This window comes from Lissotriton vulgaris, chromosome 5 (assembly GCF_964263255.1).
Source record: "Lissotriton vulgaris chromosome 5, aLisVul1.2, whole genome shotgun sequence".
Lineage (NCBI taxonomy): Eukaryota > Metazoa > Chordata > Amphibia > Caudata > Salamandridae > Lissotriton > Lissotriton vulgaris.
In genome coordinates this window covers 1,820,838,248-1,820,910,336 of record NC_141693.1, presented here as the reverse complement: position 1 = coordinate 1,820,910,336, position 72,089 = coordinate 1,820,838,248, and positions in this window count along the sequence as shown.

The window sequence follows — 72,089 nt, the reverse complement described above, 5'->3', positions numbered from 1 at the left end:
ATTTGGGTTGTTCTTTCTATATAATAGGCCGTTTTTAATAAAAAAATAAGGACCTACATGTAGTGGATCTTCTTCATCAAGTGCCTTGTTCCATGCTTCCTGAAGGACAGGGTCTTCCCGCTGGGCAGCATGGAAGTTTCAGTCCGATTCCCAGGGATTCTCTACAGGAATTACAGGCACCACCAGGGGCTCTATCCCCTTTTCGGCCCTCCTCTGTCTGCGACTTTTCCAGATTTTAGGTGTTGGCCATTCTTTTTCAGGCTCTGTAGAGAAAGGTGCGAAGGCTAGCCATTCTTCTGCAGATAGAGAAGATTCCTGCAACAGCTGGGGTAATTTGGCATAATCATTTCCTAGGATGGCTTGTTCGAGTAACCGAGGTATTAGCCCCACCGTTAAGGAGGTCCCTGAGTCTTTGGGGTGCTGTACCAACACCCGAGCAGTTGGATATGGTTTGATGTCACCATGTACACATTTGATGGCCACCATCCCTTTTATTGGACCAATGTGACTACCAAGATCCTGGGGTCTAACTACGCTGTGTAAGCACCCGGTATCCGCTAGGGCAGTAACAGGTTGTCCATTCATGGAAACGGTGCACTTATATGGGGGCAGTCTTATGTCTTCTTGGGGTGAGCAGAAGTAATTACGGGCCATTCCTATCTCCATGGGTTCTTCTTTTTGTGGACAAAACCTTGCTATGTGCCCCATTCCCCCACACTGAAAACATTGGGGTCCTGTCACAGGGGATCGTACAAACGGGATATTGGGCAATGGACTACTGGGAACAAGCGCAAGAGGTTCTGGTTTTTTAGCAACTTGGGGTCGAGGAGGCTGATTTTGTATATGTCCGCCAGTTTTCCCCGTGGCTACTTCCCTACCATTTTGGAAGTCCTGCGCCCTATTATAAGCACTGGCTATCTCCACGGCTGTTTCCAAGGTGAGGTTGGCTTGCTGTCTAACCCACCGTTGGATAGGAGGATGGAGGGACGTTAAGTACTGTTCTAAATAAATTTTAGCCATGATCCCGTCCTTGTCGGTGGTAGCTGGTTTTAACCAACGATCTGCCATGTCATTTACTCTGAAATATAAGGCACGAGGAGTTTCTTGTGGACCTTCCTTCATTTGTCTTAATTTTAGTCTATAAGTCTCATTGTCTACTCCTAGTCTTTCCAGGATACATTTTTTTATGTCCGCATAAGGAACAGCCCCTTGTAGTGTAGCTACCTGGTAGGCTGCTTGTAAGTCACCAGACAATAGAGGACCTAAATACTGGCCCAATTTTTCGTCGGGCCATAAGGCTGCATTCGCCATTCGCTCAAAGTTACTAAACAAAAAATCAGGGTCTTCTCCTGCCACATAACGCTGTAATACCACAGCTGGCAGGGTAGTAGGGCCCCGTTGCTGGCCCAGGGCTTCTGTAAGTTTGCCCATGGCGGCTTCGTGAGTCTGTCCCTGTCCGGCCATGGCCTGTTGTAACTTGCCTCGGTCTTCCTCTACAACAGTCAGGAAAAGTTCCATGACTTTGCTGAGGTGTTCCTGATTCTCGGCCATTCTTGCGAGGGCAGCCTCCATTTTGCCTTTCAATCCCACTTCTGACACCACTTGTGGGAGCATGGGCTTGATAAACAGGCGTGGAGGCTGCAATAAGGGTTTAGAAATGGGTTTATTGATAGTAAGGAGAAGTGAAAAGGGTTGAGAAGTCTGGGTTTCTTCTTCTTCTGATGTTTCCTGGGATGAGCCGGAGGAACTTGAGGCTTGCAAAGTTGTTTTCTCGCCCTCTGGTTCTTCTGCACCGGGATGGTTTTTCCAGAGGCTCATAGAAGGATAGAAACAAACAATATAGGGGAACCGTCAGAATGGGGTTCTTTTATAAATATACTGATTTTTATTTCCTTCACCACACCGTTGTGACTTTTCAGGGATAATCAAGATGCAGGATGGTACTGAGTTTTCCTGTCTGGAAACAAGGACGTGGGGATGGTGAGCTTAAGTGCCTAGGGAAGGGAGAACCATGTGTATTTGCCAGTACGTTCTATCTCAAAGTATTCTGGGCGACTTAATACATTACACAAGCTCCACCTGGTGACCCGTTGTGCTCTGCCCTCCCACTATGTCTTCTTCCGCCCCCTCCCTCTGTGTGTCCCCGAGCCAGTTACACTCACCGGCCCGCCGTAACTCTCCTCCGAGTTACGGCCGCCTTCCAGCCTCCTCCTGACACCACCAGTCCTCCGACCAGCTTTCCTCTCCATCTTCCGGATTTCCAGAGTCCTCCAAGTCAGGTCCCGCGTCTTCACCACCGGGTCCCGCGTCTTCACCACCGGGTCCCGCGTCTTCACCACGGGTCCCGCGTCTTCACCACCGGATCCCGCGTCTTCACTCTTCCGCTCCGTCGTATGACCTCGTCCTCCTCTTCCTTCCGCGTCTGCTCTCTCCTTTGTGTCCTGACCCCGCGCGCTTCTCATTCGCTCGTGTTTCTCCTTTCCAGGGTATGGGGGTTGGCTCTCCGGGTCAAACTGGTGACCGGCATCCCCCTGTGGAAACACGGGAGATTAACATGGGCGTTGTAGTCCCCTGAAGCTTGGCTGACACCATGGGCGTACCTGCATATTCCGGGTGAGTGCGGAATCTTCCTCACACGGACCTATGGGTGTCATGAAAGAATTTGGTTTAGTAGCCATAGATTTATTCACAAAATGGCCTATTGTGAGATTTGTAGATAGAGCAGACACTCTTTCAGTTTAAAATTTTTTAGATGGGGGGCGTGGCCAAGATGGCGGAGTGAGCGGTCGCACTCTCTGCGAGCTCCCGTGAACCCGAGCCCCTTGACCGCCTTTATTTGCAGATCTCCCCCCAAAAAAGCCGGGGATCTGCTAAGGGATCGTGAGATCTTCCTACAAGGACATCAGCGGCGCTGGTAGCCCTCAGAATCACTGTCTGAGAGCCCTAGGAAGGTGTGCGGAAGTTGAGCCGGCTCTGCGAGAAGACGGCGGACCGCGGCCACGAGGCCCGACTCAGTCCGGGGAAGTCCTGCGGTGGAGCGGCTGGCTGGAGTGTTGAGGCGGGACTCCTGTACTGCACGGAGCGGTGCATATATCCAGTGCTTGGTGGCGATAGGCTGTTAACCGGGGCCCCCGGGTCGGATCTTCACGCGAGACCGGGGTTGAGGCCCAGCGGCACGCTCTCCTGAAGCGAAGCTTCACCGGTGGCGGAGACGCGTCCGAGGTCCGGAGTTGGAGTCTCTGTAGCTGGCCGCGGCCTTGAGCAGCTGAGTGCGGATGCCCGGTGCCCGGAGGTGTGCAACTGGGAACCGGAAGGCCGACGCAAGAAACTACGCGAGGCCGGAAATGAGGCCTAGCAGTACACGCCCTTGACGCACGCTTCTTCCGGAAGCGGAGGTTGTTGCGGAGCCGTAGCAGAATCCCCTGTGGCAGAGTACTGCGCCCGGTGGAGAGGCGTAGAGCCCCAGTACCCAGAAGAGAGAGACCGGATCCCGGTGTGACGCCGAGGACCACCGCGTGAGACCTAACGGCTGGCTCCTTTGAGGCAGACCCCCGCCCCCGACGGCGGCAACTGGCCGTTAGCTTGGACTTGGAACTTTCGCTGCTGACTGCCGCACGGACTGGGGCAGTGTGAATGGCCAGGGCCTGGGGGTAGGAGACTGGGCCCGAGAAGGTGGCGCTGATCGCTACGCGAGGCCGGAGGTGCAGCCCAGCGGAGAACCCCATTGCAGCGGCCCCCCAGCGTCGACGGTCCATTAGAGGAATAGAGCAGGCCCCACAATTGATTGGGGACACGTGTGTCTGCCACTGGGGCACGGACTTTGGCTCGAAGCGCCAGGACGACCCATACGTGATATCGGGCCTAGTCCGGAGCTCCTTCGATGTGAGGGTTGCCCACCCAGCCACCGGTTTGATCAGCGGGACCTACGGCAAGCTAGATCTGAGACGCCTGATATCGGGAGTGAGGCTACCCGCGGAGCTCGGCAGGCGACAGCGTGCTCCCTCACTGGCGATATGGCCGGTAACAGAGGTACCAGGAAGGGGGACCGGACACTGCCTGAAATGTTGAACAGAGGCCCAGCGAGACAAGAACGGGGGCACCAATCACCGGGCCAATCGAGCAGCTCCCAAGGGGCAGTTGGGGGAGAACCCCCATTGACTAGCTCCTTCCTCGAATCCCTCTTCAGCTCGCTTCGGGAAGATTTTCAAACGCTAAAGCAGGAAGTTGCAGGGGAGGTCCGTGAGGTGCGAAGAGAATGTTGCTGGGTATCTCGGGGAACTCTTCAAAGAGATACTGGGAGAGCCGGATGACTTTGTCATCAGAATAGATAGGGCTCACAGGGTGGGCCCGGCTCGCAGGGCCTCAGCGCCTCCTCCTGATATATTGGCTTTCCTACCGGACTTTCCCCTGAAGGAGCGGATCATTCGTGAAGCACGTCAGCAGCAGTCCCTGCGCTTCCGGGGGCACCAGTTGCTCTCTATCAGGACCTCTCGATAATTACTCTCCAGAAGCGTAAGGGGTTCAAAATCGCTACGGACTTCCTGAGGGAGCACAATACACAGTACTCATGGGGCCATCCTTTCCGCTTGATTTTCCGATGGAACGGGACTCTGCATCAACTTCGCTCCCTCCAGGACACATAAGGGGTACTTGGCATTACCGCGACGGACGATGCAACTCCCACGCCCCGTCGACGCCGTGCTACCAGAGACGGTTGGCAATCGATCCCAGCACGCAGGTCTCCTGCCTCTTCTGCCCGTCCAGACTCGCCCACTATCCGGGCGGACATGGCCAATGCAGTCCAGGATGTGGCTGAAAACACGGCGCCTACTGATGTCGCTCTGACGGCCTGAATATTCTCCGGGGGGAGATCAACATAGCCATTCTGACAATGCAGGTTTGGGGGCTCGGGGAAGGGGGTTGGCGGGGGGGGGGGCTGGCAGTGGCTGGACGTCCACTTGAGTAACTTTCCGCAGACTTGTCCGTCGAGGACCGGACTGGAACAATGGAATCTTGGGAACAGTTGGGGGAGCAGGGGGGGAGGAGAGGAGGTCGGGGAAGTTACAGTTGCGGGTCGGGGTTGGGGACAGTTGGGGAGTTGGGATGGAGGGGTGGAGGGAGGAGGGGGGAGGGGATCTGGGAGTTGGGAAGGGGGGTGGGTCGTCCAGTGCACTGTGCGGATATTAGATAATCTAGCGAATTTCATACACCCTTGTCTGCCTGAACGGGGAAACTGCGCCAACATCTACGCTCTCTTCTTTGCCCTGCAGCCTCTGGTACCGTTGGGGGCACTTGTACGCACAGCCTTGTTTGAGCGGGGTCCTCACGCTTTCTTCCACATCTTTCCCGATGCCTTCTGACACTTTTAAGGTTGTGACCCTGAGCGTCAGGGGTCTGAATAATCCTGTCAAACGGCAGGCAGTGCTTTCTCTCCTGGAGAATACATGTGCGGACATATGTCTCCTTCAGGAGACACACCTGCTGCCACAGGACACACACAGAATGCGCTCCCATAAGTTCCCGTCCCAATTCTTTTCTTCCTGTGCCACTAAGACAGCGGGGTGGCGATACTGGTGGCCAGACACTTTAAAGGGGAGATCCTCCATAAGCTCACCGAACAGAAAGGCAGGCAGTTGGCATACCGGTTTAGGATTGGGGGTCTTACTTTCACGATCGGGTCCCTGTACAGCCCTTAATGAACGGCAGGAACGCTTTCTACAATCGGCGGTTGAGGATATCACTGCCTCGCAAGATAGACACTTTATTCTCGGGGGGACCTTAACATGGTTTTTGATTCCGCTATGGATAGGTCGGCGCAGCTCTCCCCGCAGGTCGGGGAGTTCTCTGCCGGCTGTAGGGCGCGGCTGGCGGAGGTAGACCTCCTGGATCTATGGCGACACATGCACCCCTTGGACAGTGATTATTCATATTCATTCGGGGTCGGATATGGGCGTGTTGTCTCTATCGGATCATGCCCCGGTCGATGCTACGTTGTGTCTGCCTCCGACAGCTCGCCCTCCCCGAGCGTGGCGTCTCCGCGACACCCTGTTGCACAGGAAGGCTGTGGTGGACCGCATTGAAGACGCGATCCAGGAATATCTAACTCACAATGACAACTCTGACACCTCCCGGGCCACACAGTGGGCAGCCTTGAAAGCAGTCCTCCGGGGGGAATTTTTGTCGATCTCCTCTGCCGAAAATAAAGAGCGACAGGCCAAAAGGGAAGAACTCACCAATAGGGTTTGTGAGCTCGAACAGATACATCGACGGACAGGGGCCCCCTGAATCTGGCGGCAGCTCAGGGAGGCGAGGAAGCTCCTGGCGGCCCCGGACCTGGACCGAGCAGAGTACGCTGCGCTTCGGCTGCTCCATATCTTTTACTCTGGGGGAGACCTCTGCGGCAAATTGCTGGCCAACAGGCTCCGAGTAGCGCACCAGCGCCAGCTGGTGAAGGAGATCTCTGACCCTACGGGAATGGTGCAGACGGAAGACGTTGACATCGCAGCCGTATTCCGCGGGTTTTACGCGGATCTCAACACCAGCGAGCCACCGGATGAGACGGCCATGGCCGCTTATTTGGATTCGGTCTCCTTACCTTCCCTCAATCCCTTGCAGGCGGAGCACCTCGACCGGGATATCAAGATGGAGGAGGTGATCTCTGCCATCGCCAGGCTTAAGCATGGCAAAGCGCCGGGCCCGGACGGATACACTTCGCTCTTTTACAAAACGTTTTGTACGTCGCTGGCCCCTATCCTTACTCGTCTTTTCAACTCGTTTGCTGAACAGGGAGCCATCCCGCCTGATCTTCTATGGGCCTCCATTACTGTTATCCCCAAACCTGGGAAGGACCCGAAACACTGTGCATCTTATAGACCGATATCTCTTTTGAATGTTGATTTAAAATTATGCACGGGAATCTTGGCCGCCCGACTAGCCCCTCACTTACCTGGTCTCATAGATCCTGATCAGGCTGGTTTTGTCCCGGGGAGGCAGAAGGTCGACAACACGAAACGGATCATCCACCTGCTAGAGAAAGCCTCCCGGATTCCGGGGCAAAGACTGATGCTGGCGGTGGACGCGGAGAAGGCGTTCGACCGGGTGCACTGGCCTTACCTGGAACGAGTTCTGATGAAGGCGGGCATTGGGGATAAGTTCCGCTCCATGATCCTCAATTGTTACAAACATCCGACCGCTATGGTTCGCGTGAATGGGTATAACTCTAGGGACTTTAACATCGAACGAGGCACTAGGCAGGGATGCCCGCTCTCGCCCTTACTCTTCGCGCTTTATATGGAGCCATTCACCCAATGGGTCCGCGACAACCCGGCGGTGACGGGGGTGCGGATGGGAGGATTCACACACACTATAAGCCTCTACGCTGACGATGTCATCTTGTCGCTTGACGAGCCCAGAACGGCCCTGCCGGCCTGCATCGAGGAGCTGGCCTCATTTGGCGCGGTCGCGGGGTTCAAAATGAACATGGGAAAGTCGGTTGTTCTGGATATCTCCCTAGAGCCGACCACTAGGGCCCATCTACAAAACCTATTCCCCATGGTTTGGTCGTCAGAGGCGGCACCCTATCTGGGGATCCAGATAGCCCCCACTTTGCCGGCCATGATGTCGGCCAACTACACGGTTTTGGGCGCAAAGGTTAGGGAGGAATTGGGTCGATGGAACCGCGGCACCCTCTCCTGGTTGGGCAGGATAGCTGCCGTTAAAATGACGGTCCTGTCTCAAGTGCTTTATCTGTTCCGGGCCCTGCCGCTCCAGCCGCCGGTCGGTGGATCCCACAATTACAGACGGATGTCTCGCGCTTTGTATGGCAGGGATAAAAGCCCAGGATGCGCAGGGCCCTCTCACTGTTGGCCCCTGAAGCGGGAGGTCTGGGAATACCTGATTTCCGTAAATATTTCCAAGCATCGCAGTTGCGTTATCTCGTGGAGTGGAGTAGGTGGGAGTCCGATAAGCACTGGCTCTTTCAGGACCAGGCAGTGGCGGGCAGACCCCTGCAGGAAGTCCCATTTCTACGAAAGTTTTTTTCCGGTCCAGGGAAGACATGGCTTGGCAGTTCGGGCTGGCATGTTCCCATGAGGCACAGGGTCAGACTGATTTGCATATAGCCATGTCTGAACTGGGGTGGCAGAGTGGGCTAAGGAACGGTGATGGATTAAACCCAGATCTTTTGACTGGGTGTGAGTCTTTGATTGATTCAGATGCTCCGTCCATCACCACCCCCTTTTGTACCGCTTTTGGCCGCCATAAGTGTGGCAGGGTATGCTCAGACGTGAGTCCCTTGCTCACTTTCCCACTGGATTCAAGCAAGCCGGGCTGAAGACGGCTGGAATGCCAGAAACCGGTCCTCGGAAGTTTGTTTCCGGTCCAGGGAAGACATGGCTTGGCAGTTCGGGCTGGACTGTTCCCATGAGGCACAGGGTCAGACTGATTTGCATATAGCCATGACTGAACTGGGGTGGCAGAGTGGGCTAAAGAACGGTGATGGATTAAACCCAGATCTTTTGACTGGGTGTGAGTGTTTGATTGATTCAGATGCTCCGTCCATCACCACCCCCTTTTGTACCGCTTTTGGCCGCCATAAGTGTGGCAGGGTATGCTCAGACGTGAGTCCCTTGCTCACTTTGCCACTGGATTCAAGCAAGCCGGGCTGAAGATGGCTGGAATGCCAGAAACCGGTCCTCAGAAGTTTGTTTCCGGTCCAGGGAAGACATGGCTTGGCAGTTCGGGCTGGACTGTTCCCATGAGGCACAGGGTCAGACTGATTTGCATATAGCCATGTCTGAACTGGGGTGGCAGAGTGGGCTAAAGAACGGTGATGGATTAAACCCAGATCTTTTGACCGGGTGTGAGTGTTTGATTGATTCAGATGCTCCGTCCATCACCACCCCCTTTTGTACCGCTTTTGGCCGCCATAAGTGTGGCAGGGTATGCTCAGACGTGAGTCCCTTGCTCACTTTGCCACTGGATTCAAGCAAGCCGGGCTGAAGACGGCTGGAATGCCAGAAACCGGTCCTCGGAAGTTTGTTTCCGGTCCAGGGAAGACATGGCTTGGCAGTTCGGGCTGGACTGTTCCCATGAGGCACAGGGTCAGACTGATTTGCATATAGCCATGTCTGAACTGGGGTGGCAGAGTGGGCTAAAGAACGGTGATGGATATTAAACCCAGATCTTTTGACTGGGTGTGAGTGTTTGATTGATTCAGAGGCTCCGTCCATCACCACCCCCTTTTGTACCGCTTTTGGCCGCCATAAGTGTGGCAGGGTATGCTCAGAAGTGAGTCCCTTGCTCACTTTGCCACTGGATTCAAGCAAGCCGGGCTGAAGACGGCTGGAATGCCAGAAACCGGTCCTCGGAAGTTTGTTTCCGGTCCAGGGAAGACATGGCTTGGCAGTTCGGGCTGGACTGTTCCCATGAGGCACAGGGTCAGACTGATTTGCATATAGCCATGTCTGAACTGGGGTGGCAGAGTGGGCTAAAGAATGGTGATGGATTAAACCCAGATCTTTTGACTGGGTGTGAGTGTTTGATTGATTCAGATGCTCCGTCCATCACCACCCCCTTTTGTACCGCCATTTCTACGCCGGGCTCACCGACCCAAAAACTTGTACGCTTCTTTTGTTACGAGAGTGCCCTTGCGGGTCTGGGATGCCACTAGCACTGCGTATGGCCTCACCTTGTTCCCATCGCCACTTACACCGTTGGTGGACAACCCGGACTTTACCCCAGGAATGGAACAAGGGGCGTTCACCCACTGGAGGCGGGCGGGATGTAGGGCCTGTGTCACATGTATGGCCCGTAAGGGGTTATCCCCTTTCCGCACTTCCGCCAAGAAGTTTCACTCCCTGAGACTGAGAGACACCGCTATATGCAAGCTCGCCATTGGGCTCTTCAGCCACAGGTGCGAGAGACAGCCGATAGGCTCTTCCTTCCGTATGAAAAATGGCTACTGTCGTGTACATCTGATTCGAAATTGATTACGGATCTCTACAGGTTGCTACAACCGCCTTCAACACACCTCTATAACCCGGGGAGGGAACCCTGGGAGCGGGAGCTGGGAAGGACATTGAGCCCTAAAGAATGGGAGCACATATCCTATAGAGCGAGGCATTCGGCATACCACATGGGTCTCACTGACACGCTGACTAAGGTCTCCACCTACTGGTACTACACACCGGAGCTGGTTCACGAATTTGACCTTAGCAAAGAGGACACATGTTGGCGAGGGTGCGGGCACCGGGGTACACTTACGCACATTCTATGGGACTGCCCACTCCTGGAAACCTACTGGAAGGAGGTACTGGACGAGGTTGATTCCAACTTTGACATTGAACTACAACGCTTTCCAGCATACACCCTGCTAGGACTCCCGAATGGCCTGATGTACCCACTCAGATCCCGTAGGGGTAGGCAAATAGCCATCGCACTGGGTTCAGCTGTCCAAAACATCCTGATACATTGGCATACTTCCACTACTCCCTCTATCACTGGCTGGCTCCATAGATTGTGGCCTGTGTTGGGCATGGAGAAATTGTCGCTCACAGCGGCAGGAGATATAGCGCAGTTTAATTCAGAATTTAAAGAACTTACCTGTCCCAAATACCTCCGCTTATTGCGACTCACAAGCTCGGCAACACCAGCCCCGTGAACTGATGAGAGTGTCGCTTTCCCTGTGGGGGGTGGCTTTGGTGTTTTTTCTGGTTAGGGTCTGTGCACTGGACGAGGGGTGGGGGAGGGGGGGTCGGGAGTTGGGTAGTTTAGGGTTTTGAGTGGGGGTGTGCCATAAAATGTCACCTCATGCTGCGACAATGCATACTATGTACTAATGTACTGGACTGGCACACACGAATTGCACCTGATAGTTCTTCGCCGGGGCTGAGGCTTTGCCCGCCCTACCTAGTCGCTCTTTGATGATGTATGTTTGTCCTTTTATGTTGTGCTAAATAAAATACTTTAAACTTAGAATTTTTAGATAAGATTTTTATTATGGAAGGTTTGCCAAATTGTATTCTCACGGACAATGGTGTACAATTTTTGTCACAGATGGCTAAGGATTATTTTCAAAAGTGTGGAGTAAAGCATAAAACTACTTCCTTATACAATCCTAGCAGAAATTGCACTGTTGAGAGGTTTAATAGAGGGATCAAGGGTGTGATTCAGGCAGCTGTCAACAAAGGAATGGATTGGAAGGTTCAGGTGCAAAAAGCAGTGTGGTCTTACAGGACAACTTCACAAACTGGTACGGGTCTGTCTGTTCATTATGATGAGAGGACGATTGTCAAGAAGTAAAGTTAACCCTGGTTGGTTAGTAGAAGGGAAAGTGACTCAATGGTCTCCTACTGAGGTCAAGAAGAATCTGGATTTGCTCCATGCTAAAAGTAAATGTTTTTATGACAATCATTATGGTACAAAAGATATGCAAATTGGTGTTGGGGATTGGGTGCGTGTGAAGAAACCTTGGAAAGTGCCTAAGGGTGAGAGTTGTTTTGATCCGCCCAAACAAGTTGTGGAGGTTTTGGGAAATGCGGTAAGGCTGTGTGATGGAAAGTTATGGAACATGAAAAGTATCGCTATTAATCCTAAACAGGACAATGTGGAGTGTGCTGGGGAGAGTTGTAGACAAGATGATTATGAATGGATTGAAGATCATTTTGAAAATAGTTGTTTACATTCCCAGTTGGCTGGAAGTAACAATAACGGGGTTGAGGAGAACTCTCCTGTTGTCAATCCATCTTTTTGTGAGAAGGGAGGAAGGGTTGCTGGTAGTGAGGTTAATTTGGACTCTAACAGTTAAATGGAATCTAACAGTGGCAATGGTGATTCCATCGTAGTGGGGAGGGAACATGGAAAAATAACAAGTGTTTTACCTTCTTGGCTCAAGGACTATGTAACCTAATGTATTTTATTGTTATTGGTTTATTTGTTAGTTTATTTTCTTTTGTTTCTTTTTAGTTTTAGTTTCTTTTGATTAAGGGGGGGAATGTGTTATGTCGTTCCACTTTTAGTGTACCTTTAAGACTCGTGCTGTGTATTGTTGTAATGCACAAGCTCCTAGTTAGAATGTGATATGTGCATCTTTTGTATGTGTGAGGCAGTTGATGTTGGAGCTGTCTTGGGATTCAGCTGCTTCCTGGCACTCACCTGTATAGCTTTACTTATCACTTAATAAAGCTATTTCTCTACTACTGTTTACGGAGCACCTTTACACATATGTACTTGAGCAGTACATTTCTAAGTATTGTTGTTCTATCCTGAGTTAGGCCCATGTAGAGAAGCAGCTTATTTCTTACATTGTCCTATTTTTCCGCAGTAACCTTCTGCACATATTTGCGTACTCGACAATGTTGGATTTGTTTCCCTAAAACTAAACTTGTTTACACATCTAGCTTCGTAGAACATTATCACATTTCCCTGAACATCATGTACATCTCTTTTCGCACTATGTACAAATGTCATCTCTATCTTCATCTACGGGCTGACAGTGCTCCATATCTTTAAGATCCCTAATCTATACGCACATCGTAAGGCTGCTTTCTATTAAAAATGATGAGCATCCCAATAGATTAGCAGAGGAGGCACTAGCTGACACCAGAGGTCCTTGCATGCTGAGAATTCACCACGCAGCGGTCTAACATCTTGTGATGGGTATCCAGTTTGTGACCAAGACGGGGTCCTTCATTCTCTCTCAACAGGTAATGGGGTTGGATCGACCTTTGGGGGATTTCTTGGCTCTACATCTACACATACTCTTGGTACACTTAGAGTAGGGTTCACATAGTAGGAGTACTTTCGATTACTGCCTTGTTTTATATGCCAAAGAGGAAATGGACAACTCAGTAGACTCTTGGAGGCTTGGGTAATATACATTGTCAGGTAATAGTACCTATAAGGGATTCTTTTTTATATCAAAATCTTCAGTGATTTACTATATAAATTATCTTAAGCTCTGGATAATAGCTCATTGCAGTTGAATATCGAAATGAATTACTTAGTTATACAACGAGTCAAATGCAAAATTGAAAAAGCTCAACAGAAATAAGCAATTCTAGACGGGTGTATCTATACTACTATTATAAAGAGAGAACTGTGTCCTTTGAGCCAGGTAAACTCGAAAAGTACACCACCAATCCAAACACCCAAGACATCTTTGAAAACCTCAGGGCAAGCAGAAGGACATAGGCTATATAAAAATAAAAAATATACGTTCTTTAAAAAATTTAGGAATAAAAAAAAGTAGTCCCTTGCAAGTAGCGCCGGCCGCAACATGTGTGATGACATCGGGAGCGCGGGGAGGAGCGGCGTTCAGCAGCAAGAGGAAGAGCGGCGGACATGAGCGCGGGGAGGAGCTGCGGGCAGGCGGGGAGGAGCGGCGAGCGGCGGACAAGTGGTGAGGAGCGGCGAGAAGCAGAGGAGCAGTGGAGTGGTAAACTCAGCAGCGCGGGGAGGAGCAGCGGCTGAGGTAAGTGAAGCAGCCGCGGGTGCGCACCGAGGGACGGGCGGAGGGACGGGCGGGGGCCATGAGTGCTCGCAAGCCTTTTACACAAAGTCGGAACGTCGGGGGAAACAGCGGACAAGAGCCACGGGTGCGCACGGAGGGACGGGCGGGGGCCATAAGTGCTCGGAAGCCTTTTCCTCAAAGTCGGGACGTCGGGGGAAACAGTGGACACGAGTGTGGGCAGAAGCGGCCAGGAGCAACAAAACCGGAGTAAGGAAACACTGTAAGTATGCTCTGCTGCTCCCGGCCGCTCTGCTGCGCCTCTCCTGCTGCGATGCTGCCCCAAGCCCCCTTCTGCCCCCGGCAACACCGGGGCGGGCTGCTAGTACTTAATAAAGTCTAAATGTATGTAGAAAGCTGTGTTATATAAAAGGGTGCAGATTACAATTCACATAAAGGCAAAAGCGACTGAAATGGACATTCTTTCCTAGAGCTTTTGTCATAAACTCCTTTGCCATAACCCATTTCACGCATTAAAAGACAGGAAAAACATCATTGGTTATACAATGAACAATTCTTGAGAGGATGGTAACAAAGAAAATGGGTTGGATTGTTGACGGTTCGGTCTTTACTGTGAAGGCATCAATAAAACCATCTTCAGAACAAAGGTTTTTTGTGTACTGAAGACCCTGGAAAACTAGGAACTAAGGGCCAGATGTAGGTAATTCCAATTTACAGACTCTTAAATACCGAATTTTACCGAATCGGTATTTAAGAGTCTGTAAATGGGAAGGGGGCAGATTTAGGTAATTCCGAATTTAGGAATACCGAATCTGTAAGATTCGGTATTTACCGATTCGGTAAATACCGAATCGGTATTGCCCATTGATTCCTATGGGCCTTGAAGCCCATAGGAATCGATGGGAAAAACCGATTCGGTATTTACCGAATCGGTAAATACCAAATCCTGCAAGGGTCCAGGGGGTGTAACTTTGACACCCTCTAGCACCCCAAGTACAGGCTTGTGTGCCATGTGGCACACAGACATGCCCTAAGGGCATGTCTGTGTGTCACATGGCACAGGTGTGCATACAATCCTGAATTCGGTATCTTACCACACAATAGGATTGTGTGGGAAAATACCGAGTCTTAAGGGCCTGTGGCACTCTTCCGAGTGTCAGCTACATAAGGATTTACCGATCGGTAAATATACTGATTCGGTATTTTACCGAATCGGTATATTTACCGAATCGGTAAAATTACTGAGTCGGTAAAATTACCGATTCGGTAGGCACCCTACATCTGAAAAGCCTAATGCCGGTCGGACACGGCCAAATCGGCCGTTTCCGACCAGTATTAGGGCTCCTACATCTGGCCCATAGTCTTATGTTCCAGAACAATTCAAATCAGCAACCGAAATTAATGGTGCTCCAAAAATCAGGATTGAAATGGTAGTGGCTATAATGGGGCAAGCGCACACCACGCGATTCTGTTAGTCATTCAATATGATGATTAGCAATCTCTTCAAGTTGAAACAAAGAGTTGCTGCAGAATGGACAACTCCTGCATTAGTTGTGAGATGCCGGAATCATTTAGATCCGAGAAGTCAGGATGATCAGGAGGACTCTGGCAACTCATGACTAATGAAAGAGTTGCCCATTCCGCAGCAACTCTTGTTTCAACTTGAAGAGATTGCTCCTCATCATACCAAGAGACAAACAGAATCTCGCGAGTACTTGCTCCATTACGGCCACTGCCATTTGAATCCTGATTTTTGGAGCACCATTAATTTTGGTTGCTGCTTTGAATTGTTCTGGAACATAACACTATGTTCCCAGTTTTCCAGGGTCTTCAGTACATATCAGAAATTTCGTCCTGAAGATGGTCTTATAGATGCCTTCACAGTTAAGACCAAAACGTCGACAATCCAACCCATTTTCTTTGTTACCATCCTCTCAGGAATTGTTCATTGTATAGCCCATTATGTTTTCCTGTCTTTTAATAAGTGAAATGGGTTATGGCAAAAGTATTCATGACAAAAGAGCAGTAGGAAAGAATGTCCATTTTATTTGCTTTTGCCTTTATGTGAATCGTAATATGTACCTTTTTATATAACACAGCTTTGTACATAAATTTGGACTTTATTAAGTATACACCTGTCCCGGGGGGATCGGCTATACTTTGGTCGGGGGTCCCCACGTGCTCCCAGGGGGTAGTTTTCAAGGAAGAAACTGAGTCTTTGATTAGGGAACGTAAGGAGGGTTTTATTTTTATATAACTGCGCCTTTGTCTACTGGTGATTCTTTCACGTGCAAAGGCGGCAGAGTCAAAAGGGGGTTTCTGCGGAATATCCAGGTTGCTTCACAGGATTTAGCCAAGGCTGTCTTCGTCTCTTTCCCGCCTTCAGCTCCGGGATATGCAATAAAGGGAGAGAGATAGAGACCTCGTCAGGCAGCCATATTATACTCTGTTCACGGAGGGCCGGGAGTGAGGCAAACCAGTGTGAGTGCAAGCTTTATACAGTTGTGCCGGGAAGTGCTCGTGAGGGAAGGGGGGTTTAAGGCAAGGAGTCGGGGATAGCAGCCTTACTCGGAAGGTTGGACCCGTTGAGCCACCCAACCCGCTACACGGCCCGTATCTGTTGTAGCCACGCCCCTCCCGTGGGTGCGTGGCGGGGCGAGTCGTGGTATCGTTGGCCTCCTGGCTTCGTCTCTGGTCCGGGACTCTCGCCTTCTCGTCTTCTTCCTCCCTTGCGCAATCCTCTGATGTTCTCGACTCTCTGTTCCGTCTCCTCTCGGGGATCGTTGTCCGTCCTCTCTCTCGCTGAGCTCGCCTTTTTGCTTCCTTCCGGGTCTAGGATGGGCGGGGCGTCGTCATTCCATGGAGCCGTGTTAAAGGGGCCATCGTCCTCATCCTGGGGGGTCCAATAGGAGTCGGGTTCTGCGGTCCATCCGGGCTCCGGCGGCTGTGGAGAGTTAACATTAGCAGGTAACAGGGGAGTAGCCTCCCACCAAGAACAATGTTCAGTGTCTGTACGACCTGCCCCATCACATTCCTCCCCCCCTGGCTCCTCCCGTTCGGGGAGAGGAGACATTCGGGACAAGAAATCCGCGTTACCTTTCTCTTTGCCTTTGCGATGCTGCACTGTAAAGGAGTACGGTTGCAAGGAAAGGATCCACCTCAACACCCTGGCGTTCTTACTGCTGTTCTGATACATCCATTTCAGGGGGGCGTGATCAGTATGGAGGATAAATGTTTTCCCTTCTAAGTAATATTGCAACTTCTCCACGGCCCACTTAATCGCTAGCCCCTCCCTCTCAATGGTGGAATATCTACTTTCCCTGGGAAAAAGCTTTCTGCTTATGTACAACGCCGGGTGCTCCTGCCCGTCTGCCCCTATTTTGGATAACACTGCATCAATACCCACCCCTGAGGCATCAGTGGCTAGGGAAAAAGGTTTCTCAAAGTCTGGGGACATCAGCACTGGAGCCGAGGTCATACAGGTCTTTAGCTGGTGGAAGGCGGAAAGAGCTTCTGCTGAAGGGTTTGTTATCTCCCTGTTCTTTTTCTCTTTACCCAGGAGATCGGTCAGGGGGCAGCCTTTTCCGCAAACCTGTCAATGAAACGGCGGTAATAGCCGATAAGGCCTAAGAAAGCTCTCAGTTCTCTTTTGCTTGAGGGAAAAGGGACGTTAGATATGGCTTTTATTTTCTCGCTTTGCGGAGCAATAGACCCTTCCCCTAGGACATACCCCAGATATTTGACGCTCGAGAAGGCAACCCTTGATTTTTTGGAGTTAATGTGTAACCCTGCCTGCCTAAGGGCGTTTAGTATGGTACTCAGGTGTTGGAGATGTTCTGTCCCGTCTTTACTATAGATGACTATGTCATCTAGGTAGGCTGAGCTAAAACTGGTATATGTCAGAAGTGTACCTGAATTCCAGAGATTCTCCGTGGAAGCAGATGACTTGAAGGGAGGACCCCAGCTGAATATTTCCTAATTCCCTCATCTCCCTGGGCCCGGATCTCTCCAAGACCAGGAACGAAAGGGAAAGGGGAAGTGGATAGACAAACAAGGGAGACGTCCACACAGGTGTCTTCTGACTCTTCTTATACTGCAAGTCACACCTAAAAGATTAAGCACATCATTAATACTGTTCCCATAACTACTGGCCTTCTCTAGCACTTCTCTCCCTCGAGACTAGACTCATACCTTTAGCTTGTGTGGAATTAGCCAAACCAGAAATCAAAGGACATTTTAATCTCCCAGACTTAGTTAGACTCGCACCAGATCGGACTCTGACAGTATAGAGCTGTAATACCGTGTTCATTAGACGCTGGAAGGTCGCTGGAGCACCATGAAGGCCAAAGGGGAGTACTGTAAATTCATATAGGCCGTTGTCGGCAATGAAGGCCGTTTTCTTACGATCCTCCTCACGAAGAGGCACCTGCCAATACCCCTTTGTGAGGTCGATGGTGGTAATGTACTGGGCATCCCCGATTTTTTCTATTAAATCATCTACTCTGGGAATCGGGTAGGTGTCAAAATTCGAAATGGCGTTCAGGGCCCTAAAATCCATGCAAAAACGATTGGACCCATCCGGTTTAGGAATCATGACTAAGGGGAGGACCAGTGACTAGTGGAAGGTCTTATCACCCCCAATTGGAGCATCTCGCGTACCTCTTTCTGTATAGCTTCTCGTCGGGCCGCTGGGATTCGGTAAGGTTTTTGCTTTACTGTTTTCCCAGGGGCAGTTTCAATGCAATGCTCTATCAGGTTGGTTCTCCCTGGAAGGTCAGAAAAGACATCAGTAAAGGACTGAAGAATACCCTGCAATTCGGCTCTCATGGAGGCTGATAGCCCCGGGTTCAACACTAATTGGTCCACCGTGGAGGGTGCCGATTGGGCACTGCCCCCACCCAATTCGTGTCTTGTGGTAGGGGACCCAGCCACTCTTTCAAAAGATTTATATGATACGTCTGGGTTTTGCTTGGTTACATCCGTAGTCGGTAGGTGGTCTGTCCGATAGTTTCAATGACCTGAAAGGGTCCCTGCCACTCATTTTTCGCTTTGCTACTTAAGGATGGAAGCAACACCAGTGCCCATTTCCCTACGGCAAGGCTATGCAAGTTTTTTTCCTTTGTCATAGTTACGTTTATATTTGATTTGGTTTTGTTCCAGACTGGAATGAGCCAGGTTCTGGAGTTTGCCTAGTCGGGACCGGAGTTGGGTAGTATATTCCAGCATGGATTTCTGTTCCTGTAGCTCTTCCGTTTCCCACAAGTCTTTGGTCATCTCAAGGAGGGACCTAGGGAGTCGTCCATATAACAATTCGAATGAAGAACATCCCAGGATTTTTTTTTCTTCTGGGCACGTAACACATATAGCGCTAAAGGCAGTAGACTGTCCCAGTTGGTGCCTTCGGATGATAGCATTTTCTTCAGGGTCGACTTTAGGGATTGGTTGTAATGCTTCACGAGGCCATCCGTTTGCGGATGGTATACAGAGGTTTTCAGGTGTCGTATCCCTAGGGTCTTACACACTTCTCTCATCAGTTTAGAGGTAAAGGGGGTGCCCTGATCCGTCAGGACTTCTTTTGGGAACCCTACCCGTGAAAACAATTCAACAAACTTCTCCGCAATGGCTGTAGTGGTACTGGTTCTTAGAGGAAACGCCTCCAGAACCGGGTGGCGTAATCCACTATTACGAGGGCGTATATATTCCCCTTAGTAGACCGGGGTAAGGGTCCGATGATATCCATGCCGACACGTTCAAAAGGAACACCAATTATAGGCATGGGTTGTAGAGGTGCGGGAATGGGTCGATGGGTGTTCTTCCTTTGACATACCTCACACTTGGCGCAATAATCCTGCACATCCCTGTATATGCCTGGCCAAAAGAAATGCCGTAGGATACTCTCCGTTGTCTTTTCTTTTCCGGCATGACCTGCCGTGAGGTGGGTATGCGCGAAAAACAACACTTGCTCTCTGAAGGAAGAGGGCACCAACAATTGACAAGCCCCGTTCTCCATGGCCTGTCTATAGATCAGCTCATTTCTGATCAGGAATCGGGGGTAGGTCGGGGAGGGGTTCCTTTGATTTTGGTGCGCATGGTGCCAGGCGTTATACAGGGTTCTGTCTTCTATCTGTGCGAACCTGAAGCTTCTATCGATCTCCCACGGTTCGGGGCTTACATAGGCTGGAGAGGATTGCTGAGTGTCTGAGGGACTGGGTTTAAAGGTCTCCCTAAAAAGAGACAGGAATTCAGGATTGTCCGTGCCTAGTATCATGTCTTCAGGTAAGGAATCCACCACCCCTACTCTGACAATACTCTTCTCTCTGTTAGGTATCTCCACTATAATGAAAGCCACTGGATAGGACTTCACATCTCCGTGAACACATCTAATATGCACCTGGTCTTCCTGTATATACTGGTCGGGTAGGACAAAGCGTTCCTGCACTACAGATTGTTTACACCCCGAGTCGAGGAGAGCTCTCACCCTACAACCATTCATCCTCATACTCACGTGGAAGGCAGTACCCAGCTCAGCCGAGTATATCACAGTCTTTGGGAGGTAGCCGACCTCCATCGGTTCCTTCGGGGTTCGCTTCCGGGGGCACATCCGGGCTATATGACCACACTCCCCACATTCATAACATTGGGGTCCTTTAAACATGGGGGACATCCCTGAGGCTTTCGGTTTGGGTGAGTCATAGGAGGGTCTGAGCTTCCGTTCTGACTTCATAGATGGGAGGGATTTTCCTGGTTTTTCGGGTTCCGATGTGCTTAGTCGAGGTTAGGCCCTGGCGTACTGGGCCGCCATCTCAATAGCGTGTTCCACCTCCAATCCTACGTGTTGACGGAGCCACCGCTGTGTGGCATAGGGCAGGGCATCCATGAACTGTTCTAAGTATATTTTGTTAAGAATTTCCTCCTTGGTACAGGTCTCTGGTTTTAGCCATTTGTTGGCAGCCATTCGTAATCGAAAAAAGAGAGTCTTTGGGTTCTCGCCAGGCAGGCCCCTTTTCTTTCTGAACTTTACTCTATAGGCTTCAGAAAATAAGCCTAGGTGGTCCAATATCACCTCCTTCACCACGGCATATGGAGTGTTGCCTAGGGCGTTCGCGGCTTGGTAGGCCGACTGGGCTTCTCCGGTCAGGAGGGGGGCGAGGAAAAACGGCCATTTATCCTCGGGCCATCCCAGAGCTCTGGCTGCCCTTTCAAAATTCAATAAGAACGCATCCGGGTCTTCCCCCGGAATGTATTTTTGTAAGGCAATGCCGGCGGGGTGAGGAGAGTGTATTCGTGCTTCTACCGGTGGGTGGGGATGGGGAGGTGTCACATTTCTCAGTCCTTCCAATTGGGCAGACAGGGAAGATTTGAACAAGTCTCTATCTTCTTGGGTGGCAGCCAGTTGCCGCTCCACTGCCCACTCGAGTTTCTGTTGCCCCTTAATTATATGCTCAATGAGGGTGTCCATCTTGTCACTCCAGATGGGGGATGTCGTTGATCCCACTTCTGACACCACTTGTCCCAGAGGGGGATCGGCTATACTTTGGTCGGGGGTCCCCACGTGCTCCCATGGGGTAGTTTTCAAGGAAGAAACTGAGTCTTTGATAGGGAACATAAGGAGGGTTTTATTTTTATATAACTGCGCCTTTGTCTACTGGTGATTCTTTCACGTGCAAAGGCGGCAGAGTCAAAAGGGGGTTTCTTCGGAATATCCAGGTTGCTTCACAGGATTTAGCCAAGGCTGTCTTCGTCTCTTTCCCGCCTCCAGCTCCGGGATATGCAATAAAGGGAGAGAGATAGAGACCTCGTCAGGCAGCCGTATTATACTCTGTTAACGGAGGGCCGGGAGTGAGGGAAACCAGTGTGAGTGCAAGCTTTATACAGTTGTGCCGGGTAGTGCTTGTGAGGGAAGGGGGGTTTAAGGCAAGGAGTCGGGGATAGCAGCCTTACTCGGAAGGTTGGACCCATTGAGCCACCCAACCCGCTACACGGCCCCGTACCTGTTGTAGCCACGCCCCTCCCATGGGTGCGTGGCAGGGCGAGTCGTGGTATCGTTGGCCTCCTGGCTTCGTCTCTGGTCCGGGACTCTCGCCTTCTCGTCTTCTTCCTCCCTAGCGCAATCCTCCAGTGTTCTCGACTCTCTGTTCCGTCTCCTCTCGGGGATCGTTGTCCGTCCTCTCTCTCGCTGAGCTCGCCTTTGTGCTTCCTTCCGGGTCTAGGATGGGCGGGGCGTCGTCATTCCATGGAGCCGTGTTAAAGGGGCCATCGTCCTCATCCTGGGGGGTCCAATAGGAGTCGTGTTCTGCGGTCCATCTGGGCTCCGGCAGCTGTGGAGAGTTAACATTAGCAGGTAACAGGGGAGTAGCCTCCCACCAAGAACAATGTTCAGTGTCCGTACGACCTGCCCCGTCACAACACCCATCTAGAATTGCTTATTTCTGTTGAGCTTTTTTCAGTTTTGCGTATGACTCGCTGTTTAACTAAATAGTTGATTTCGACTTTCGATTGCAATAAGCTATTATCTAGGGCTTAAGATAATTTATGTCTGAAATCACTGAAGATTTTGATATTAAAAAGAATCCCTTGTAGGCACCTGTCATTGTTCTACATGCCAGTATATATATATATATATATACATTTTTTTGCACCATGCTTGTAATCACTTTTATCTGCTTCTGTCTATTAATCATTGTACCACATGTATTCTATAATGCCAATGTTGGTTAGGCTCTTATTTAACGGTCTATCCGAGTAGTTCAGTCTTGCTTTCTCAGAGGACCCTACTCACATTTAACCCATAGACTTCAGAAGTGGGAAGGGAAACAAATCCGCCTCTGCTGTGTAGGTATACTCTATGTCTTAGCTGTAGGTTATTCAAGCTTGGAGGATTAGAAGTTCCCACATTGTGCATACCGTATCTCTATAAGGGCCAGATGTAGGAGCCCTTATACCGGTCGGAAACGGCCGATTTCGGCCGTTTGCGACCGGTATTAGGCTTTTCAGATGTAGGGGGCCTACCAAATCGGTAATTTTACCAACTCGGTAATTTTACTGATTCGGTAAATATACCGATTCGGTAAAATACCGAATTGGTATATTTACCAAATCGGTAAATCCGTATGTAGCAGACACTCCTAAGAGTGCCACAGGTATTTTACCACACAATCCTATTGTGTGGTAAAACACCGAATTCAGGTGTGCATGCACATCTGTGCATGCACACCTGTGCCATGTGACACACAGACATGCCCTTAGGGCATGTATGTGTGCCACATGTCACACAAGCCTGTACTTGGGGTGCTAGAGGGTGTCAAAGTGACACCCCCTGCACCCTTGCAGGATTCGGTATTTACCGATTCGGTAAATACCGAATCGGTTTTTCCCATTGATTCCTATGGGCTTCAAGGCCCATAGGAATCAATTGGCAATACCGAATCTTACAGATTCGGTATTCCTAAATTTGGAATTACCTAAATCTGCCCCTTCCCATTTACAGACTCTTAAATACCGATTCGGTAAAATTCAGTATTTAAGAGTCTGTAAATGGGAATTATCTACATCTGGCCCTTAATATTTTAACTAAATACTCCATCTCTGACAATGACCAAACATCCTGATAACTTTGAAGAGTAGGTAGAGGCTCTAAATATTTTTAAAAAATTGCAGACAGGCAGTACTATGAAACTATTACAACATGGCCTCCAAGTCTGCAGGTGAAGATTTGGCCTTCGTGGTTGAGGCACACGAAGCATTCAGAACAGAAGTATTCTACTCTTGGGCTAAATTCCTGCCTGCAGATGCACATGCACAGTTGTTTCTCACTAACAATGAAGATGAACCACCTTAGGAATATTTTCCATACGTGAACATAAAAGTCCCATTTATTTACCAAGAGCGTATTAATTGGTCTAAAGGTGCCCTAGCCCATACCACAGAAAACTTGAGACTCTGTCCACTCAGCAAAGATGAAGCGACCTGGCCGGTCTTAGCTTCATATACACCACATCCAGACATTGCTACTTTAACAGCAACAGGAATGCATACACTTTATAGAGATTTAGTAAACATTTACACAAATCGTGCGCAATACATAATGAGAACACTGACAGACCAACTTGCTCAGGCTGCACAACCTCAATTGGCTACTACAGGTATTAGCCCTCAAACACTGAATGCCATTATGGGAAAGATTCCAACCAGCCTGGAGCAAATCCCATTCTGGATAGCACAAAAGACGGCACATCTAGAGGCACTTTTTCTCCATACGGGCCCTTAGGAAAAACACAGAATACTTACAATTGCTTGCCAATAGGGATGGCTCCCCCGATAGAAGATTGTGCCACTTGTGGTACAATCTTCTCTGCTGTTTACACCAGAACACATAGTACCCCTTCAATAGCAGTTATACCACACATACTGAAACAAATACTGAAGGAGTACGGGCCAGAGCCTGCCCTAGATATGGGGATGAAATTGATGGGCAGTTTTTCCCAGGTATCTGCTATTACGTTAGGTAACATAAAAGGAGAGGCATCAGGGGTGGCTATATGCCAACCCCGGAGGGAATTCACTCTTGCATAGCAGAAGCGAGAATTGCCAAAGAAACATATGCTTCACTAGGTAGAGATAATCTGGGAGCCAGACCTGGGAAATCAATAGTTGAGAGCAATTCTGAAAAGGATAGCTCTAAGCAAGCACTCGATTCTTCAAAGAAGAAATGGGATAATAAACAAAAACACAAACACAGTTACGGGATGGGTCTCCTCAACAGGAACACAGCAAGAGAAAATGCAATGTGATAACCTGTGAAAATATTAGGAATCCTGACAGGTATCAAGATACTGATACACGTTCCTCGTGTTCCTTTCAGCAGTCATTCGAAAAACATTCGGAGAGAGAGTGACATTCAGAACACAGATCGGAAGAGTGAGTGAAGCGAAAAGGGAGACACATTGCACTTCGGACTACATCATTAAACGACAAGACAAACTTCTAAACCTGAATTAAAAAAGAATAAGGTAGCCGCAATAAAAGTTAGAAATGCTCAGGCTACTGAGGACTCTGCTTCTGAACGAGGAATAGGCAATGATGATACTGGACAGCACCGCAGAAGTCACAATAGCTTGCCGGAACCTGATGGATTATCTGGTGGTAGTAGCAATGAGTGAGCATTGCATAGTGGAAACACCTGATACAAGGGTAAGTGTCCCACATCGTTTATACCAAATAACGCTCTAAATGGAGGGGGACATACTCAGGCAAGGGTCCCTTTTGGGAGAACGTGACATATGGTTACAACATTGTTTTGGCCAAAAAGGACTGGCCACCTGATTTCATAGTGGATAGCCCAATGGGGAAGAAGTTATTTTACCTGCTTTCTCCAACCTCATACCAGAATCAGTTAAAAATTCATACGCGACTAGGCATAATTTGCTTCGCCTATATAGCATGCTGTATATGACGAAGGGTGGGGGGGCACACAGACAGCATTGATGCCGCTGAACGCCTCAATGGCATTCGACAGCATTGACTGGCCACACCTATTCATGGTCCTGCAAAGACTTGGCTTCGGTCCGATTTTCTGCAGTTGGGTGCGCCTCCTGTATGAGCAGCCACGGGCGCACGTAAGGGTTAATGGATCGGTGTCCAGAGCCTTCTCAGACCAACGGGGCACGAGGCAGGGATCCTCCCTGTCCCCCCTCTTGTTTGCCTTGGCGCTGGAGCCGATGGCTCACTGGATCAGGAGGGACAGGTCGTTCTGGGGCCTGGCACTGAATGATGACTGGGAGAAGCGCATTAGCCTTTACGCTGATTACATTGTGCTATATATGGCTAGGCCCTACCAGTCGATGGTGCAGGAACTTCACCTCTTTGAGCTCTTTGGTAGCTATTTGGGATATAAAATCGATTGGCTCGGGCCCTCCTCCGCGGATACCAACCGGGTGCCCTGTGGTGTTAGCAGTGTATGGCTTCAGATACCTGGGGGTGTTCATTACCAGAGATGAAGCTGTAGAGATAGGCTTATCTAGAAACCTGGAGCCCCAGTTGACACGCCTTCTCACTGGCGTAGGTCATTGGCGCACGCTGCCTCTTTCCCTAGCGGGACGTGCTGCAATGTTTAAGATGTTGGCATTACCTCGCCTCCTGTATATTTTGCAGAACACGCCGTACCCGATCCCGCCAGGGATTTTTAAAAGAATATCACAGGCGGTACAGACGCTCCTTTAGGATGGTGGCAACCCTCGGATAGCGCTGAGTAAACTTACAAGGGGGGTGTACGATGGAGGGCTGGCCCTTCCGGACGTGCAATTATGTTATTGGGCGCCCAGCTGCAGCTGCTGAATGACTGGGTGTATGCAGATAGGTCAGAGCCGGCCCATAGAGTAGATCGGTTTGTGATGCCGGGAGGAAAAAGTAAAAAATAAATTCATACGCGCAGGAGTGGGCATTAGCACTAGCTCCTGCACATAACCACAATCATGTTGAGTGGGATGATGTGTCGACTCATCATGAAATCTCATTAAAATCGTTTCATCAGCCACAGAGACAATACGCAATAAAGCATGTGAAGAACCGGGCCTTATGGGCCTGGCGGCGCAGGGCACGCCTTAAATATCCGAGTTCACCTGCCTTGTCGGACAGAGACACGAGACACTCTGTTAGGCATAGAAAGCCAGGTTTATTAGCTGCAGCTAAGCACAGTTGTCCCAGAAGTACAGAGTAGGTTCTTAGGAGACTGACACTTTATTCCGTGGCGCACAATCTTTTATAGCGCACATATTTACAACGTATACTCCCAATACATACAAGGCTAGCCAATAGGAAAAGTTGGAAAACAAGCTATCAAGTATCCCAAATACGCCCTTCTTTCAGACCCTGTGTGTCACCCCTCCCCACAAGTTAATCAATGCTAGTGCCTACAATCCAATTTGCAGGTGGCAGGACGTATTTGTGTGCCTCAAAGGATAGTTGTGTAACAAGAGAATACAAGGAGAGAATAGCGAAGGCCAGTCGGATAAGATTAACCCCTCTGCCATATCTATTTCTGTGATGACCTGAAGGAGCAGTGTATGTCGGAGGGAGAAGAAAAGCCACATAACACGTTCCTGAAAAGTAGGTGGGGAGCCACGTGTAGGCTCTGTTGTGGCAGACAAAGTATGTGCCCTGAGATGTCACTAACGGTGAAGAAATCTGGGATGAATAGATGTATGTATGGGAACAAACACTCTTTTCCTGATGGTTTTTAATATTTTGACCATTTATCTGTAAACACAAATTGCCTCGATGAGGTATGGTCCAAATTGGTGGGGATCTCCTTCGTCTAGCCTTATCTGTGAGGCTATTAACGTAACGAGTCAAGGTCCAACCATCATACGCTCGTTTCTCATCAACAGGGATCTTACCAATTTCGGCAATTCTAGCCATAGCCACTATTCCCTTTATCAAAGAACTATGACTAAAATATGCTCCACCACCATATGGACCAACAAGAGGATGTCGAAGTTGATTCTGGTATGCATGGGAAAACATGGCCAAATAGGCCCAAGCGGAACCTTCGTAAGAAAACGGAAGGACTAAATATGGCATCCCTTTCTCTGTGTTATGGGGCATGAGTCCACAAACCCAACAGTCAGTAGTATTGACTGCCAGTTGATGCTGATGCAACAGCTGGATGAATGAATTGTTAAAGTATTCTGTTCTCCTAATTTGCTCGTGCTCTGGGAATGTATGGAACTGATGCGGGGAGGCAGTAGTGGAAAAAGGCAGAGAAACAGAAGTAGGAACAGGTGCTTGCTGCAAAGTGTGAACAACCCAACCCACACAAGCCAATAAAATACATGAACATATTAAAATGCACAAGGTTACGCCACATGAACTAAACAACAGTTTCGTATATTTACTTTTCATTTCTTGCTTTTTATCATTCTTTTCCAATTTAATATCCATCCTCTAAAGCGTTGCTCACGATAATCTTCCTAGATCACTTAGTTGTGATTATTAGCCGTCCTATGGCACTGCAAGTCCTGCAGACCTACTGCCACTACTCAGGTCACAACCTAAGACTCCTACCGTGACCCTGCAACTTGATGGATAGTAAAAAAATGTCTCTTAAAAGTGTAACCAGAAAAAGGAAAAGAAAAAAAAGTTTCATTGTTCTTAATCAGTCTAGGTCTCAGGTTGTACCGGGTCTTGTCAGGTACCGTTTTCTCTCGAAACAAAGTCTCTGAGTTTGTTGTGTTCAATCGCAGATGTGATGGTACAGCTTCTTGCAACACGTCGTCATCTTCTTTTTCAGACCTCGTCCGATCCAGACGTGCAGTACTGAAAGGTACCAACCGAGGGACCCTTTCGCCCTCACTATCACCTACACCCTTGCGGACCCACTGGTCAAAAGGCAAAGGCAAAGGAACCCTTTTGCAGTGCACGCCATGGATCCAGTTCTTCTTTCCGACAACCTTTACTGCTGTACGTGTCACCAAAAGAACTTGCCGAGGCGGCCCCCAACGGGATTCCAGGTTCTTCTTTCCCTGAAAATTCTTCAGGCAGACCCAGTCTCTGGGTTAGATGGAGTGACCTGGGTCTGCGGAGGCCTCCGGCAAAGCGTTTTGAACCTGTTGGTGAAGAACACGCAATTTAGTGGTGAGGTCATGTAAGTAGTCAATCACCATAGGATACGGAATATCGGAGTACTTTTTAGGTCAAGGGACTCCCCAGGCGTTAGCTGGGCGCCCAAATACAACCTCGTATGGGCTGATTCCTAAGCGAGAGTGTACAGCTGTTCTTGTAGATAGGAGTGCCAAAGGTAAAGCATCGGGCCAAGCAAGAACCGTGTTGGCCTGAATCTTTGCCAGTTTGAGCTTGTGAGTGCCATTATAGCACACTAACAAGCCTGCTGACTGAGGGTGGTTTGCTGCATGGAATTTCTGCCTAATACCAAGACCCGCACACACCTTCTGCATAATTTGGCCTACAAATTAACTTCCATTGTCACTCCAGACAATTCGCGACAAACCAAACCTCGGGAAGAATTCCTTCAAGAGGACTTTGGTAGTGGACAAAGCAGTATTGTCCTTTAGGGGGTAGACCTCTATCCATCTGGAAAAGGCACACACCACCACCAGAACATACTTAAGATTGTTGCCACGTTCCATTTGAATGTAATCGATTTGTAATACCTCAAAAGGATGCGTAGGGGGAGCAAAATGACCTGCCGGAGTTGGGGTTCCCTTTCCTGGATTATGCATCAAACAAACGATACAATGTTTCACCACATTTTCCGCACATTTAGGGATTCCTTCATTCTGCCATACTGGAGCCAGAAGTTTGCATATCCCTTTCGCACTGATGTGGGCTGGACCATGCGTCATAGTAACTACAGGCAGTACATCGCTGTCTGGTAACAGCCAACGCTGGTGTTCTGACAATTCCGTCCAATACCCTGTCGCGTCCAACATTCCCGTACTTTCTCTCCACTTACTCAATTCCTTCTCTGTAGCCTCTTCTTGAATCATTCTCACACTTTCTATTGTGTCCTCACACATTCCTCCTTCTCTGACCCATCTTGCAGGGCCTGCAACATACATGCGACTTGTAGCATCTCTCGCTGTTTCTTTCGCTACCTCGTCTGCAAAAGCATTCCCGTGACCCACATCATCAGTGATCCTTTTATGTGCACTACACTTTACAATTGCTATCTGGGTAGGCAAAGCAAGTGATTCGAGAAGGTCAGTTACCAACTCACCATGCTGTATCTTAGTCCCATGGGAAGTAAAGAATCCTCTTTCCTTCCACAGACGACCAAAACTGTGAGCCACGCCAAAGGCGTACTGGCTATCGGTGTAAACATTCACTCTCTTTCCCTTAGCTAACACACACACTCTCGTCAAGGCAATCAGCTCAGATGCTTGGGCTGAATTCTGTCTAATGCGTGCTGTCTCCACTACTGTATACAAGGTGGTAACAGCATAGGCTGAAGTCGTCTCGCCATTGGGAAGTTTGAAACAAGACCCATAAGATCCCATCCAGGTCCACGAGTGGTGTATCTTTTAAGTCTATTCTGCCTATCGTTTCCTCCTCTGTACGGCGAAAAAAATCATGTTGTTCTTGGGTGTCTTTCTCTTCTGGAATTGGTAACAGTGTTGCTGGATTCAAGGTATTACATTGCTTGATGTGTATATGACTAGCCAAGAGCGTCAGCTCGTACCCAGACAAGCAGGCACTCGTCAGATGTTGCGTTTTCGTTCTGTTCAAAAGAGTATCCACTGCATGTGGTACCATAACAACGAGAGTGTTATCCAGTGACAATCCAGCAGATTGACGAATGGAGATCGCTGCTGCTGCTATAGCTTTGAGACAACTAGGCAATGCCTTGGCTACTGGATCCAATGTAGCTGAAAAATAGGCACATGGCCTCTGTTTGTCTCCAAATTGTTGCGTTAAAACTGACAACACACAATCTTCTCTTTCATGAACGTAGAGTGTGAAAGGCTTACTGTAATCCGGAGTACCTAGCACAGGGGCAGAACACAAGGCAATACGTAAGTCAGAAAAACTCTTCTGACATTCGTCAGTCCAAGGGAGAGGTTGGGGTGTGTCTTTTAGAGTAAGTGCCAGCAGAGGTTTAGCCAACAAAGAAACATTTGGAATCCACTGTCTACAATAAGAGGTAATGCCCAGAAAGGCACGCACCTCCCTTTGTGTGGATGGTACAGACATTTGTGCAATTTCTTGAATACGTTCTGGGGTCAATCGCCTTCCCTCCTTCGACAAGAGATGACCTAAGTAGGTAACCTCTTGGCGGCAATATTGTAGTTTAGAGGGTGACACCTTATGATGCAGGTCAGACAAATGACGCAACAGCGAAACAGTCACATTCTTACAAACATCCTCTGAATCAGCAGCAACCAACAAATCATCCACATACTGAATAAGAGTGGCACCTGGGGGCAAAGTGGAAGCATCAAGCTGAGATTTCAAAGCCTGACTATAAATAGAGGGACTCTCACAATACCCTTGGGGTGCACGTTTGAATCGGAAACTTCGGCCTCCGAGAGAGAAGCCAAAAATATCCCTACTCTCCTCAGCAATAGGAATGCTGAAGAAAGCATTTTTTAGGTCAATAAATGAGAACCAGGCAGCTGAAGCAGGTATCATTTTGAGCAAAGCAGTGATATCTGGGATGACAGGAAATTCATAAGGACCAATTGAGATAGGCAAAGAGCAAGAAACCGGGTTACGAACTGGGGTGCCAGAGAATCCTACAGAAATGATTGTTAAGCCAGACAAAGGTGCCCCAGGGAGTTTGGAGTGAATGATAGAACTTCTCATTGCACCAGTATCAAAAAGAAATGGCTCTGAAACACCCAATGCAACAACTTCAATATAAGGCCCATTCTGATCCACTGGAACTGATACAACTCCCTTGCTTTGTCCATGACTGTCCTAGCTAGTGTGAAAATCCTGAATCTCACTTTCAACACAATAGTCGTCATTGAAATATTGTGCAGACTGAGTATTCTGCTGGTCAAAATAATTCATAGAATTCTGAGGGGGAAAGGAACGCTGTCCCTGAGACAACGCACCTCGCCCTCTACCCCTGGGTGCTGATAGAAAACCACCACGGCCTTGTGGCCCTGGCAATCCACCATTACGCTGCAATAAAAACAGACAGCTATTCTTAAAATGACCTTCCTCTTTACAATAGGCACATTGATTAGGACCTAGCAAAGGTCGCGGAACAAAGGGTTCAGGTTTCTGTAACAACCTCTGAAACTGGGGAGGCTGTTGAAATTGGCGTTGAGCAGAACGAGGGGGATAAGCCTGTTGCAAAAGAACCTTTGTCTTTAATTCTTTAGTCTTTTTCTCGAGTTTATCCTTTTCCTCCTTATCCCTATTCTCGTAATACTGAGCAGTGGCTAATATCTGGGCAGACGAAGAAACCGCCCACGAACTTTCAGAGTCTTTCAATTTATGCGATAATTCTGGAAGTAAATTAAATACAAATTTATCCACGAATAATCGCTGTCCTCCCTCAGTACCCATATCTGGACCACTGTGGTCGATGAACGTCTCCTCGAAACGGGTAAAGAAATCGGAGACACTCTCATCTTTCTTCTGTTTACACGCAGCTAACTTATCTCAGTTAACACGTAAGGCAGGCATCATCGTTTTCATTAAAGTGATGATCCTACCGGGCAATTGTGCAATCAAATCATCGGATTTAGCACAACCTACTTGTGCTGCATCCGCGGCAGTTATAGCAGCCCAATTACCACCTAAAGCTTGGACGTGGTCCACCCTACGAATCCGAGCCCATAATGCTTGTGGGACTACCTTTCCCATCAGCAGATCAATATCGGCCAAATTCATGCTACACGCATCAACAGTCTGGGACAGCTCTTTATAATACCCAGCGGGATTTTTACGAGGGTCGGGTAAAGACTGTTTAAGCGCCAACACTTCAGATCGTTTCCAGGGGACATGTACCCATACACGCTGTAAATGAGCAGGGACACGCGGAATATTGCCTGCCTGTGGAACCTCTTCTCTCCATACTGGAGGAACTTCTCTCATACGATAATGTTTCACTTTCTGTCTAACTGCAGGATCAGGGTCAAGAAAAACCTGAGAAGAGAATAAAGACCTGAAAGTGACAAGTGTTCTTAAGGCATCCTCAACCTCAGAACCCACAATAAGTCCTTTATCAAATTTAGCCTGTACGTCTAACAGACCCTGGGGAGCTAAACCCAAACCCATATCCTTCCATACTTTGACAAGAGTGTCACACATAACATTAAAACATATCTCTGCGTGGGCGCATTCCACTGGTGAAAGGTGCTCATGATATCGTGCACGCTATACTGTGCACCACTCATGATGCATTTGTGAGCAAGAGGGTCCAACACAATTCGCTCGTCGGGACCTGGGAGTTGACTACGGGATTGCCTTCAAGAAAGAGCAGGAGTCAGGTTAAAAGACCCAAAGAGGTGGGAGAAAAGGCCAGAAACTGTATCAACCAATCGTTTACGAGCTGTGGGGGAATTTGACAGTAAAACGGGAGACAAGGTATTTAGTAAAGCAGGAGAGGGGCTGACAGTTACAAGAGAAACCGGGGGTAAAGGAGACTGAGATACAGGAGTCCGAGGGACAGGAGTTGGTGGCAAAGGAGGAGGGGGTGGCAATACTGGAAGGGCAAATTGTGGGACAGGTGGCTGGACAAGTGGTAACAATGTGGGTGCATTAGCACCTTGTACATAGGGCGGAGGCAATCTCAACAAATGGGACATTAAGGATCTTTGTCAAGATCCTTACTCTGCGGAGAAGTAGGCAACACAGGGTAACATCTATCTATTGCCATACGATGCTGTCTTTCTGAGACTTCAATCGCCTGATCAATCTCATTATCTTTAAAATGCTGGGCAGCCTGTATAATCGTCATACCTCTCTCTTTCTTATCTCTTTTTGCCTGCTTAATTTCTCTCTGTTTGGCTTCCTTACACCAGAGGCGGAAAGAGTCAAACATTGCCGGCCGGGCTTTTCTTTTGAACAAAATTTCTTTTAGATTGTCTAATATGTCAGGCTCAAAAATACCATTTTGTGGCCACTGCAGAACACCATCTTTCTTTTGTGTATCGGATCCATGCCTTGTTAAAGGCAATGGGGCCAACACCATGTTTCGAATAGAGCTCATAAGTAGGAGTTCCAACCGGAGGAATTGGACAAGAGTCCTCCAGCCGGGTATCCCTATTGCAACCAAGACAACAAAGCTTCCTAAACTTTCTAAGACCAGGCATCTTTAATTCACTGGTCTGCTTACAAACTTCAAAGGGTTAGAGCAAATAACACAGCACAAACGTACTCACTCCTTGGCTTCGGCTATTGCAATGGTCGAATAACAAACCCAAAAAACAAAACAAAGAAGTGGGCGCTACCCACGAATACTTAACTAAGTGTTCTCTCACGCCAACAGAGGTCCATCTAACGTCTCGCAATACCAGTCGTCACCAAAGGGGCCAAGGCAGGGTGGCAGTCAGGGCAGCAGTTGTCAGCAGCCGTCGGAAAGGAGTAGCGGCGCTGCAAAAGACCTTCGGTCCACTTCGACATGCAGGGGTAGCTTGACGTGGTTCGCGAATCCTCCGGAATTTTCTAGCGAGGCTCCTCACAACCGTCGGGTTGAACCGCTACCGCTGAAGCCGCCCCACGTTGGGTGCCAGTTGAAGAACCGGGCCTTATAGGCCTGGCGGCGCAGGGCACGCCTTAAATCTCCGAGTTCACTTGCCTTGTCGGACAGAGACACGAGACACTCTGTTAGGCGTAGAAAACCAGGTTTATTGGCTGCAGCTAAGCACAGTTGTCCCAGAAGTACAGAGTAGGTTCTTAGGAGACTGCCACTTTATTCCGTGGCACACAATCTTTTATAGCACACATATTTACAACGTATACTCCCAATACATACAAGGCTAGCCAATAGGAAAAATTGAAAAACAAGCTATCAAGTGTCCCAAATATGCCCTTCTTTCAAACCCTGTGTGTCACCCCTCCCCACAAGTTAATCAGTGCTAGTGCCTACAATTCAATTTGCAGGTGGCAGGACGTATTTGTGTGCCTCAAAGGATAGTTGTGTAACAAGAGAATACAAGGAGAGATTAGCGAAGGCCAGTCGGATAAGATAAAGTAAGGAAAGAATAGGGAGAGCCAAACAGTCAGTCGAGACAGGGATCACTCAACCTAGACATGGATTAGTGGACTCGGCCAGACCCTGACATGAGTTTCGTATACAAGGGCAGGGGGTAACTTTTTAACAGAAGAGACACGTAGCAGCTGGAAAAGGCAAACACACTCAGTTCGCCATGCTGCCTGAGTGAGGGCAACACAAAATGGCGACGGGACACAAAATGGCGGCCGAATACAGGACGAAGTCGAAAACCGAAGAACCTCACATGAAACAAAGAAACAAGTCACTCAGATCCTAGATCAACTTGAGTACCACAGTGTGATAGAGAATTTTACCTCACCTATGAATAATAACTTGTTTCCGGTAATGAAACCCGATAATTCATATTGTCTAGTTTTAGACTATAGACATTTGAACGCTTCCACACGCACATTTGCAGTGCAGTAGATAGTGCCACACTATGAATAACATAGTGCAGACAAAAATACAAAATAACATTGGATATCTCAAATGGATTTTTCTGTTAAAATATAGCGCTTGGAAGCCGGTTTTTGACAGCATTCTCAGCGGTAGGTTCTGAACGCTAATTTTTTCGATAATCCCAGGGGTATAAGAATAGCCTCCGGTGGTTTTCAGCCAGGGTAACAGTTACTTCAAAATGTTGATGAGGAGGCATTGTCTTATGTAGATGACATCTATCTGAAGAACAATGAATTAATGGAACACTTGGCTACAGTGAACCCCATAATCCTTAGGTTTGCTCACCTGGGTTACAAAATTATTTTTAAAAAATCAAAAATTGCCCACCTCAGTGTCCTATTTCTCGGGCACGAGTTATCAAGTAAAGGAAAAAGGCTGGCGGTACAGTTTTTAGAAAAATATGCACTGCTCCAACTCTGAAAAGACAAAAATCCATTATAGGATTTTTAAATTTTGGCAGGATATACATTTTGGATTTCGCAGAAAGGGTGAAAGCTTTCTATGACTTAATGAGACCTATTTTTTCAGTACATCATTGGACACAAGAACATACAGATATTACTTTGTTCCATACCAGCTGACATGATAGCTTCTAAACATTTACATACAAGGGTTAACACAACTAACCTGGAGATCTGTGTAGTCGCTAGCCCTAGGTCGTGTCCGGAATCAGGCTTGGCACCAAGCCTCTAGTTTATGTTGTCCACACAATGCACACATCATATGAATTAGTAGGAACAACACAACATTGTATTGCGGTGTATTTGGTATTCGCAAAAAATTGGCTCATTTGTTGTAGTGCAGTGTCCATTGAGTATGCAACCGGGGTTGGATGCCATATGGATGTATTTAAGAATGTACATTTATTCTGTTTTGTTAGTTACCTGGCTCTCAATACAGAATTATCCAGATGAAATGTATATTCGGTTCCTATCGAGTAGGCTTCCACATGCATGATTGTTAATTTTTTGCATTGCCTCCTTATGGCATAGTATATTTATCAGGTGAGAAGTGTATCAAATATTGTATTGGTGTGTATGCAATATATATATGGTTGACTTGAAACTGTGAATGATTCTATAGTGTGTGGCCATGTGCCTTTGTTTGGATGCTGTGCACATATTTAAGAATATGAATTTCTCCTTATTTATAGTCACAGAATAGCATAGGTTACTGTGGCACCAAAGAACACTTTCCATCCGTTGTGAAGCCTATTTATTTTCTCATTTATTAAAATATAGTCGCTTCACCTTAAGTAAGTGAGAAGTATGCGTTAAAATAACCTTTCACAAATCTTTTTAAAAGTAAAAATGTAGGAGGGCATGGCCAGCTGAACCCCAAGATGATCAGCTTCCTTGCTCACCTAACCACAGTATGTTCTGGGAAGGACGTTTGTGTGTAATGCGGTGGTGACCTACACAATAGCAGAGTTTGCAGTGTGTAGCAAAAGGTGGTGATGTTGGTGGCAACCTTGTACATGACTGACCTCTGGAGTGCAAGTGGACGATGTTTTAGGAGTACGAAAGTTCATTCATTTTCGAGCTCTGGATGTGGGGAGATACAGCTTGAAAAATTCCTGGATGCTATAGCATTAGTGTAGAATCAACAGTATTCTAAATACACGGGGTATGTGGGCCACAGACCTCACCAAGAGAAGAACGCCATGATTTCTGGCAGTAAGTGATCGACCAGATCACACACTCATCTGTATGAAGTGAAAAAGACCAGACTCCTATCCCCTCCCTAGCCAGGACCGGGGTGGTGGTTGAATTGAATATGACTCTTGGTGGTTTGCTGGATAGAGTGAAACAGAGCTGTGCATAGACTACTTACCTGCCAAAACTAAGTGCGAATACCGTATCTGAAAGGAGAATGCACAAAGAAGGCCATAAGAATGAGACTTTGGGCTCTAAAGAAGAATCATTGCGGACACAAGGGGAGAGTGGCCATCCTTGCTCCTTTAATGGACTGCACAAGGACTTGGATGAAAAAAGAAACATGCGTTTCAAATTTTAGAGAACAAGCTGTGGGTTCTGTCTGCTATAAAAGTGAATGGGGAAAAGACTGCTGGCGGACTTCAGTCAGGGCATTCATTGGAGCAAGACCTCTGACCTCCTGGTCAGGGAACTCTGCTATACGCCCCAGCAGCTCAGTTGTTGCACCGTTGCCCCCTACACCTCTCTATACAGGTAGGTGTTCAAAGCCCTCCTCCACCTGCAGGCTCCTACCTGCGCCTCATCCCTGGTGGTCCAGTGGGAGAGCCTTGCTCTTCTGCTGGTCCGCTCGGCTGCCTTCTCTGACTTTGTGCCTGTTGACTGTCTTTTGTCTGTTTTTTCTGTTATCACTATTATTTTGCCTGTTTTTCTGGTCTTTTGTATTTTGTGCCCTTAGCTGTGTAGTCTGTTTTCAGTGTGCCCTTTTTCACTGCCCTTTTTCCCCACTCCTGCTGTCCTCCCAGACCCTCCCCCTGCCGGTTCCCGCCTCCCAGCTGCATTTTCCTCCCCGTTCCCTATTTAATGTGACGACTGAGCGCGCCAAAGCGCACCACAGTCAAACCCATCTGCGCCGTCCACGACCAGTGCCAGTGACCCTGGTTCTCCGCCATCCTACTGCTAAAATTCAGCTGCCCTCCATGCACTCAAGCCTGGAAGGAACAACAACGGCTAAGCTGTCTACGCCTAACACCACCCACTGCCAGTTCGCCTGCCGACACTGTTGACAAACTTTCACCAACCTCCGCACCCCATGGCCACCGCCCTCCCGCCGGACGCCAACACACCCGAAGCCCTGAGATGCATCCTCCTCAACGTGCGCTCCCTACACAGGCAACAGTAGAAATCCTCGACACCCTCTCCCAGATGTCGCCTTCTTCACGGAAACCTGGACTAACCCGACCTCCGACACGACATCGCTACCACCATCGTCGATGGGTACAAGATCCAGAGGAAGGACCACCATAACCACCCATGAGGAGGACTTGCCATTGCACACAAGAACTCCCTCCGACTCACCACCTCCAGCACAAACAACTCCTCATCCCCCAAAGAACACCTACATTTCCAGATCCAGACCAGCCCCAGAACAACCCTATGTGGCACCCGACATCGTTACCACCATCGTCGATGGGTACAAGATCCAGAGGAAGGACCACCACAACCACCCATGAGGAGGACTTGCCATTGCACACAAGAACTCCCTCCGACTCACCACCTCCAGCACATACAACTCCTCATCCCCCAAAGAACACCTACATTTCCAGATCCAGACCAGCCCCAGAACAACCCTATGTGGCACCCTTGCCTACAGACCTCCCAGACCTTGAACTGTGCACCCCATGCCCTCGCTTCCATGGACTACATACTGCTTGGAGACCTCAACTTCCACCTCAACAACCTCAGCAACACCAACTCCTCCGCCATCCTTGACAACCTCGCCAACATCGCACTGAAACAGCTCATCATCACCCCCATCCACAAGACAGGACACACCTTCGACCCAGTCTTCACAGGAGGTAGCAACATCCACACCACGCAACCCTCCTGGACAGACCACTACAGCGTACACTTCTCTTTCGACAAAGCCACTGCTCACAAACTCACAGCACGCACTCCGTGAAGGAACTGGAGCTCAGTTACAGAGGAACACTTCAATTCCACCCGCGACCGCGATCCTCCCACCTCGACCGACTCCAACTCGGCAGCCAAGGAACTACACAGATGGATCACCAACTGCGCAGACAAGCTTGCCCCCATCCACAACCCAAATAGACAATGCCCCATGAAGGCCATCTGGTTCACCATCGCCCTTTAAAAATCCAGACGTACTTGCAGATGTCTAGAGAAGCGTTGGAGAAACAGCAAAACCGCGGAAGACTGGACCACTTACAAGAACGCCATGACAGAATACCACCAATTCATCAGATACACCAAAAGGACCTTCATCCAGACCAAAATCCTTGCTAACACCAGCAACCGAAACAAACTCTTCGGCGTCATTCAGGAGTTCACCACACCCCCGAGCAAAGCCACGGAAGTCAATCCCTCCCAGTACCTCTCCAACCAGCTCGGCTCCTACTTCCATCTGAAAATCAAGTCCTTCTACGACAACTTCAATGAAAAGACACTGAAATCACTCCTTCCTCCAGCAACGACAGCCACCCTGCCATCGCCACCTGGACCCCGGTCAACACTGAAGACGCCGCCACGACCATGAAGAGCATACACTCAGGAGACCCCACGGACCCATGCCCGCCGCACTTCTTCAAGAGAGCCACCGCCTACCTAGCACCCGAGCTACAACGCACCATTAATGCCACCTTCCAATCCGGCACATTCCCCGATGACTGGAAATGCCCTCCTCAAGAAACCCTCTGCAGACTCGACAGACCTCAAAAACTACCGACCCATCTCCCTCCTCCGCCCCACTGCCAAAGTCACTGAGAAGATCAATAACGTCAAGTTAACGAACTTCATCGAAGAGAACTCCATCCTCGACCCTTTCCAATCTGGATTCTGCAGCAACCACAGCACCAAGATCACCCTCCTCGCTGCCACAGATGACATCCACACCCTCCTCGACCCAGGCCACAACGCAGCCCTCATCCTACTAGACCTCTCCGCAGCCTTCAACACCGTCTCCCACCGCACTCTTACCACCAGACTCTATGATGCCGTCATAAAGGGAACTGCCCTCGACTGGCTCCACTCCTTCCTCACCAGCAGAACCCAAAGAATCAGTCTCCCACCCTTCATCTCCGAACCCACAGTGATCAACTGCGTAGTACCCCAAGGATCATCGCTCAGCCCGACGCTCTTCAACATCTACATGGCCCCCCTCTCCGCCATCGTCAGACAGAATGGACTTAGCATAGTATCCTATGCCAACGACACCCAGCTCATCTTCTCCCTCACGAAGGAACCCAATACCACCAGACTCAGATTCCAGGAAGAATGAAAGACGTTGTATCCTGAATGAGTAGCAGCTGTCTGTAGCTCAACTCGGAGAAGAAAGAAGTCTTCATCCTCGGGCCCACCCTCTCAGCATGGGACAACACCTGTGGTCCACCACCCTCAGTAACCCCTCCATTCTCACGGACCACGCCCGGAACCTTGGCATCATACTCGACTCTTTCCTCACCATGACCCGACAGATCAACGCTGTTGCCTCCACCTGCTTCTATACCCTCTGCATCCTTCACAAGACCTTCAAATAGATCCCCCCTGAATCCAGAGAGACCATCACCCACACTCTCACTAAAAGCAGACTAGAATATGGCAATGCCCCCTAAGCCGAAATCTACAGATCCCTGCTCCAGCAAAGTCTAGACTATCCAGAACACAGGAGCCAGACTCGTCCTCGTCATCCCAGGACATGAACACATCCCAACACCTGCAAGACCTCCACTGGCTCCCTGTCGAGAAGAGAGTAACCTTCAAGCTACTCACCCATGCCTTCAAATCCCTCCACGACACTAGACTCAAATCCCTAAACAAAAGAGTCTCTTTCCACATACCCAAAAGAAACCTCTGCTCCGCCGACCTCACCCTCGCCAAAGCCCCACACATACGCAGAGCCAGAGTGGGTGGAAGAGCATTCTCCTACATCACAGCAAAAACCTGGAATGGGCTCCCGATCCACATCAGATGCTCCCCAACTCTACACTCTTTCAGGAAGAGCCTCAAGACCTGGCTCTTCGGCTGACTCGGAGCTTCACCCGCCCTCAGCACCTTGAGACCTCACGGGTGAGTAGCGCGTTTCACAATTCCTTGATTGATTGATTGGAGACCTTTTGGAGGAAGACAGGTGATGCGGTACATTATTTGTTGACATTCAAGACAGGCGGATTGACGACGTTACTCTTCTGGATTGGTGTAGGAAACTTGTCTTTTCTGTACGGTAACCCTAGATCTTTAACTTTTTGCTGAATCCTATATTTTTGCTGTCTTTAGAACTCTACACACTTTACCACTTCTAGCCAGTAGTAAATTGTGTGTGCTCCCTCTTTTAATAGGGTCAAATTGGCATGCTCCTAATTGGTATATATAACTTGCCTATAAGTCCCTAGTATATGGTACAAAATGTGCACAGGGTCTGAAAGTTAAATGCTACGAGAGGACTGCAACACCGCTGCCCACTATTGAAGCAGTGCAAACACTGCTTCAGATCTACCATTGTAGCCTAAGTGTAACAGTGGCTAACACACACTGCAACCTGTCAGAATAAACCCTTTTTGACAGGTAAAAAGCTCTATTTAAAACATTATTAAGTCACCCATATGTAGGCCTTGTAGCCCACAAGGAAGGGTGCATGGTATTTAAAAGACATGTAGAAACTCAATCTGATGTGTCCTTTCAGTGACTAGTACTTGCAAGCTATTTTGGCTGTAGGAAAGCTGATTTGCCCATAGAGAAACACTGGGAAGCGATATTAAATACTAATACTGTATCTGGGGAATGAAACCAGATAGAAAAATAATGGAAAACAACTATTTTTAATTGTTATTAAAAAAATCAATTTAATGCTGAAGTTAGATTTTTAATAAATATTTAGGAAAAGTAATTTCTAGAATTTTTTTCCCAGCCAGTGATTAGTCTTGAATAAGTGTGAAGATGTTGTGAAATGCCTCCGTGTAGCAAACTATAGGATGACCTGACCAGAGATGTGCAGGTATGACTGAGCAGAATTTTCAAGGTGGGTGCCGTGGGCCTCCTTTTTAACAGCACAGAGTCCAATCCTGCTTGACAGGTCTGTTCAGCCACACATAACAAGTGGGGCTCACTTTAAAGAGAGAGAATAAGATGCCAAGACAATTCTTGCGTATCCACTTTCTGGTTGCTGGTGGACCCTATTTTGTTTTTGCAGTTTTTTTTTATATAGCCCAAACTTGACACAAAGGTATTAGAGAACTCTACATGAGCACCAGTTACATTACACAAGGACATATTCATTTTTGTTTTTTTTATCACCATGAAATTATGGGCCAGATTTATATACTGGTGGGAGGCCCATTTCTCTGCCAGGGCATTGGAGTAATAATCTCCCATGATGAGGAGAGCATATTTTGTTTTTTTACTGTCCTTTACCGCCAGGGTTTGCCACCCTAATTGGGTAGGCGGATATCTAGCCAATTGTCAAAAGGCCCTTACTCCATCAGGCTGTCAAAGAAGGTTGGATACAGCGGTGACTGAGTAGTCACTGCCATACCCAAACCTATGGTCTGCCAGCATTTAAATCAGGTGGTCGGGCCACTGTATTGGCGGGGAGGGAAACTATTGAAAACCAAAACTGACCCTTTGACTATTTTCCGTGGAACTCGACCCTGCTTACAATGCGGAAATTGCAACAACATCATTAGAGGCAATTGTATAACTCACCCCATGAAAGGGCACAAATTCAAACTACGAGTGAATGCAACCTGTGACACAGCGAATGTGGTCTATATGCTTAAGTGTCCCTGCGGTAAAGTATACGTGGGCAAGACCACGCGCAAGATAAAAATCAGACTTAAGGAACATAAGTCCAACATCAGAACTCACAACACTAAGTCTACTGTGGCAGTCCATTTTTCTGAAACATCGCATAACATTTCATAACTTCAATTCTTGATTCTGGAGGTCATTCTGAAAACAGAAGGTCGGGATAATAATCGTTATCTCTTACAAAGAGAAAATAGTTGGATTTATCTGCTTAACTCTCATAAGCCGTTTGGTCTGAAAGACCGTATAGAATTCATGTGTTACCTGTGAATTATTCATTAGACTTTTTTTATTTGTACCTTGTCTCATTGTTGCAGGACTACTAGTCCTAAACACATTAGTTTATCACTTGCATCCACACCATGGTTATTGTTGTTTTTTTACACTTTCGTTTGTTTTTCATTCCAATCTGTGCAACTTTATAGACACTCGGTTTTACTTCAGCAATTGAATACGCATTGACCCAGTTCCCGATCACATGATCGGACGCTGGACCAATCACAACTCGCATTACCCAGGGCATTGTCATTTCTCTTCTTACCGGTTTGCCCATTGGTTGCTCCACACCACCGCTATTCATGTTCGAGTAAGACTGCAACTGTTGAGCGTGTGAGAGACGCTGCGGCGTCTTAAAAGTAAGTTTTTGTTACTTGACATTTTCCGGAATGTGGAGCTTTAGGAATGCATTTAGCGTGACCTAATGTCAGAACTTTCTCCCATAGTTCAGTCTTAACATCAGAGATATTACCACCTTAACGTGAGTGCCTGTAGGCGTAATTTTTTATTAACTTCACCACGATCACTTGGGAGTTGTTTTCACGTTTCATCACAGAGTTATATTGCACGATGGTCTTTTTATTGAGATGCATGCTTATGATGATACAAGTAATTCAGTGAATTGATTAGGTTTTTTATGCTCCTTGTTTTCAGCTTTTGGTCCCCGATGAAGGGCATAAGAGCCCGAAATGCATTGGACTAAATAAATATCGGTTTATATGAAAAGGAATATAATATAAGCCCTTGAAAGAAACTAATGAGAAGAATAATGATGAAATAAAATGAACTCTTGAGAACATTGCATTGTGATATTTATGGAATTCTGGTGTGCCAGAAGATGAATGAGTGGAGCACCAGGGGATGCTTCTAATGACTATTGGGAGTACAACTTGTGTATGCTTACTAAAGGTCGCCGTTGACAAGCGACGCCACCCAGGCGGCACCCTCGGCCCATGAGAGATACTAGAAGCTTGCCATAGAAAAAACGCTGTGCACCTTCCACTCTCACTTTATCTTTCACAGATTCACATGCTTGTGTCTTCCCCGTCGTCATGGTGGGAGTATCGCTGTAATTAGAAAAGAAGTACCATAGAAGTATATAGAAATCCCCAAAAGGGAAAGGAAGAATTCTACATTTGTCCTCATCATTATGTAGGTCCACACTTCAACCAATCAAAGACCAGCCCTAGACCTCATCTCCCCAGTCAGAGCCATCAGACCTCAAATTTCTAACTGCACGTCATGTGTAAGGGAGTCTCCCTGAGCTCTGCTCAGTTTGTCAGTGAGGGAACTTTTGACCCTGCTTGAATTCACCTCACGGTATTGTGTTCTACTTTCTTTCATTAAGGATGTCTGAAGGTTCTAAGACGGATCCACATAAGGACTGCCTTTATTGTCTCTATCCTAAGCATAAAGCCAAAGACTGTAAATATTGTAGAACCTTTTCTGCTAAGACACTAAAGGATAGAGAGGCCAGATTATTATAATAGCTCCAGAAGAATACATCTAAATCAGATTCTGGATCTGGTGTCGAAGAAAGCCTCTCTTGAGAGAATGCATAAAAATGAGGGCTCTACCTGATTAAAGGCTGATTTTAAGAAATTAAAGGTAGAAAAATCCTCTTCTGCCGAAAAGACAGCCATTAAGCCTAAAAATTCTGGCCTGAAGAAGTCTTCTGCTGCCTCTTTGCCTGTCACACCTCTGAAACAGGATTAGTTGATGAAAAAAACACAGTTGACAGACCCGTTGGCAAGAACTTCTTAAAAATCTCCAACTTCTGTGGCGACGACCACTCCGTCAACGGCCGGGGCTACAGCATCGTCGACGAGCACGGTGACGATGATTTCATCGTTGACGGTTTCGTCAACGGCTTCATCGACAACGACGTACACTGTGTTGACGATTGCGTCTACAATTTCGTTGACGGGATCAAAATCACCGTTGACGAGGATGTCGATGGCCCAGTCGACGGGCGCTCCGTCGACGGCAGTGTTCAAATCACCTTCTCACCCAGTATTGATGACGATTACAATCAGACGTGTTACATCGTCGACGGTTCTGTCGACGGATACAAGAAATCTGCATTCAGTCACAAAATCACCAAGATTGTCACCATTACATAAGATCTCACCATTGCTTCAATCTCACCTGCTTGATACGAAAGAGTCAGGGGACGAAAGCCTTTTTGGCCCTGCTTTCCGTCCCTCACAACTCAAAGTTAAATGCCAAGACACTTATGAGGAAGAGGAAGTGCAATGACAATCAAACTATATGAAGGACATTATTCATTTTCAGGACGTTCTCAGGCCCAACGTTATGACTCTTTTCAAGAGCACTATCTTTATGAGGCTTTTGAAGAACGTCAGGAGGTTCGCCGAGATTCCATGCTGGTCAAATTTTTCCTTGTTCACGGACCGTAGACATATGGTAAACGACTAATCAAATAAAAAAAATTAAGTTGCTGTAGCGTTCTCCCAACGGAGAAACGTCAGCACCTTCGTTAACCCAGTAAATCCTCTAGTAAACTGTGCAAGTGGATATACCCAGTAGTTTTACAAAAATTATTATATAAAGATGGGTGCTCCAATAGCCCTTGTTACACCTACTACCCAAAGGTGTCACAAAAAAGCACACCAAAAGTGTGCTCTAACGTAATGAACAAAGAAATAAGGGCTCGACAAGCACTCTCGTGTTATAACTTCAAAATACGTTTAAGGTATATATAGACATATGGGTTTCTTAATAGCACCCTTCAACACAAGAGAAAAATTGTCCATAGATACTGCATCATAGCATGACAAGAAGAATCCAAGAAACTGTGAAGTCTTCGATTTCTTTATTGTTTCTTAAAAAGATTTTCCAGCACAACTTGCCACTTGCCGACACGTGTTTCGTCTCAAACAAGACTTCCTCAAGGCAGATCTATTCTTGAAATGTTCTGATATAATCAAGCTGCTAGATAGTAATCCATAGAAATCCAGGTGATGCGCAGGGAATTTCACTATGTCAAAGGAAAATATTTATTTGGGATAGTGGTCACTCTGCGCAGAAACACACCCTGAAGCACCCAGAACAGGCGGTTCACCAGAGAAATAGTCCCTGAGAGTGCCGAAGATGATTGTCTATCAATAGTGAGTCTGTCAGAATATGGCCGAGGTTTGTTGTAACTTTGTTGGTGTCCACGCCAGTAAGTGCAAGACACCCTTAGAAATATGTGGGTGTTATCACCGGACAGTCAGGTTCATGGATGACAATATAAAAGCGAGATAGGTAACGGTTATACCAAATTTTGTGAGGATCGAGGTATAGTCCTCCTACAAGAGTGCGTTCCTCTTGGTGTCAATATTTTTGAACAGTGGCACCACATACATTTGTGTAATAATCGTGTAGTAATCCTCCTTCAAAGGTCCGCTCCTCACAGTATAAGTATAATAGATCGGGGGCACCACACCAGAAGTATGTGTAGCTTCCGTAAGCCATGATAAGCCTGTTCCCGAGTATAAAGATAGCGGCACCCCATCAACCGGTATCACGAAAAGCCTTTTCGTGATACCGGTCGGTGGGGTGCCGCTATCTATATTATACTGATACTGTGAGGAGCGGACCTTTGAAGGAGGATTACTACACGATTATTACACAAATTGGTGTGGTGCCACTGTTCGAAAATATTGACATCAAGAGGAACGCACTCTTATAGGAGGACTATACCTCGATCTTCACTAAATTTGGTATTACCGTTACCTATCTCGCTTTTATATTGTCATCCATGAACCGGACTGTCCGGTGATAACATCCACATATTTCTGAGGGTGTCTTGCACTTACTGGCGTGGACACCAACAAAGTTACAACAAACCGGCTGGCCATATTGTGACAGACTCACTATTGATAGACAATCATCTTCGGCACTCTCAGGGACTATTTCTCTGGTGAACCGCCTGTTCTGAGTGCTTCAGGGTGTGTTTCTGCGCAGAGTGACCACTATCCCAAATAAATAATTTTTTTTGTCACAGTGAAATTCCCTGCCCATCACCTGGATTTCTATGAATTGCTATCTAGCAGCTTGATTATATCAGAACATTTCAAGAATAGATCTGCCTTGAGGAAGTCTCATTTGAGACGAAACACGTGTCGGCAAGTGGCAAGTTGTGCTGGAAAATCTTTTTAAGAAATCAATAAAGAAATCGAAGACTTCACAGTTTCTTGGATTCTTCTTGTCATGCTATGATGCAGTATCTATGGACAATTTTTCTCTTGTGTTGAAGGGATTCTATTAAGAAACCCATATGTCTATATATACCTTAAACGTATTTTGAAGTTATAACACGGGAGTGCTTGTCGAGCCCTTATTTAATTGTTCAATATGTTAAACGACTATTATAAAAGATTTCCGGACACCCATGCTTCGGTTCCATTGACACCTGGCAGTCCAGGTATGCAAGTTGCTCTGACTCCACCAGTAGTTACTCCATCACCTGTGGTACAGGTTGAGAAACAGGCTCATCAGTGTATAACGATACAGGATGATTACCGAAAGTGAAGCAGACGATCAACCAGAAGAAGGTGAGCTCACTTAAGACCCTCACCTTCTTGGCCAAGAATGGGATGATTATGTGGCTCCAGCTTCACCGTCGCCTTCCCCTCTCCTGGTGGGGAATCCGCCAGGAGATATTGGGGGCTTTGATGAGGTGCTTGAGAGAGCCTCTAAAAGGTTTGACTTGCCCATGCATGTAGTGCAAACCGAATGCTTTATTTACGATTTTAAAGATACATTGAAGAAATCAGTTAGATCCATTCTGATTGTAGACTACATCTGGATTGAGGGTTTGAAGATAATGAAGAACCTAGCCTCCGTTCCTGCTGTGTTACAGAGGATGGAGAAGAAATACAAGGCGCCTGATTCCGCTCCAGCATGTTTAATTGGCCATCCTCTGCCAGATTCAGTGATAATGCAGGCGGCTCATAGGCACTCCAGGAATCCTCAATCTCCTTGCTCAGTGCCTCCAGACAGGGAAGGCAGATGCTTGGACAGCATCAGCAAGCGATTCACTACTATGGTGGCTACTGCTATCAAGGTCTCTAACGCCTTTTCAATCTTGGGGAGGTTTGACCATCAGTTATGGTCAGACCTAGCTCCTCTTCTCAAATTCCTCCCTGAAGATAAAAAGAGAGAAGCAAAGGATCTTTTGCAGGAGGGCGCTAAAGCGTCTTCGGAGGTTATTGACTTCGCAATGGAACTATCTTCTATTGCTTTCAGACAAATGGCATGTGCTGAAGTCCATCGTAGGCAGGGCTGGCTTAGGGCGACGTCTTTCCACCCTGAAGTCCAATCAAACGTGTTAGACATGCCCTTCGATGGGGAAAATCTTTTCGGAAAGCATGTAGATGATGAACTACAAGGCATTAAGGATACAGAAACTGCACGTTCCTTGGCCACATTACAACAGAGGCTTTTTCAGTCCTTTTGTGGAGGTACAGGAAGAGGTCAGTTTCAACAAAGACTGTCTTATCAATCCTACAGATATCAGCCATATGGTCAGAATTAAAGATCGCAATATGGAGGACAGCAACAGTAGCAATTTCGTTCCTCCAACATGTCCTATAATCAGCAAGCCGCAAGCCTGCAGGACGAGGAAAATTGCAAGATTCCTCAAGACATCAGTGACATTTATCTCCCGTCAGCCACCTCATTTCGATCTCAACACCCTTGGTATCATCGGCTCTCTCCATTTCTAAATCAATGGCAAACCATCACGAAGGACAAATGTGTGCTGGACATTATCCAACACGGCCACACCTTGGAATTTGTCCGCAAACCTCCTCGAACTCGCCCCCAAGAAAAATGCATCATCCGCATTTGTCAGCACTACGACAAGAAATTTGGGCTCTACTAAAGAAATGGGCGGTAAAAAGAATGCCTTTCAGACAACGAGGGAAAGGCTGTTACTCCAAATACTTCTTAATAAAGAAAAAATGCTGGAAATGGAGGCAGGTCTTGGACCTCGGGCAGCTAAACAAATACATCAAGAAACAATCATTCAGAATGTTATCCCTTCAAGAGATTATTTTATTAATAAACAAGGGAGATTTTCTAGGGTCTCTCGATCTCCTGGACGCATACTTCCACATTCCCATTCATGCAAAGCATTGCCAGTTCCTAAGATTCAAGGTGGCTGGGGATCACTACCAGTTCAAAGTCTTGCCATTCGGCCTTCGCTGAGCACCCAGAGTGTTAACAAAATGTATGGCTCCGGTAGCAGCTATTCTGAGAAGATAGGGACACCAGGTTTACCCCTACCTGGACCACTGGCTAGTGAAGGGTGCCACATTTCACTCTACCAAAGAATCCATGCTGGCATGTCAACTGCTCTTCATGGCGCTGGGGTTACAACTCAATGTGGAGAAGTCACACTTAATTCCAAACTAGAAGCATGTTTTTCTAGGAGCGCTCCTAGACACAGAGTCAATGAAGGTGTATCCCACTTCAGAGCGGAAGCTGAAAATAATGCGCTTAGCCTCCCTTCTGCGTGCAAAAAAGTCCACTTTTGTGAGAGTGTTCAAGTCATTACTGGGGATGCTGTCATTAAGAGGACCCGAGGGTATCAGAGCGCTTCACAACAGGTACAGTTATGAACAATTTTTTGGCAAAGACAAATATCTGTAGGTTACCAACTTAAGAGCACTAAAAAAAACAAAGTTACAATACAGGCTGAGGGGTATCAGGAAGAGGAGTTAGTTGTCTTTCCTAGAGTCATTTGTGGAATTCACGTTACGATCGAGAGCGCTCAAAGAAGAGGGCTTTGAGAAGGATCTTGAATTTCGGGAAGGAGGTGGTCGTTCTGATGTGGCGGGGATGGAGTTCCAGATCTTAGGTGCATTATCCCGCAAAGAATTTATTTGCGGTTTTGTGTTTGCGTGATTTCAGTGGGATGAGTGGAAGCGTGTTGTAGCTTCTTAGGTTCCTGGACTGGCCAGCCCTTTTGAGTTTGGCGGCCAGGAATTCTGGTTTACCAGTGTACAGGGCTTTGTGGGTGAGACAGGCTGTACGGAAGCTGGCTCGTTGATCAATAGGGAGCCACTTCAGTTCCTTGAGTGCCGGAGAAATATGTTTGAATTTCTTCGTTCCTGTGACCATTCTTGCTGCGGCATTGAGGGTGGTGGTCAGGAGACCTAGGTGGGATTTTGCTGTCCCGGTCAGGGCTGCGATTCCGTAATCAATTCTGGAGAGCACCAGTGCCTGGGTGGCTTGTTCAAGATCTTTCGGGGGGAGGAAGGGTTTTATTTTGTATAGCAGTTTCAGATTTAGAAACGCACTTTTGGCGGCTTTTGAGATGTGTTTTTTATGCCCAGTTTGGGGTCAAGGGTAATACCTAGGGATTTCACTGAGTCCTTTGGTGCAAGGTCACCATTGAGGATATCAATGGCTTTGAGCCATTCTTCGATTTGTTTTTTTTTATCTCTGTTAGAAATGAGGAGAACTTCTGTTTTCTTTTGGTTGAGTTTAAGGTGGTTAGCTGAGAGCCAATGGTGGACCTCTTTGAGCGTGACATTTAGTCTGTGTATGTCTTAGATCGAGCTTGTTTCCAAATATAAATTGTGTGTCATTTGCATAGAGGTGGAAGGGGATGTTGGAGTTCCTGAGAAGTGTGGCGAGGGGTTCCATGTAGATGTTGAAAAGTTGGGGAGAGAGTACTGACCCTTGTGGAACTCCTCTGTTGACGGGAAGGGGGTCAGACTCAGAGTTATTGATTTTTATTCTTTGAGTGCGGTTGAGAAGAAAGGAGGAGAACCAGTTTAGTACTGTCAATTCAATGCCCGCTCTATCATGGAGGACTTTGAGGAGCAGGTTGTGATCAACAGTGTCGAACGCGGCTGATAAATCTAGGAGAATGAGAAGGCTGCATTGGTCTGAGTCAAGTGATTTGTGGAGATCGTCTAATACATTTAAGATTGCGGTCTCTGTACTGCACCCCTTTCTGAATCCTGATTGAAGAGGGTCTAGTAGCTTGATATTCTCTAGGTGTTGGGTTAGCTGTGGAAGAACACATCTATCTAGAGTTTTGGATAAAAGAGGAAGGTTCGATACCGGTCTGAAGTTGTTCATGTTCTCCGAGTCTAGCCCGAGTTTTTTTAGTAGCGGCGTGACATGGCCTACTTTGAGGCAGTCTGGAAGGATTCCCGAGCTCAGTGAGCTATTGATGATCTTGCACCAAATTGGGGCTAGGGTAAGCTTTAGGTCTTTAGCCAGGCTCAAGGGCATCTGATCTAGAGGGGGAATGAGGGTTTAGCGGAGGCAATCAGATTGACTATCTCTTCTTCCTGGATGGGGAGGAAGGAGGACCAGTGAGTAGGTGTGTTTACTGGGGTGTTGCCGTATGTTGTTGGCCTAAAGTTCTCCATGGGAGTGGCGGGAAATGTGTTGAGAGAGAGATTAATGGTGGCGATTTTTTCGCTGAAAAATCGGGCAAAATTGTTGCAGTGATCTTTGGACGCCACTATTTTGGATTCTATCGGTTTGGATGTTTGGTTACTAATGATGTTAAAGAGTTCTTTGGGGCGTTTTTTTGCATTGTCTAAGGCGGAGCAGAAGAAAGTTGTCTTTCTGTTCCTAATGTGTTTATTGTAGTTTCTGCGTTCTTCCTTGAGTTGATCGCAGTGGAGGGAGGACGGCTTGTCCCTCCAAATTCTTTCTAATGATCTGAGGTGTCTTCTTTCGTCATTGATCTCTGTGGTGAACCAGGACCTGGAGGGGGTGTTTCTGGGTCTTTTTAGTTTCAGGGGCGCCAGAAGGTCGAAGGTGAGCGTCATGTTGGAGTGGTAGAGAGAGGTGAGTTCGGTGGTTGAGAGGTGCTCCGTCCTGCTTGGGAGGAGCGTGCTTAGGCCTTCTTCTAGTGCAGCCCAGGGGACTCAAGCTGTGTTCCTGACCCATTTGGGAGGGGCCTGCATAGAGGGTTGAGGTACAGCCGGTTGGTTGATGCGGAAAAGAATAATGTGGTGGTCTGACTAGTCCACGGAATGATATAATCTATAGTGATTGTGGTTCTGTCCGAGATGATTGCGTCTAGGATCGCTCCTCTATGGTATGTTTCTTCTGAGCAGTGTTGGGTCATACTGTTATCCAGCAGTAGATTGTTGAGAGATTGGATGAGCAGGTTTTTTGTTTCATTCCATGGTAAGTTGAGGTCGCCAAGAATTATACTGTTGTCATTGTTGAGTGCCCATTGGGTGATCAGGTCAGAGAGCTGTGTTCCAAATTCGTTGGAGTTGCTTGGAGGATGGTACAGGAGATGGCAACGAAGCAACCTGTTCATGAGCGATTTGATGTTGACCAACAGGCACTCGAAGGTTTTATAAAGGCACGAGGAGCATTCTGAGATGGAGAGATCACTTCTGTGAATGATTTCTAAGCCACCGCCTCTATGTTCATGTCTATCTTTGTGGATAATTGAGAACCCAGGTGGCACCAGAATGTCCATGTTGGGGTAGGACAGGGTGTTGAGCCAAGTTTCCGTGATAAAGGCTACATCTAGGTCATGGGAGAGGATGGCTTCTGCTATTTCAGTAGCAATTTTGGAAGCAGATCTACTGTTGATGAGCATGCAATTAATGAAAGGTTCTTCTTCGAGTTTTGAATTACTGGGCCGGGCTCTAGGTATGGAGGATAGGTGCGCTGAGGGTCTGGTGTCTCTCCGTGGGGGATGGTCCCTACCCACTCCAGGGATAACTTGGATCGAGGATTTAGGAGTGGGGTTCATCGGCGGGACCTGTGCTAGGGTGGGTGGAATCACATTCTGTGAGCGGAGTGCGGACGTAGGGTAGGGGTATGTGGGTTGGTTGTATGATGCGGCGAGTGTGGTCGCTTCCTGAGGGGAGAGGTTGGGGTCTGATCTTCTAGACCTATCTGCTTGTGACTCAATCTACGGTTTGGAGGGTGACGGGTGAGATCTGTGGAGGTCAGGGGTCTGGTTGGGGGGGCGGTGATTCAATTTTACTAGGTTGAGATGGGGAGATGGAAGCTACGGTCTGTTGGGTGGGCAGACGGATTTTCGCTAGGGAGGATAAGGTTTCATTCAAGCCACAGACCAGGATTTCAAGCTGCGCTTCCATAAGTTTGAGGCGTTGCGTCAGGTTATTAGAGGGGGAGGTGGGATGGGAGGAGCTGGGCTCTGGGGGGGGAGGGGCTGCTCGATGTGTTGCTTCTACAGGGGTTCAGGGGAAGCGGGGTTGCTGACTCGGGATTATTGTCCATCAGCGATATGGCTGAAGGAGGGAGGGTTGTGTTCCCATTGTGGTTGGGAGTAGTGTTCTTCTCTGGGCAAGTGGCAGTGCTCTAGTTGCGTTGAGGTTGGCGGTGAGGGGGGCTCTGGATCGGTTTTGCTTGGGAATTGGACTTCTCTTTGGGCGGATGACTGAGCTCTGGGTGCGATTGTGCTGGTGAGGGAGGGGGGCTGTGGGTCCGATGTGGATTGGAGAGAGGCTTGTCACTGGGCGGCTGGCTGAGATGGATCAGGGGGCAAGGTTGGATGATAGGGGAAGCCATAGTTGAGGAGGACACGGGGCAGGTGGAGTCACGGTCTGGTGGGGAATAGGCTCGGGGAGAGGGCGCGGGCGGGATCTGATGACTTGATGATTGTTCGAAGCCTCCCGTGGGGGGGGTCCGTGAATGGTATGTGTGTGAGGGGAAAAGGGAGTCGAAGAACTCGAGGTTCTAATTTTTTGCCTGAATTAGGATGGTGCAGTTCTCAAAAATGGTAATGGAGATGCATCCGGTAAGGGACTGGTGTTTCAAGATAGAGATTGTTAATTTACAGCTGTGGGCTGTGATGGTGGTTTTGGAGACGATGAGGTGAGAGTTGAAGATGGTGGCCCAGGCTTCGAGCCTGTCAGTGTGGAAGATGAAGTCCATTTTACATTGCCCTCTAGATGGGCAATGGTATGTGTCTACAACTAGCGTTTCGGGGTGTTGCCTGATTATTCTGTGTTTAAAGTGTTTTTTTTTATTTGAATGAGAGTCTGTGGGGGAAAGTTATCGCGAAGGCATTCTGTTCATGGGGGGTCAGGTACTTAGGTGTAGGACTCGGATATGGGTCCAATTGTATGGCCGGGGGCATCTTCGCTGAGCGGAGGGCGGAGGAGTTCCTCTAGCGCGAGAAAGGGGGAGAGTGTCGCGCCGGGTGGAGGGTGAGCTGCTCGACGAGGTGTGTAGTGGGGTAGTAGGCGGTGAAGTCTCTTAAGTGGGTGGGCTATTGGCTAGGCGACAAGGGGTCTTCAAGTGTGGCCCATTTGTGCAAAAGGGGAGAGTTTTGCGCCGGGGGAGGGGGGGGAGCTGATTGACAGGGTGGAGGGTGGGGGAGCTAGAGGTGAGGACTGGAGACCCCTCTGGGGGCTGGAGGTTGGTGTGCCTAGGGTGAAAAAAGTCTTGGTTTCCCTTGGTTGTGGAAGGATGGTGTGCCTAGGGTGAAGAGCCTTAAGTTCCCTCAGTTGTGGATGCGACACAAGTTGAGGGACCCCACTAACCTGTTGTTTGGCTTGGGCAATCCCGGTCAATAGCAGTGCTTCCAGGTCGTGGGCTCGACCAGGCGACTCCTTTTCTGCGCCCCTCTAGTTTGCCGCAGTGGGGGGCACCAGTGAGCCTAGTAGCTGGTCTCCTGGATTTAGGACTTACTGATTTTGAATTTGGAAGGCGGCCATTGTGGGGGAGTCTTATTTGTAGCACCCCTCTCGTTCTTTGCTAGGGGGTTGTCGCTCCGGCCCCTGGGGGGGGTCGCTCTGGTACCAGGATATTGGGGTGGGGCACCAGTGCACCTCCAACCCGGTCTATATGAATGCAGAGTTAGAGACTCTGAGTGGTGGCCATTTTTGGGTCAGGTGGCCCTCTTGCAAAAGTTCGAGCTGGGGCTAGAAGGCTTTGTGAGTCTCTTGATTTGGGCTCTCTACTAGGTCGCCGCAGGGGTCTCGCCCCGAAGCTGGCATCATTTTAGGCCATTTCTGCTTGTGTGTTGTGAATTTTGGGTGGTTGGGATTAGCGGGCGACCATGTTGGGAGCAGGCAGCTCCGGGCGGAGGAGCCTGAAGCAGATCCAACGCAGCGGTCAGCAATTTCCCTTATATGGGGCTCCACATCTTATTCCGTCGTTAATGTTGGGGTGGGGCACCAGTGCACCCCCAACTCGGTCTCTTTGAATGCAGAGTTAGAGACTCTGAGTGGTGGCCATTTTGGGGTCAGGCGACCCCCACGCCAAAGTGTGAGCTGGGGCTGGAAGTCTTTTTAAGTCTCTTGATTAGGGCACCCAGCTAGGTCACCTCATGGGTCAGCTCATCTCAACCTGAAGCTGGCATCATTTTAGGCCGTTTCTGCTAGTGTGTTGTGAATTTTGGGTGGTTGAGATTAGCGGGCGACCATGTTGGGAGCAGGCAGCTCCGGAGCGGAGGAGCTTGATGCAGATCCGACTCAGCGGTCAGCAATTTCCCTTATATGGAGCTCCATATCTTATTCCGTCGTTAATGTTGGGGTTGGGCACCAGTGCACCTCCAACTCGGTCTCTTTGAATGCAGAGTTAGAGACTCTGAGTGGTGGCCATTTTGGGGCCAGGCGACCCCCAAGCCAAAGTGTGAGCTGGGGCTGGAAGTCTTCTTAAGTCTCTTGATTAGGGCCCCCAGCTAGGTCACCTCATGGGTCAGCTCACCTCGACCCGCAGCTGGCGTCATTTTAGGCCGTTTCTGCCTGTGTGTCGAGTATTATGGCTGGTTGTGACTAGCAGGAGGCCATGTTGGGAGCAGGCAGCTCCGGAGCAGTAGAGTGTGATGCCGATCTACCGCAGCGGTCAGCGCTTGCCTGAATATGTGGCTCCACATCCAATTCCGACGTTCCTCAAGGCCGGCGCTTCAGCCGCGATGGTCCGCTGGTCTCATTAGGGACTTCTCAAGCGGGTTTCGTTTTCCGCCGCAGCTTGCGATCTCTTTGGTGCTGCAGACCCCTCTGCTGTCGCCCTGGGTCACCTCTCCCGGCTCCCTGGCTCAGGTGAGTGGAGGTCTTGGTGTTCGCTTTTTGGTTGGGACTGCAGTGAGGAGTGGGGGTCGCTCCGGTCAGCTTGCCGACGGGAGGGCTCCGGCGGGCATGAGACCGGGTCTCCCGTACTGGCCGAGCTATCTTCGGTGCCGGTTCCAGGGGTTCCAGGGTCCAGGAATCATTCAATTATATCCATGGGGATCGTTGCTTGCTTTGGTGTTCTAAGGAGGGAGTTTGGGGGGGTCACTCCGGATTGGGATTTACACTAAATGTGATCCCTAGACCCGGAGCTCAGCCCGGGAGCTCCCTCCTTGCGGCCATAAAACAGTCTCTGTCATGGTGGGAAACAGAAATCAATATCTCTCCAGGCCTCTTGTTCCAACCAACACAGCCTCATTATAGTATGACAACGGACGTTTCAATGGACGGCTGGAGGGGGCGCACCTCCAGGAATTGCAAATACACTGAAAATGGTCCCGTCAGGAAACATGTTCAAACATCAATCTTTTGGAACTAAAGGCAGTTTACTGGGGTTGCAGGCCTTTCTTCCCAGAATACAGGGATCCTCTGTTCTAGTGAGAACAGACAATACTACAACAATGTTCTATCTTGCCAAACAGGGGGGTACCAGGTCTCTCACCTAATAAGAGCAAGCCCAGGAAATCTGGAAGTGGCTCATTCATCACAACATAACATTGCAAATAGAGCATGTCCCGGGCGTGTTCAACGATTGGGAGTATTCTCTAAGCAGAACAAATTCCCAATGTCATGAATCAGAGTTAGACGTGATTCAGCTGCAAAGACTTTGGATCTTTTTGCTACAGAAGACAACAAGAAGTGTGAGAAGTTCGCAAGCGGTTCTCTCAGAGGAACTCGTGGGGAAAAGCTCTGCAGATGCGATGGACGGGGACTTTTGCCTATGCGTTCTCGCCGTTTCCTCTTATCCCGAGAGTGTTGAACAAGATGAAGAAAGAACCATACCATCTCATTCTCATAGCGCCAGCATGGCCGAGGCAGTTTTGGTACACGGAGCTTCTACTGTGCTCGATTTCTCCGCACATTCGCTTCCCTCCACCGCCAAATCTACTCTCAATGAACAAAGTCAAATCAAATTGTTCATCCTCAAATAAAGTCTCTAAGTTTGTCAGCTTGGAACCTCACGACTATGAATTTACAGATTTAAACATCACTCCAGATGGCAGGTCTATTCTACAACGAGCCAGAGCTCCTTCCACTAACAAGTCACATTCTGCAAAATGGAAGAGATTTTGCCATTGGTGCGAGGAGAAGAAACTGCATCCTTTACTATAAACTCCTGATCAGGTTTTGCCTTACTTACTTTACTAAGCTCAATGAAAATTGGCTCATTTGTCAATCAAGGTACACTTGGCAGCAATTTCCAGGTTTCGCAGATAGCCGGGTGAGCTTTCTTTGCGGTCAACAAGAATTGTCAAGAGTTTATGAAGGGACTCTTCAGGGTTTTCCCACCATTAAAGCACCCTGCAGTTCCGTGGGAATTAAATACAGTGCTGCCTCAATTGATGAAATCACCTTTTGAGCCCCTACATAAGGCTGATTTAAAATGTTTCTTGGAAAAAGGCTCTCCTTTTAGCCCTCAGGTCTGCTAGAAGAATAAGTGAAATTCAGGCTTTCACGATTGCTGTACCTTTGCTTCAATTCACCCAGGATAAACTTTTGTTAAGAACAAATCCTCAATTCATTCCCAAAGTTCCAACTTCTTTTCACTTGAATGAACCAGTTGTGATTTCCACTCACTTTGGGAACCCCTCAACTGTTGCAGAAAGAGCATTGCACACATTGGATATGAAGCGCTGTATCAAGTTCTACATGCTTAGAACAAAGACTTTTAGAAAATTGGATCAATTATTTGTGTCCTTTACTTCACCATGGAAGGGCCAAGCCCTTTTAAGGAACCGTATTGTGCACGTTGGATTTCCTCTGCGATCATTTTCTGCCACAAGGCTGGAAAGCCTTTGTCTGCAAAAGTGTCTGCGCACTCCACAAGGAAGATAGCAGCCTCGACAGCTTTGTTTGCTGGTGTGTCGCCTCCGGACATTTGTAGAGCGGCAATATGGTCCAATGTGCATACATTCACTAAGCATTACTGCTTGGACTCAGCATGGAAAGTGGATGCTGCAGTGGGCCAAGCTGTCCTGAGACATCTGTTTGCTTAAGGTACAATCCTTCATATCTATTTGTTTGCTATATTTGGTAGTTACAGATTATTTACTAGTTTATGGTTTTCTTGGAATCCTGATGCAGATGTATTAGTATATTTTTCAATATGTCTTGTTTATGCCATAAGAAGGCCTTCGCCTATACGCAAACTAAGAGAATTATACTGCTATCTACTCTGATACAAGCATGTGAGTCTATGAAAGATTCCGCGGAGTCCGAACAACCTTGGCCGATGCCCGGTGGAGCTGTCCTATGCAGCTATAGAGGAGTCTGGCTAGGGTTCACCCCCTCGACCGTCACCTACCCAGCCGGACATCGGACATTGTTCTTAACGGTGCTTCACAGTCTTGTCTATCTTTCACTTTGACTGCTTGTTTCCCCTGAAGTCTCTTCCCCCTTATGGTCTCCTGAGGCTATCTGCATTCCTTTTTCCCCTGTATACCTTCCCCCCCTCTACCTTCCATTCCACATAAGATGTTTTGTCTTTGCTACGTAAGGCGAAAATAACCTATGTTATCGTGTAACAGCATGTTTTTCGTCTTTCTGTTCTAACCGCGGAGTCCGAACAACCTTGGCCGATGCCCGGTGGAGCTGTCCTATGCAGCTATAGAGGAGTTTAGCCCTGGTTCAACCCCTCGGCCATCACCTACCCAGCCAGACATCTGACATTGTTTTCCTCGCTTCACCGTTATGTTTCATTCCCTCTATCTTTCTCTTATGTCTATACTTGGAATCTGTAACTGAAGTAATTATGTAATCTTTAAATGGCTGATCCTCATGTAAAGCGCTCTGATACCTACGGGTCTAGCCATCGCTATATAAAACTTTGCAAAGAAATAAATACTGGAGAAAAAACAAGTTACTTACCTGTACACTGTGGTTCTTCAGTATTGATATATTTCATAGATTGACATGCGGCACTCCCTCCTCCCCGTTTAGGCTTGACACTTCTGATTTCATGTTATGTCTTACCTTAGCACATTAGTGCGTGAAATCTGAAGTCTGAAGGCTCAGACTGGGGAGATGAGGTCTAGGGCTGGTCTCTGATTGATCGAAGTTTGGACCTACATAATGATGAGGACAAATGCAGAAGTTTTTCTTTCCGTTTTGGGGATGTACTATGTACTTCTATGGTACTTCTTTTCTAATTACCGCAAGACTCCCACCATGACCACGGGGAAGATACAAGCATGTGAACGATATCAATACTGGAGAACCACAGTGTACAGGAAAGTAACTTGTTTTTTATGGAAGACTCTTAATATTCTGTTTTCTTTTTCTGTGTTTTGTCTATTTAAGGAGGTTCTTTTTCACAGCGCTACCAGTGTCCATGTAGTGTTTCTCGCTCCTGGATTCACCTTTATGATGTTCTTCAGTCCCCGGGTATTCCAGTTCTTTGTACTTCCTTGTTCCAGTGCTTGGTCTTGGCAGTTTCGCAGTCTGGCTGTTTCATCTTCTCCATTGACCCCTGGCAACAACTTCTGGGAGCTCTAGCTTCTGTAGTAGGGGATCTCTGTGTATAGTCATAATCTAGTGAATAGTCCCGCCCATGTGTGTGGACCCCGGCAATCAAAAATAATCTCTTAAGTTGTCAAAATAATGCAGAAACTGCAAAGACACTTAAGAGAGAATTTAAAGACAAATAATGCAGCCTATATCCACAGGCTACACTGTCCAGTACTTCAACTAGAAATTCCACCAAAAAAACACCACACACAGACACCCTGCTAGTTTCTACCATAGAGAAACCTGCCTCCCCCAGTCAAAGACTCAGGAATGATAGAGAGGAAGGTAGGGACAGACAAGCCCCATAGGCTGCCATTATGTGGCTTAAATAGGATACTGTGCCTTTAAGAGAACTTTCCAGAACTTCTCCCAGTATCCCAGAATGCATAGCAGGTCCCTCTACTTTCAGTTCTTTTTTCCGGCTCCTGCTTACAGGACCCTGGCATTGAGCTCTCCCTTTTTCAAGGGTTTATTGGAATTGTTTTTGCACTTTTGATTTCTAAAAAGTGTTGTAGTTTACGTCTTGGTGTTCTCTTCTCCTTTTTGTGCTGTTTTAGGCGTTTTGGGGCTCCAAAATGCCTGGCCTTTTTGTTAAGTGCCCAGCATGTGAGAGGAAGAAGGCCAAGAGTGACCCCCATGATGTCTGCATCGTGTGCCTTCCAGAAGATCATGTCCCTGAGGATTGTGTCATCTGCCAGCAGCTTTCTGCTCGGACCCTGAGGGACAGATTGAAGATCAGGCTGGCTGGCCTGGAGGATAGGCGTCTGCGGGCTGCAGGTGGGTCTGGGCAGCCTGGGAAGGTTCCCTCTGCCTCTGCTGAGGCCCCTGGGGGGCTCCCCGGGGGCAGGAAGTCCAGCAAACGGTCCCATTCTCCGTCGACGTCGATGGCATCGACGACGGCATCGAGAGGGATGACGACGGCGTGCTCCCCTTCTCCCCGGGGCTCCGGGTCGAGACGCCGTGGCGGCTCGCCGTCGAAGGAGAAGCCGGCGTCGAAGCCACCATCGACGTCATCGTCTTCGTCGACGTCGAGATCTTCCTACCGACGCCGAAGGCAAAGTGACGTGTATCGGCGCTCGCCGTCGAAGCGGCACCGACGCTCGCCGTCGAAGCGGCACCGACGCTCGCCGTCGAGGCGACACCGTCGGTCGCCGTCGAGGCGACACCGTCGATCGCCGTCGAGGCGACACCGTCGATCGACGTCGAGGGGCTCCTCGACGTCGGGAACATCAAGACGACGGCGGCGTTCGTCGTCGAAGACGGAACGCCCGACGTCGAGAGGGCGACGTGAGAAGTCGCGGAAGAGGAGAAGAGGGTCGACGCCGAGGAGACGGCGATCGACGCCGGAGTCCAGGAAGCGTCATTCGACGCCGGAGAAGCGTCGCTCTGCGTCCAGCAGACATCGGTCAGCGTCGAGGAGTAGGTCACCCTCTCCAAAACGGCGAAAAAGGGACTCTAGTCCCAGGAGTCACGCTGCTTCCAGTGGGGGGCACAAGAGGAAGCGGTCGCCTGCGGATGGGGATGGCTCTCCGCGCCCTTCGCCTAAAGGGTCACCGGGCTCGGTGTACTCGGAAGTGTACACCCCATCTCGGCCAAGGACTCCGACTCCTCCCCCTGTTCCTAAGGAGGACCCTCCACCCAAACCGCCACTGCCTTCAGAAGACCCTCCTCCACCTCCGGTCCCTCCGCATGGGCCCACCCCGCATCCGAAGGTTCCTCCTCCGAGGTCCACTTCCCTGCCGTCCCTGCCTGTTCCTCCTAAGGGGACTCCAAAACCGAAACCCCGGGAGGAACCGACGAAACCCCGTGAGGAACCACGGAAGACCCCTCCACGTAGACCGAAGGAGCGCCCGCGAGCTGGCAGGTCTCGCTCTCGCTCTGGGAGGAAGGAGAGATCGCGGCGCAGATCATCCACGAGATCGAGACACCGCCATAGGAGGCACGAATCTCGCTCACACACGAGGTCCTCTGGAACCAGGGATTATTCCCCTACCCTATCGGGGTCACCAGACACCAGAGTGTCCCCGATAGATGACCTGGTGGCGTTTCAGGACGTCCTGTTGAGGGGCGCTGCGAAGCTAGGCATATCCCTGACGGTGCCTACTCCAAAGACGTCGGTGATTTTCGAGACTCTACATCAGAAGCACCTGGCTCGTCCTCTCCTGCCTCTGGTGCCGGGCCTGGAAGAACCGGCTATGGCTCTGTTTCTCACCCCGGCGGTGACGAGGGCGGCTCCATCAAGATTACTAAAGAAGTACCGGGCTCCCGACTCGGATCCGGCCTTTTTGAGAGCGGAGCCTCCGCCTGACTCTGTCATCGTCACGGCGGCCCGCAAGCAGCATGCCACTACTCCGTCCTCCACGGTTCCCCCGGACAAGGAGTCAAGGTGGATGGATTCGGCGGGGAGAAAAGTCTGTGGAACCTCCGCTACATCCATGAAAGCGGCGAGTGCCACGGCTCTGTTGGGCCGATACGACAGCGCCCTCTGGGACTCCCTCGAGCGCTTTGCGGAGCATTTGCCTCGGGAGCAGCGTGAAGACTTCATGGAAGTCCTGAGTGAGGGGATGCTGGTGGCCAACCAGATAATCAGCGCGGCAGCGGACTCTTCCCTGTTGGCGGCTCACGGATTCTGCCACGGAATCAACCAACGGCGCCACGCATGGGTCCGGCTTACGTCCCTGAAACCGGACACACAGCAGAGGGTGGCCAATCTGCCGTTCTCCGGAGAGACCCTCTTCGGAAAGCATGCGGATGATGAAATGGCCCGCATGAAGGCGGAGGCAGAAACGCTTACGGCTGTGGGCCTGGAGAAGCCCAAGGAGACCAAGAAGCAGTACCGCCCCTTCCAGCGGCGGTTCGGCGGACAGGGCCGAGGAAGAGGACAGGCTTCGGGGCACTCGCAACAGCAGCAGCAGTTCCGTAAGCCGTTCCAGAAGCGGCAGAAGGGCAGGGGAGGCCAGCAGTCGGCTCCGGCGCCCAAGGGCCAGGCTGGGTCTAGGCCCTAGGAACTTACTTCCCCCGGATCCGTTACCCACTCCGGTAGGGGGAAGCATACAACTTTTTCTGGCAGAGTGGAGAAAAATTACTCAGGACAAGTGGGTGCTGAATATTGTTTGCAATGGATACAGTCTTCGGTTCACCAGCCCTCCTCCAGCGATTCCCCCGGTCAGCTCGCAGTTTCAACTGCGCGAGCTTCAGGCGGAAGCGGATGTCCTGTTAAGGAAAAGGGCGATAGAAGACGTACCTCGGTCTCAGAGAGGAAGAGGTCTGTACTCCTGGTTCTTTCTGGTTCGCAAGAAGGACAAGAACGAGTTCAGGCCCATTCTGGATTTGCGACACAATTACAAATACGAGGACACAGAGGCAAAAGGGCACGCGCACAGAATGAAAAACGGTGATCAAGGAGGAAGAAACACTAAACAAATAAGCCAATTACAGTTACAAAAAAACAAATAGGGAGCAATACAAATACAGAAAGACAAAACCTACCTACGGCCTACCACTGGCCACCAGGGATGAGGCGCAGACGGCAGCCTGCGGGTAGAGGAGGGCCTCGAACTCTCCACAGCAGCGGCAGCTGGGGCTAAGGGCAGGACACACAGGCGGTGCGGTGCGGCGTGGGGAGCGACCTGCCTAAGAAGGGTCAAGGGTCGATCTCCTCACCCCGCAGCGGCCGCCATAAGAAGGGGAGGTGGGAGGGAGGAGGCAGCTTTGTGAGGAGGGAGCGGATGAATGGGTGAGCGGGGGTAGGGGCCGCAGGGGGTGTAGCAGTGGGAAAACGGGAGCAGGAACGGCGAAGGAAACAGAAGGCAAAGGGGCCCAGGGCACAGAATAAAAAACGGGGAACAGGGAGGAAGAAATGCTAAACAAATAAGGCACTGCAATTAAAAATACCAGGATACAGAGGCAAAAGGGTAGGTGTCACTGAATGAAAAACGGGGAACAAGGAGGAAGAAACACTAAACAAAGAAGGTAATTACAGTTACAAAAAACAAATAGGAAGCAATACAAATACAGCAAGGCAAAGCTTACCTACGGCCTACCACTGGCCACCAGGGATGAGGCGCAGGTGGCAGCCTGTGGGTGGAGGAGGGCCTGGAACTCTCCTCAGCAGCGGCAGCTATGGTAAGGGCAGAACACACAGGTGCTGCTGTGCGGCGTGTGGAGCGACCTGCCTAAGAAGGGTCAAGGGTCGCTCAAAAGTTCATAGTTGAAATAGACACCTCAGATAGAGTTATTGGTGCAGTCCGATTGCAGCTTCAACAAGATAACGGATTGTAACATCCCATCTTCTATCTCTCGCATTCCTTCCCTGATTTTGAGAGGAACTACTCATTTCTGGAGAGAGAATTTCTTGCCGTGAAGTAAGCCTGCTCTGAATGGAGACATCTATTAATGGGGGCCCTTGAGATCAGATCAAACCACAGAAATTTACAGTGGCTCAGATATATGCAGCTTAAGAACAGCCAACAATTGCAATGTGCATACCTTTTTAACCAATATGACTTTTAAATCACATACACTCCCAGCTCACAAAACATTTTCACTGATAGTCTCTCACGTAGATACACAGACAACACCAGCAAGAGGGCCAGCTGTTCTCCTGAACCGCCTCGACAACCATTGTGCCTGACCCTAAGATGGCGCCCAGTCGGGACGAACAGGGAGGTTTTTACGCGGCCACTCCCCGAGGACACCTGTGCACCTGTTCTCACGCTCTCTACAGAGACCCGCCGGGGACTCCCATCGGTCGGTCAGCTCTCCTCTCCACTGCAGTGGCTGCCTGACTCTGGTGTGCTTCATCGAGGTACCCCCCCCCCCCCGGTCCCGCTGACCGCCTGGCTCCCGCTACGGGGTTGTGAGACTTGGGAGCCCCCTGCTGCCAACCGAATAACCTTTCTGTCAGAAGAACACTGCATCTGGACCTTTACTCCCCCCGCTCCCCACAGACTGGCTGCTCCTCAAGCGTGGGGGGGTTGCACCACACCGCTCCTCGCTGGACCCTCCTTTCACTACGGTCGGCGCCTACCTGCAGAGCAGCGACCTGTACCCTACCTTCATCAGCCCGAACAAAACACATGCGTAGCGCCTCCACCTACCCCACAGTATCCACCAAGAGACTATCCCGGACGTCACCACCATGGGGAAACCCAGGGGCACACAGCCCAGCTTGGTACCCGAGACAGCCCCCGAAAACATGCCACACACGTGGGCATGGTCGCAATCTACCGCACCGCCAGCAGACCCAACTCTCTCGGTGAAGCTTGACCAGGTGCTGGCGGCCATCGAATTGTCCCGGCTGTTCATGGAGGAGTGACTAGGCACCCTGACCACGGACATCGGCCTGATCCGCGACGATCACCGGAAACTCGCGGATAAAGTGAGAGATGGGGAAAAGACACTGGCCGATCTGCAACCCACGGTCAGAACACAGCAAACCACACTACAGGAGGTCCTGCATCGAATGGTGGCCCTGGAGGAATACGCAGACGACTTGGAGGGCCGTTCTCGACACTGCAACATTCGCGTCCTAGGCCTACCGGAAGGAATTGAGGGCCTCCAACCCTTGGACTACATGGAAACATGGATTAAATCATTCACCCCTACCACTGACCGCACTGCGTTCTTCTCCATAGAACGCGCCCATAGGGTGCCAAACAGGAGATCGAAACCGGGACTCCCCCCAAGACCGATGCTTGCAAAATTCCTACACTTCCGCGACCGTGACGCGGTGCTTCGAGCGGCTCAGACGGCAGGTCCCTTGCAAGTGGAAAACAGCCAGATCATGATCTTTCCGGATTACGCACGAGCTCTCCAACAACAGCGATCCTCCTTCCTCGACGTCAAGAGGCGCCTCCGGGCGAACAACATTCAATACTCCCTGCTATACCCGGCGCGCCTCAAGATCTTACACAAAGGCACTGCCATCTTCTTTACCACCGCTGAAGAGGCGCAAGATTGGGCGGACCAACATTGTCCCTCACAATCCAGGGCAGAGATCCAACGCAACCCCGGTCCCAAACCACCAGCAAAATCTAGAAGACGAGGCTCGAGACGATCATGCCAGGGAACCGCCAGCAGGACTGGGTCCTCCCCCTCGGAATCCCCGGACTTGACACAGATCGTACTGGAACGCCGAGAAGCCCTACAGGCTGTGATCGATTTACAGGCATCGCCCCTGATGCAGGACTTTGATCGGCCCCCGCACATCGGAAGGAGACAACGATAATGATGGCTCAGTGTCCGGCGGTGGCTCCACCACCCCTCCCCTGGTCACCCCACAAACAGCGGACGCTATCCTAGATGGACAATCGGGTGCATCTTTGAAATGATTGTATTTCATTACCGCCCTTGTGGACATCTGACTCACACAGCTGTGTTTCACCCTTAACACGGCTCTCCTGCCACCAATGTACAATGTTGGCTCACGCGCGACATTCACCACTCCTTCAAAGGCCTGATCCGCACACAGCCTCGCAAGTACACATGCTGCCGCCCCCGCAGATTGTTCTTATACCCGCCCCCTAGCAGGGTATTTGTTTGGATATGTCGCCAACGGTGACATGTCCTATGTATTGGGACTGTTTCCCACCCCCAGTTTCATCCCTGGTTTACTATGGTCCCACCCTGTTTAAAGCATGGTGCGTGTCAGCGTACACTCACTACATTAGTTCTGACGGGTCACATGGGTGCTTTCCCCCTATAGTGCCCATGTTAGATGATGGCGGCATCACAATCGGACATTAACGTCCTCACACTCAATGTCCGGGGCCTACACACACCACGGAAACGCTACTCCGTGTACTCTTACATTAAACGTCAGGCTGCCGGGATAGCACTCCTACAGGAAACCCACCCTACCAGCACCGAAGTGGGCAGATTACAGGCAAAATGGCGCGGCGCAATTTGCGCTACGACTTACTCCGCATTTGCATGGGGTGCCCTGATCTGGCTCAAACCAGGGACCCCCTTCCGAGAACTTCGCCGGGTGATCGATAGGGAAGGCAGATACGCTCTACTCGAGGGGCTCCTCGATGGCCAAGCAGTCCTTCTGGGTAGCATTTACGCCCCTGACGTAGAACAGGATAAATTCTGGGACCACCTCACGGGAATCTTAGCCCAGTTCACCTCTACCCCTTGGCTTCTGGGAGGGGATTACAACTGCACACTCAACATCACCCTAGACTGCTCACACCCCCCACCCCAGCGCTCCCCAGCTCATAAGCAAACGGAGAAGTTCCACGCTTGGGCCCTGCATTGGGCTCTCACAGATGCATGGCGACACCTTCACCCGCACACCCGCTTGTACTCCTTCCACTCTGTTCCCCATAACTTACGGGTACGCCTAGACAGTTTCCTCTGCTCCGCGCCGATTCTCCCCAAAGTCGTCTCAACGGATTACATGGGTAGGATCGTTTTGGATCATGACCCCCACATCCTGCGACTCAACTGGCGCCCCCCACACCCTCCAGTTCGCAAATGGCGGCTACCTCGGGAGTGTCTGACTGACCAGGTCTTTAAACACGCACACACGCAGAGCATACAAGACTTTTTTACCCACAATGCAGGCTCAGCTTCGTCCCTGTTGGTAGAGTGGGATGCATTCAAGGTGGTGGCTCGCGGGGAATGCATCAAGCAAATCACCGGGGTTAGGCGGACACTAGAGCAGGCGCTCACCAAAACGGAACAACATCTCGCCATGGTCACCAAGCGAGATGACCTCTCCGAGGAGCATGCTGCACTCACGGCAGAGGCTAAAACGGCCTATTAGTCAGCTTGCGCCGACCTCCGCAAATACAATTTTAGGGCATATGCTGCCCGACTACATAAAGATAGGGATAAAACTGGCACAATGCTCGACTGGTTGGCGCGCCAAGACACCGAGATCCGACCGATCACTGACATCATCGCTCCTGATGGTACCCATCTCCATGGAATGGGCCATGCTGCTGCAAAGTTTTAAACAGCTGACACAGGAGAAAGCCCCGGAAACCCCCCCCGCCCAATTGCGCCACCCCTAGCCCCCCGGTGCAGTCATGATCCTAGTCCTTATGCCCCCTCTCTAACAGCACCATGATTCTACGATACAACTAGCCTCGTCCATTCTCACCAGACCCGTACCGCCCCTTTCATACGCGCACTCTGCACCTACATGCTTCTTCCCCGAGTTTATACCCCACACGTTTCCTGCTACTGCTGATACACGGACCATACAGACCCGACCAAATTGTCACTGTTCCCCTATTCTAGACTTCCAATGCTGTTTGTACAAATTGTTGTTTATATGTCTCATGATATGGTCTGTTTTGTGCAATATCAAAATGCTAATAAAAACAAGTTTCAAAGAAAAAAAAAAAAGAGGGCCAGCTGTTGCACTCCAGAACTCCTTGCCTCCAAGCAAGCCTTCCAGAAATTAGAGAAGGAGTGGCACAGTGAACAAACTCCGGACAGCCACGCAGCACACGGACGCCATCCGCAACCACCACCACTTCATCAGGGCGGCCAAGAGGATCTCCTTCAAAGACCGGCTCGACAACAACACACACAATAGCAAGGAGCTCTTCAACATTGTGAAGGAACTCTCCAACCCTAGCTCCAACACCAACGACATCCCGCCGTCGCAAGCCTGTGTAACTCCCTCGCCACCGTCTTCCACCACAAGATAGCAGACATCCACGACAGCTTCAACACCCAGACAGCCCCAACAGACAAGTACACAACAGAAACCTCCGCACACCATCGACCACAACACCCTGCTACCCTGGGCCAGCGTGAGCGTCGATGACACCATCATGACCATGAGCACAATCCACTCCGGCTCTCCTTCAGACCCATTACCGCACCACGTCTTCAACAAAGCAAGCAACTCCATCGCACCCCACCTGCACAACGTCATCAATCTCTCCCTCGAGACCATGACCTTCCCAGAGAGCTGGAAACACGCCAAGATCAACGCCCTATTCAAAAACCTAAGGCAGATCCAAGAGACCTCAAAAACTTCCGGCCCATCTCTCTGCTCTCCTTCCCGGCCAAAGTCATCGAGAAAATCGTAAACCGACATCTAAACCAATACCTCGAAGAAAACAGAATCCTGGACCCTACCCAGTCAGGGTTCCTCAGCAACCACAGTACCGAGACTGCCCTCATCGCCGCCACCAACGACATCAGGACCCTGCTGGACAACGGTGAGACCGCAGCACTCATCCTCCTAGATCTCTCCGCCGCCTTTGACACCGTCTGCCACTGCACTCTACGCGCACACCTCCACGCCTCAGGGATCCGAGACAAGGTTCTGGAATGGAGCACCTCCTTCCTCTCCAGCAGAACCCAGAGCGTCCGCTTCCCTCCATTCCTTTCCAAAGCCTCCGAGATCATCTGCGGCGGATCCCAGGGATCCTCCCTCAGCCCGACACTGTTCAACATTTACATGACCCCGCTCGCACACGTCGCCCAACAGCATGACCACAACATAATCTCCTACGCCGACGACACTCAAGTGACCCTCTCCCTCACCAAGGACCCCATAACCGCCAAAGCCAACCTCCACAAAGTAATGAAAGGCGTCGCCGACTGGATGAAGATCAGCCGTCTGAAGGTAAACTCGGAAAAGACGGTGGTCTTCATCCTCGGCTCCAACCCTTCAGCCTGGGACGACTCCTGGTGGCCGATGGCACTGGGGGCAAGCCCGACACCCACCGACCACGCACGCAACCTGGAAATCATCCTCAACTCAATACTCTCAATGACCACGCCTTCTCCTCCTCCTGCTTCAACAACCTCCGCATGCTCTGCAAGATCTACAGATGGATCCCGGCAGATACAAGAAAGACAGTCACCCAGGCACTTGTCAGCAGCAAACTCAACTACGGAAACGCCTCTACGCGGGAGCCTGACCAAGCTCATCAAACGACTACAACGCATCCAAAACGCCTCAGCGCGACTGTTCCTCGATGTACCACGACACAGCCACATCATCTCCCACTTGAGAAACCTGCACTGGCTCCCCTTCAACAAGAGGATATCCTTCAAGTTGCTCATCCACGCACTCAAAGCACTACACAAGACCGGCCTAGTTTACCTCAACAGACGTCTCTCCTTCTACATCCCCAACCGACAGCTACTTTCCGCCGACCTCTCACTCGCCATCGTCCCGCCCATCCGAAGAACAACCACCGGCGGGATATCCTTCTCCCACCTCGCTGCCAAGACATAGAACACCCTCCCACTGAGCCTACGACGGACCCAAGACCTGCTGACCTTCAGGAGGATACTCAAGACCTGGCTGTTCGAGCAGTAGCGCCCCCCCAGTGCCTTGAGACCCTCGCTGGTATGTAGTGCACTTTACAAATTATTTATTTATTGATTAATTGATTGATCACCAGTCAGTTCTTCCTTCCAATAAGATCATCTGAGTTGTACAGCCTTTTTCGCATAGAGTACAAGCTAAATATACCAAGGTACCCCAAGGGGAATGGGACAAGATACAAAGAAATCTACGTACGCAAGGAACTTTTTTCGTCAATGGAAAAGCTCTGTTTATACCAACTAGAAGATTATGGTTGGGTGTTCTGAAGATGTGCCATTATTCCCCTGTTGCAGGGCGTAGGGAAATTAAAACTACACTACAATTGATTAGCCAATCTTTCTGTTGGCCTCATGTCCGTCATGATACAGAACTCTATGTGAAACCTTGTCCCCGTTGTGTGCAAAGCAACGTCTCCCTGTGCATCAAGCTGGTCTTCTTCTACTCTTACCTGTTCCTCAAGAACCTTGGCACACAATCTCTACCGATTTTATTGTGGCTTTACCTCTTTCTGAAGATCACAAAGTAATCATTTTTGACTTTTTAAAGACGGCCCATTTTACATCCTTAAAATGCTTACCCTTCAGCTGTGACTCTAGGTGACATATTTTTAAGAGATATGTCGTTTACGCGGTCTGTCACAAGTTGTTATTTCTGATCATGGACCTCAAAATATATATATATATATATATATATATTCGAACACTTTCACTCCAATACGGCTGAAATTAGGCCAGCACACAGGTCTCCGATTTTGTAGATTTTATTGCAAACCCCGTCACCCTTAACAAAAACAAACAAAAAAAAAAATATATATATATATATATATATATATATATATATATATATATATATATATATATATATATATATATATATATATATATATATATATATATACCTTTTCGAAGTCTTTTTGTAAGTAACTTCAAAAGGAGGCTGCCCTTTCCTCTGGATTGAGGCCTTGAGCAGTATCTTCAGAGTTTTTGTACCACTGCCCAAAGTGGTTGGTTCTCCTTTTTAACATTAGGTGACTTCTTCTGCAACAATGGTATAAATAGTGGCACTCAAACCACTCCTTTTTTCTGTCTTCAAGGTTTTCATCCCAGAGTTCTTCCTTCTGCGCCTCCATCCCCAAACGTAATTCTTGCTACAGCCAGGTGTTTTTTTCGAGCTACATTTTGTATGACGGAAAACTGCATCTAACCTACAAACGGAGGATGTAGTGCTTTTTCAATCCCCATTGCTGTTCTTTTCCTTCCTACAAGATTGGTGACAGGGCTTGGTACCATCCCCAATTTTATGGTGCTTTTAAGATCATTCATGTTGTCAATCCTGTAGCCTTCAAGTTACAAGTACCACTGTATTGGAAGATCCATCCGGTCTTTCATTCATCACAGTTGAAAGCCTATTGTGCGGATCTTTACAGCTGTATTTTTCTAAGCCTCCTCCGGTGTTGAGGAATGACATTCTTGAATTTGATGTTCAGGATATTTTCAGTTCCTGTTTCTTCCGACAGAAACAGCATTTCCTCATTCGTTTGAAGTGTTATCATCCTTTTTTTTATTTTATACATCCCTCTCCTGAGGTGCCAGAATATGACCAAAGTCTTCAAAAGCTAAGCTGGCGAGCTCTGCCCTAGCCTCCTCTTGATATAGCTTTTGATAAAAGTCCTTAAACACCCTTCTACTGTCTTCTGGCTCCGTGTACTCCTGGTTGTCCACCGGGATTTTCCCTACCAAATTTCTGCTAAAGCCCTGTCTGATCCTTAATGCTAGTAACTTACCAGCCTGCTCCCCCGTCTCGTACATTCTTCCCTTATGAATCTGATAATCATCAGCACTTTTCTGAGCAGCTGATTTATAAATTTCCGCCTTGAGGACTAGACTCTTACATAGACTCTCATTAGTCTCTTTCGCAACTATAATGTCTCTCACATGTTGTTCCTCTGCCTGTACTATCTGTGCCACTAGCGACTCATGCTCCTCACTGACTTTTTTCCTTTGGGTAGCAGAGAAGCTAATTGTCTCCCCTCTTAATGCTGCATTAAAAGAGTCCCATACACAATTTCGAGGGGCGCTATACCTATTCATGTCAATGTAACATTGTGCCCAGCTCTTAAGGTGGTCTACAAATTTAGGATCGACTAGCAGTCTCCTCTTGAACGTCCATCTATAGGGGGATTCACAACGTTATCACTCTCGTAAGCTAAGATCAGTGGACTATGCTCAGAAATTACCATTGACATTTTAGTAATTCCTATCCTTCCCGCCTCTGTACATGAAATGAGAAAATAATCCAGCTTGGTATATTTCTTAAAGGGGCAGGAGAAATAGGTAAGTCCCGGATTCGATGGTTCCTTGTACCCCCATACATCCAGCAGACTGTGTCAACTAATTAAAGCAGACAGGGCTCTAAAGACCTTAGGTTTGCGTCCAACATACCTTGCAGTATTATCACAGCTTGTAATATCTGTGGAAATATTAAAATCCCTGCATACTATAAGGGGATATGGCCAATTCAATAACTCCAGCTCCAATTTATCAAATATATTGGGTTCGTCCTGATTGGAACTGTAGATTGTACACAATGTTATCCCTATCTTCAGTTCAACGATCGCCCACCTGCCCCAGGCGTCAGCTAAAGAGCGCTTACAGCCACCCAAGTTAGTTTTGGCCAGGATAGCCACCCCCCTAATAGTAGATGTTTC